Here is a 50,490-nt window from a genome sequence, read left to right as displayed (position 1 = left end):
ACTGGTGATACTGACCTGCTGGATATATTTAAAACCAAAACTTGGTGACCAAAGTTAAGGAAGTAAAAGAGCCAAGGAAAAAGCAGGCAATATTTTGCCCCTGTACCTCTAAGATCAGCCAGAATCCAGAGGAGGACAGCACCCTTCTCAGGGCCGTGAAACTCCAGTGAGTCATCTGACCTCCCCAACAGGGGGATTGAGATGACCCTAGAGAACAGGAAACCAACCAGGACACATTCTGCAAGGGGGGGCCATTGGAAAGAGAAATATCCCTGATGCTTCAAAAGGAAGCCACACGTGGTCAGCAAGACCTTGGCTCTTTGAGTATATGCTAAGGACTGGGATAAATGGGTCAAAAAAAGCTAATCCACAGTGAAAGGTGGGGGGTAGGGAAGAAGAGAAGTTCAGTAGATTAGACAGAAGGAAATGAAGGGAAGGGAGAGAAGATATGAATAAGAAAGACAGAATAAATATAACATGGGCTGAAGTTGTGGCTCAGAGATACAGCACTTGCCTAGTATGTGTGAAGTTCTGGGTTTGATTCTCAGCACACATAAAAATAAACAAATAAAATAAATATATTGTGTCCATCTACAACTAAAATGTATTTTTTAAGACTAGAGATTTTTTAAATACATTACAGCAGAATGCATTACAATTCTTATTACACATATAGAGCACAATTTTTCATATCTTTGTATATAAAATATGTTAAAAATATTTTATTAGTTGTTGATGGAGCTTTTATTTATTTATTTATGTGTGGTGCTGAGATTCAAACCCAGTGCCTCACACATGCTAGGCAAGTGTTCTACCACTAAGCCACAACCCCAGCCCCTAAAATGTATTTTTAAAAAAGAACAAATATAACATAATTTTCCTATGTACATAAATGAAAATACCTAAGTGAATCCCATCATCATGTACACCCTCATGAATGGAGTCCTACTTAGAATAAGATATATTTCATGCTTGTATAACTATATCATAAGGGATTCTACTGTCATATATATATCTAAAAATAACCAATAAAATAAGAATCCCCATAGTCTTAATAGTTTCAGCATTGCTCAAAAGCTGAAGTACAAAAAGTTGCCTCAGAGACACAGGGCAAATTCTTAGCTGAAAAGTTTTTGTAAAAGTAAAAATAAAAAAAAATCAAGTTACATATTTCCAAGATACAAAAACACAGGATACACACTCCCATTACAAAAGGAAGGAATAGGGGGATAGAAAGGAAGCTTGGACCAAAGCAAGACCAAAATCCAAAGGACAAACATTAAATCCTGTAGCACCATGTCTGGAATCTGGGGCTTGTGGTGGTGTGATGTGAGTTCCAAAGGGTTTGGACAGCCCTGCCACTCTGGCCTTATTGGCTTCAGCCCACATGGCCACTCTCTTGGGCTGGTTTTGCTTGTTGCCTACAGTTTTCCTCAGCAAATGTTCCACATTCCTGGCATCTGTAGCTTCCTGGGGTCTCCATGGCAGCTTTAGCTTCACTCTCTCACAACTTAGTGCATTGCCCTTTCAGAAGCTGCCCATAGGGATTCAAACCTTGCCATGTTTTTTTTTTTTTTTCTTTCTGGCATCCCAGGACTTCCTTTGAAATTGCAGTGAAAGTTTCTGTGATCCCATCATTCTTTAATTTTTCATGCCTGTAAAACTAGCAGCACACAGACAATGCAAATATATGCTGCCAGTGGAAGGAGCTGGGGACTCTGCATGCCAGGATATCTGAGCACAATGAAAAGAATCTTGGGGAAACAATTTCCTAGGCAGTCTTGTGAGAGCAGGGCACTCCGGGATTTTTTTTTTTTTTATCAAAGCAAAGTTTTGCAATCAGATTTATAATTTTATACCCTTAAGCCTTCCATGGTGTACTGTCGCCAACTCCTGAGATGCCCTCAAGGTATATTTCATATTGTTGTAGGGCAAACTAAATGATTTCTTTTTTATGACTAATTTCTTTAGACACCATACTTTCTATGGCTGCTTGTATAATTGTATTTTTTTTAAGAGAGAGTGAGAGAGAGAGGGGGACAGAGAGAGAGAGAGAATTTTAACATTTATTTATTTTTTGTTAGTTCTCAGCGGACACAACATCTTCGTTTGTATGTGGTGCTGAGGATTGAACCCGGGCCGCACACACGCTAGGCGAGCGCGCTACCGCTTGAGCCACATCCCCAGCCCCGTATAATTGTATTTTTAAACATACAACTTTCCTGGCCAAATTGCAAGTTTACCAAATCATTTCCCTCTTCTTTCTGCTATAGATTACCACAGCAAATCTGGCTAAAAGGAGGCAGGGATACCCATTAATGCTATGCTGCCAAATTATTTAATCAATCATTGAAAGGAAAGTGAGGAACTGGGAGACAAGTGAGGGAGAAATGGAAGACAGTGACCAGGTATAGATACACCTGAGAGTTTCTCAGAGCTGAAAAATAAAGGCATATCTCTCCATAGATGGAGAGAGGCAAAACAGACTTGAGGTTTGGGCTTTCATGGGGCAGGCTCAGGGATTAGAGCCTGGTGGGTCTAATGTGTGTGGTTAAGGGTGGGTTGGTATGAGGGAGTGGTGAGCCTTTCTCAAAAACACCGTTCGGCAGGAAAGAGAAATTTTTCTTAAAATGGTGGCTGTCAATTAAGATGTTCATCCAGATGCTAAGCAAGGATCTTACATCCCCCCCCCATTTTTGTTGGTTATTGGGCCCCTTGAGGGACAGAGGTGTAGATCAATCTTCTGTAGATTTTTCCTGCTGGGAAGGGGCAGCGTCTGGACCATTGTTAGGGGTGTGGGTTATCATTGAGTCAATGGTAATGGTCAGGGGGTGCCAGGCGATGCTGAGTCCAGATGGCCCAATTTTGGTGAGGGGTTGGAAGACCTGTAACAGAAGCTAGTTCACAGTTTGGTTAGAGATCCTTTGCATCCGGTCTCAAATAAATCTGATGACACAGGGGGCAAGCATCTGCCAAAGGCCTATGATGAGGAGCGAGGTCGGGAAAGGAAGTGCCACTGGAGAAGGGGGTTACTTAGCTGCCATCCTTCAGTTCCAATGGCAGTGGGAAGCTCTGAGGCCTGAAGGAGATGGGAGGTAAAGGGGGCATTAATAATTGAGGTTCCCTTGGTAGTAAGGAATCCACACTCCATCCAGATAGCCGAGTGGGACAGAAGTATGTGGAAAGCGTATTTAGAGTCAGTGTAGACATGGAGGGAGCCTCCCTTTGCCAAAGTGAAGGCTCTGGTGAGTGCGTTCAGCCTGTTCATTGCATGTATTACTGGAGAGGGGAGCAGCTTCCACAGCCAAGGTTAGAGAGACTGTAGCATACTCTGCCTGACGACTCCCTCCTGAAGGGAGGAGGAACCGTCTGTGAACCATGTGCATATTGCCTGGAGCAGGGGCCTTCCTGTGTGGGGGAAGGATGTGGAAGAAGCTCCTCCAGAGTTTCAGAACCTGAATGGGTGAGAGGAGGAGAGGCGGACGAGTCCTGAGGAGCAGGGAGGAGAGTAGCAGGGTTTAAAGATGAGCACGTGTGGAGAGTAAGACTGGATCTTCCACCAGGGAAACCTGCAGAGATCAAAGGTGACAGGGGGGGAAGGAATGTGACCCGTGTAGGTGAGGAGACCCTTTAGGTGACGGGGAGCCAGGATGGTGAACGGGGCCCCAAGGGTGAGTTCCTTTGACTTGTCAATGAGTAGAGAGGCTGGGGCCAACATTCACAGGCAAGGGGCCCAAACAGTAGGGTCAAGACCCTTCAATAGCTAAGCCACATGGGGCAAAGGTTGGCCCCAGCATGTGTCCGAGGACCCCTGGAGCAGATCCCTGTTTTTCAGCAGCCTAAAGGTGAAATGGGCGTGTGAGCTCAGGGAGATGGAGAGAGGGCCCTGGAGGAGGGCCTGCTGGAGCCCGCTGAGGGGCTTCGTAACAGAGTGCAATAGGGGTTCAGAGAGTGGGTCCCCGGCCGCATCACGTACAGGCTTAGCCAATATGGAGTCGTTAGGAGTCCAAGCTCTGAGGAATCCTGCCATACCCAGAAAGGAGAGAATTGCTTCCTTAGCAGAGGGCGTTGGTATATTAGTGATAAGGCTCTTTCTATCAACCATAATGGCTGTGTGTGTAGGGATCAGGAGGAGGCCTCGGTCTGTCACCATGGCCAAGGAGAGCTGTATGTTGGATGGAGAAACCCTATAGTCACAGGCAGAAAGGAAGTGGAGAAGTTTACAGGTGTCCTGATGGCGGACCTCAAGGCAGGGACTGCAAAGAAGGAGGTCATCAACATACTGTGGCACCATAGACTGAGTGAGATACAGGGACACCAGGTCCTTAGCCAAGGCTTGTCTGAAGACAGGAGGGCTGTGAGACAGAACCCTTGGGGGAGAACTGTCCACGTCGGCCGATGGAGTTATAAGACTCAGGGTCTATCCATGTAAAGGCGAAACAGTCTTGAGAGTCAGAATGGAGGGGAATAGAGAAGAAGGCATCTTTCAGGTCTAGTACTGAGCAGTAAGAGGTCCTGGAAGGAGTGGTGGACAGAAGGGTACAAGCACTGGTTACCACGGGATGGATAGGGACGACCGCCGAGTTGATGGAACGGAGAGCTCTTGGACCAAGTGGTAGGAACCATTAGGCTTTTTTACTGCCAAGATGGGGTGTTATAAGGGGAATGAGGAGGTCTAAGGAATCCTTTTCACCAGAGGTCTTGAATGATAGGCCTAAGAGTTTTTTGTCAGAAGAGCAGATATTGTGATTGGGCCAGAAAATGGAGAGGTTTTTGAGACGGATGTGAATGGGCTCGTGGTGTGAGGTGATAGCAGGACTTGAAATGTCCCAGACAGTAGGTAGGGTCCACCTTGGGCGGGAGTAGTAGTGGGAAGGCACTGGCAGACAGAATAGGGTAGGGTCCTAAGGTCAGGGTGAGGATCAGGGGAGCAGCTGGCGAGTCTGGATGGAAGCAAATATGAGGGTAGAAGGAAAGCATAGCCCCAACTTTGTGAGGATGTCCCTTCCCATAAGGGGAACAGGGCACTGTGGAGTGACCAAAAAGGAGTGAGTAAAAATTAGAGAGGCAAAGGCGTAAACAAGGCTAGGTGTCTGTAGGGTTGGTAAGGTGTACACTCTACCTCAAAAATAGAGGTCACAGAAGGAGTAGTAGCCCTCAGAACCCCTTGAGGACTGAACATGTCGCCTGGTGTCTAGGAGGAAGGAGGCAGGCCCACCTGAAACACAGAGTGACCCTGGGTTCCCATGGAGGGATGGTAGTGGTCAGTGATGGGGACCTGGGCCTCGTCGGTCCTCTGCGGCCAGTCCTGAGAGTTGGAAAGGGGAACCAGAAGGGCCAGATGGCTGGGGGCCGCTGTGGGCTCAGGGACAGTCAATAGCCCAGTGTCCCTTCTGATGGCATTTAGGACAAGGGTCTGGAGGCTTGTGAGGCTTGGGACATGTACGAGTCCAGTGACCCATCTGACTACACATAAAACAGGGTCTGGGTGGTCCAGAGGGACCCTTCTGTGGGCCAGTGGAACCAGGGACAGATGCTAAGGCCAGACAGACGGCTTGAGCAAGCATCTGATATTTCTGCTTCTGGGCCTTCTCGTCTCTCTTGTTTTACACCTTAAAGGTCACTTGCAGAACCTCAGCTTTGGGACTTAGTGGCCCCCTCTCGAGGCACCTTAGTTTGGCCTTAATATTGGGGAAACTCTGGGAGGAAAAGGAGATCATTAGTAGTGGTCTCCCATCTGGAGTCTCAGGGTCCAGGTGAGTAGATTGTAATAAAGCCTTGGTCAGGCGGTCTAAACATGCTGAAGGTTTTCATTCTTGGAAGATTTCCCGGAGGTTTTCATAATTGATAGGCTTATGGGCTGCCTTTCTAAGTCCTGCCATGAGGCAAGTAATGAATTGGTTTCTACTAGTTACTCCTCCAGGCGAATTATAATCCCAGCTGGGGTCCCAGTCAGGGACTGCCTCAGTGCCAATCGAGCGGCAGGGGAGGTCTGATGTACCTCATCAGCACAATTTCTAGCTGGCTCCCAAACTCACCTGCACTCCTCAGGCAGGAGGGTGTTAGACAAGATGGGATGGACATCGTGGGAGGTCCAATTATATGACTGAGTCATGTACCGAAACTCTTTGATACATGTGGTGGGACTTGAAGTACAGGACCCAAGCTGCTTTACCATCTGTGGAAAACCTGACCAAGAGAAAGGCTCACCAACCAGGATCACACCATCTACCCCAGCCACCTCGCGTAAAGGACACAGAGATGTGGGTTGGGCAGTGGCAGCCTGTGAGCGTGTGGCAGGAGGAGAAAAGGGTGGAGGGACCACGGGGGCAGTTGCTATGGAGGTTCCATTAGAAAGAGAATTGTGATACAGCAGAAGCGCATCCACTGGGTCGAAGGAGATCCTACCCAGGCTCTTCTGTCCCTTTGGAAGCAAGCGTAGGGGAGGTGAGAGCTGAGAGGACTTGTGCAGGATAGCCACAGTTGCAGAGAGAGGGCTCAGAACATAGAGAGGAGAAGGCCTGAAGGTATCTTTCCATTTCCCCACTCACTCACAATAGTTGAAAAGATCCCTGGTAACATTGGGATCTAGAGTGCCATCAAGTGGCCATCTAGAGTCAAAGAACATTGACGCCAGATCTGATTACACAAGTAGATCAGTTTGGGGGGGTTTAGGTCTGGGGTGAAACAGAGAGAGAGAGAGAGAGAGAGACCCCAGTTTAGCCAGGAGGCAGCCTAGGGGACTAAGGGAGGGAATGGATGAGGAGCCACCCATGGTGAGACATAGGAGGTGAGTTTAGAGGTGAGGTGTCCCCCAGTCTCCAGTATCACCTAGTCGAGAGGATAGTATGCTCAGGGGGTCGTCACCACCACTGGATAAACATTAGGGCAGGAGCCCATAGAGGCACTTGGGTGCCTGGCGGGACTACATAGTAGGGGCAGAAGCCTGTAGAGATTAAGCCAAGGCCAAGAGGTCGTCTCACGGGGAGCAACTCCCAATCACCCTTGGTGGTTTTTTCTCAAAACCCAGGACCCAAATAACAGACAAATTATAGACCCAGTTGACAGTAGGGATCAGCTGTAGCTGTGAAAGCTGTGACTGGGGATGCCCCTGACCATATGGTAACCCTGGGCATGATGGACAATTGTTGGTCACTTCCTGGGACCTATAGGTCATTTAGATTGATCGGAGACAGGGATCCAATGTGGGTGCAGAGAGGGCATTGGCAGAATGGAGGGCCTGGTCCCATGATGGAATCCAGATCTGGGGCTAGAGATGCTCAGTGACCCTTGAAGAGGGGAGCAGGCACACTGGGGAACCTGATCCTGGGTCTTGGCACCAATAAAAGGAAAATGAGGAGGCAGGAGACGGGTGAGTGAGAAATAAAAGAGACCAGGCAGAGATACATATGAGAGTTTATTTGTTAGAGCTGACACATAAAGGCCATATCTTCATAGACAGAGAGAAGTGACAGAGGCTTGGGTGCTGGAACTTTTATGGGGCAGGCTCAGGTATTAGAGCCAGGTGGTCCTAATGTGGTTGGTTAAGATTGGGGTTGGTATAAGGGAGTGAGTGGTGAGCCTTTCTCAGAAATGCCCGTAGGTGGGAAAGAGAAATTTCTCTTAAAATGTTGGCTGTCACTTAAGATGGCCATCCAGATGCTAAGCAAGGACCTTACAATCATCTTCAAACTTAGCCTCACACAAGGTCTCCAGTCATGGATAAATTGTAAACAAGTTCTTTCCCAGAATGTAATATGAATAACCTCTACTCAAATTCCCAATAGAGTATTTCCATCTGGAATCTCATGAGCACAGTCTTTACTTTTTGCAATCCTATTAGTATTCTGGTTTTCTGAGCTCACACCAGATTCATACATTAAGACTCCCAACATTCTAGGGCTCCTCTAGCCTGCATCTCAAAACCTTTTTAAACTTCTCCCACAAACCATTTCCAAAGGCTTCTGAAGCTATGGTCAGAATCATTACAGCAATGATGCCACCTCTCTGTACCAATTTTCTTTTTGATTTTTAGCACTGTGACAAAATACCTAAGAATATTAACTTAAAGGAGGAAAAAATCTACTTTGGTTCAGAGTTTCAGAGGTTTTAGTCCATGGTTACTTGGTACCACTGCTTTGGGTCTTTGGCAAGGCAGAATATTATAGTGGGTAGGATATGGTGGAACACATATATAGTTTACCTCATGGTAACTAGAAGTGAGGATAGGAGCCAAGGACAAAGAAAACTTCTCAAGGGCACACCTTTGGGACCTATTTTGTCCAATTAGGCCTCCTTTCTAATGTTTCCACCATTTCCTAACAGCTCAAATAGCTGGGGTCCAAGCCTTCAGCACATGGCCTTCAGGGAAAATTTAACATGTAAAACATAATAGAGGGGATGTAGAAAAAAGGGAACACTTGCACAACATTTGTGGAAATGTAAATTATTGCAACCATCATGAAAAATACTATGAAGATTCCTAAAAAAGTAAAAATAGAATGACAAGATTAACAAATCACATTTGTGTGTGTGTATGTGTGTGTGTGTGTGTGTGTGTGTGTGTGTATATGTAATAGTAAGGGCACAATGTTCATTTACATAGTTACATGCTGTTAATTAGAACAAGGATGTCAACAATATTAGCACAGCACTTGTGTGCATGGCACATAGGATTTATACTACTGTTGTGACTGGAGAGAAATGTTTCAAAGCTGTCTCCCAATCAGTGGCATCATAACCATCAGAGGAATTTTAAGCAAAACCAAAGTGCAGATTCCTATGCCCACTCCCTCAAGTTCTGATACAGAAGGTTTGAAATAGGTTCTATAAATCTCTATTTCTCAAAAGTTCCCTGAGTTATATATATGTACAACCAGGCCCTGAGCCACCAGTGCAAAGGACAGTCATACGCCGATTGGATCTATGTGGCTGAGAATAATCAAACAACCAAGGTAAAGCACACAAATTCTTTTGAAGCCCTGAAATTACAGATTTAGTAATAGATGTTGAAGTCTGTGGTCAAAAGCATTTATGCAGTGTGGTTATGGCTTGAGAACACCATGAGCTTTTCCCAGGTTGTGGGTGGCCTTGTGGTCCAGAAATTCCATCTGCTTGTCACTTGATCTCACCATGTTGTTCATCTTTGCCCTGCCACAGTCACCACAGGCATAGAGTGCGCACTGGCCCAAGAGTCTGGTAAGGAGTCAAAGAATTTCCTAACCAACCATTCACCTGGGAGAGATTCTTGCCTATAACAGAACTCCAAGCCTAAGTACTGAGTAGCAATCAAATTTTAATTCTCCAACCCTGGCTTCTACTTTTCCCTTCTAATTATAAAAATTTACTTGACCTATCAGCTCCTTTAGAAGACAACAAGTTGAAGTATTTGTACCCTCCAGCTTTTGCCAGCTCTGCAGACTTCAGCACATAATCTCAGTCAACATGAACAAATTCCTCTGGCCCAGCTTTGTTTCTGGTGGTACCCTGGCAACTGAATTCAACATCATGACCTTGAAAGGCAGAAGCATAGTCTTCCAATTTTTTAAAGTCCACCAGTTCTTGATTCACATTTTTATAAGCTTCTTTCTCAAAGGGGAGCTTTCTCCAGCCAATCAGAGTGACTCTGGAAAACAGGTTCTGTTCCAGGATTTCTTTTAAGATCGTTTTGCTGGTTTCCCTGCTGGTGCCTAGTATAAAGACGGATTTATTCTGCATCTTTAAGTCTTCTGGAAGCTTTGGCAGTGCCTCTATCTCTGCCTTGTCAGCTTGGTCTTCTGGGTGACTTTCTAAGGTAAATCTTTAGTAAAGAATAATAGTTAAATTTTTTTTCATTTAATAAAAGCAGCTATTTTTCTGAGTCAACTTTTTTTTTAAAGAGAGAGAGAGAGAAAGAGAGAATTTTTTAATATTTATTTTTTAGTTTTTCGTGGACACAACATCTTTATTTTATTTTTATGTGGTGCTGAGGATGGAACCCAGTGCCCCACGCATGCCAGGCGAGTGCACTACCGCTTGAGACACATCCCCAGCCCAAGTCATCATTATTAATTATGACACAAGTGCACATATTAATTTTTCTTCTCATGTTCATCCAGACTCACTATTCAAATAACCTAACATTATATCTATTAGATATTTATGTTTACAAAAAATAATAAACTTGAGTTTAATCAAATTGACTTATTCCAACAATCTTCATTTCCATAATAATTATGTTTCATAATATGCTTACAACATTTTTCCAATTTTTATGGTTGACTAAACTGTAGGCTATACTAGGTTAAGTAATGAATATTAATTAAATATATCAGTTATTTATAAGTGAATTTAAATTTCTAAGTGAAAAACACCAAGCAGAAATTTAGGTTATATACTTTTTTCTTCTTCTTTTTGTATAATACAGGGAAAGTCTCTTACAGATTTGAGTCTTGTTATAGTTTGGGTCTAGAACATCCCCCCAAATGCTCATGCTTTAAAGGGCCTGTTCCCAATGCAGCAATGTTCAGAGGAGGGGCCCTTGAGACTTGGTTGGATCATGAGGGCTGTGACCTCATGAGTAAATCAATGTACTCATGAGTTGACAGTTTCATTGTATTATTGGGAGGTGGTTGGAGTGGTAGTAGGTGAGGACTAGTTGGGAGAAGTTAGTCACAGGGGACATTTCCTGTAAGGATGTATCTTGTCCCTAGCCTCTTTGTCCCTCTTTTTTTCTTTCAGGCTATCATGTGGTAAACAGCTTTGCTCTGCCACCATGATGTTTCTATGTTGGTGTTAGTGGACTTTGGACTGAAATTTATGAAAATGTGAGCAAAAATAAATCTTTCATCCTTTAAGTTGTTTATGTTATGTATTTAGGTGACAGTGATGAAAATTGACTAACACAGGTATTATGGTTTGGAAGTGAGGTGTCTCCCAAAAGCTCAGGTGTGAGACAGTGCACGAAGGTTCAGAGGAGAAATGGTTGGGTTGTGAGAACCTTAACCCAACCAGTGAATACATCCCCTGATCGGGATTAACTGAATGGTAAGTGAAGTGGTAGGGTGAGGCTGGAGGAGGCGGAAATTGAGGCATAGCTATGGGGTATATATTTGTATTTGGCTATTGGAGTCAGTCTGTGGTGCTATTTCTCTGTCCCTCTCCCTATCCCACCCCCTCTAGGTTTTTTGGTGGCCATTTTCTGAGCCTTCTTCCTTCAGCACACTCTTCCACTGTGATATTTTATTTCACTTTGAGTCCCCAGCAATTGAGCCAGCTTCTATAGATTGACGTCTCTGAAACTATGAGCCCCCAATAAACTTTTCCTCCTCTAATTGTTCTTATCAGGAGTTTTGATCATAGTAGCAAAGAAGCTGACTAAAACAAAAAGTTTGTTAATAAAGTTGTTCTTTTTTGGGTGCACTTAGAAATCATATTGTCAATAAATCTTTGTCTATAAACAATTGTGAGGTGTATTCCATAATCCTTGCTAGTCTGCCATAAAATATAACTAATACTTTGAAATTATTTATTCCCCAATTTTCTCTGTAAAACAAAAGTTACTAATGATTAAAAATCTTAACCAGTGTATGTAAATGAAACTGCTATGAGCAATAAGGGCAAAAAGAAAGAACTTTGTTAAGGAATTGAGTAATGATTGTTCAAAATGAGATGAGGGGCATTGGGAGCTGTGACAGTGGCTGTGGCGGGGCCAACAGCAGCGCATGCTTGCGGGTCAAATGGAAGCAGAGGTGGTGAGACCATGGCTGGAGGTAAAGCTGGAAAGGACAGTGGGAAGCCAAGGCCAAGGCAGTCTGTCATTCACGAAGAGCTGAACTACAGTTTCCTGTAGGCCGCATCCACAGACGCTTGAAGACTCGCACCACAAACCACAGACGGGTGGTGCCACTACTGCGGTGTATGTGTTATGATTGTGGAGTACCCTCACTGTCGAGGTGCTGCAGCTGGCAGGTAATGCTTCCAAGGATCTCAAAGTAAAATGTATTGCTCCACGTCACTTGCAGCCTGCAATCCATGGTGATGAAGGATCGGGTTGTCTTACCAAGACTACAGGGCTGTGATTCTCTTACTGTAGCTGGGGGCAGTTGTGAACCCTCATATCCACAAATCTCTGACTGGAAAGAAGGGACAGCAAAAAACTGCTTAGAAGGTTGCTTGAACCAACCCTCTTCCTCCCCAGCATTGTACTGTACCTGGGACAGAAGATAACAATGAGGATATGTGAAAATTTTAAAAACAGTTATAAGGAAAGGCATAGACAGTTAACTTTGAATGTGCTAACAGAAACATTTGTTAGCATATTCTTAGACTCCAAGTTTGATAAAGTACATTTTCATGTGGTGATAGTTGTATATTGATTGGCTAGGTTTCTCCAATATGTTTTACACAAAAAATGGAATTGATTTTTTACAAAATTGATCATCTCAAACTGTTCTATTGATGATGTATTGGAAATACTTTGCTCAGCTTTAGAAATTGTTTTAAATAAAAGTAATTATTCAAAATGATCTTTCTTTAATATTTATTTTTTAGTACTAATTGGATACAATACCTTGATTTTATTTATTTATTTATTTTTATGTGGTGCTGAGGATTGAACCCAGGCCCTTGCATGTGCTACTCGAGTGCTCTACTGCTGAGCCACAACCCCAGCCCTAAAAATAATCTTAAAATAGAAATTGGGAATATAACTTTATCATGATTGATATGCTATGTTATATTGAATATTAGATGCTATGAATTTGTAGTACTACTCCATTATTTTATTGTATACCACTAAGGAAGGAAAACTCCTTGAATTAATGGCATCAATTACAGGATACATCTCAATTTCACAGATGATTGAATATGGAAAAATGTGCATTTAAGACTAAAATGGGGTAGTAGATTTACTGCAATCCTTTACTGAGCACTTATCATATGCCAGGCCTTGTTTTCTAATCAAGAAATTTTGGGGATGGGGATGTGGCTCAGTGGTAGAACACTTGCCTAGCATATGTGAGGCCCTGGGTTTGAGGCTGAGCTCCACATAAATAAATAAAACAAAGATATTGTGCCCATCTACAACTAAAAATATGTATTTTTTAAAAAAGAAATCTTATTATCCTTGCTTTATAAACATTGAGCCTGAGGTTCACAGAAATTAAATGATCTTCTAAAAAACATTGGGAACTAACAGAAAAGAGCACAGCTAGGGTACACACTTACATCTTACTGACTACAGAGCCCACACCCTTATCTAAAATTAATGTTAGATTTATTAAACCTTTCTGATTTTGGCTTAAAATTCCAACTTGTGGTGGTCTTTTGTTAATATAGTAACATAGTAATTTGTACAATCTTTTAAAAACTTTTTCACTGTCAGTGTCTATGTAACTGTTAGAATATTTAAGTTAATGTACTAATTAATGGTCCATCAGAAAATTCTATTTTTCTGCCTGAAAATCTTCTTTAAAGAAGGAAATTTTGACAGGCTGTAGTTGTGGCTCAATAGTAGAGTGCTTGACTCACATGTGTGAGGCACTAGGTTCAATTCTCAACACCATATATAAATAAATGATTAAAGTAAAGGTCCATCATCAACTAAAAATTCTTTCAAAAAGAAGGAAATTTTCTGATGTTTTATAGTATAACACTATCAAAACTCAATTTAAAACATATTTTATGATGGAAATTCTCACAAATACACAAAAATAAACAGAGTAGTATGATTAAAAAATGAGATGATGAAAATGAAGTGAAAAAACCTGACTGGACACAGAAAGTCATACAAATTTTATAAAAAATAAATTTTGTTATTAATGTTCAAAGCTGGGTAAAATCTTAAAAGTTTGTATTCATTTTATTTTTTTTAAAGAAAAACAGTTTAGTATCAAATGAAAACTAGAATTTGGGGGTTTTCTCTATTAAAATAATCATGGGTTATTGGTATGCCCTTAATAGTAGGTTGTAAAAGTTTTTTTTAATTGAGTAATCTACTTTGGAAAGCAGATTTTTATTGGGATAATTTTCTGTTTATGGTGACTTTATTATTGTTTCAGTCAGTTCAGGCTTGTATAAAAAATACCATGCACTGGGTATCCTAAACAAAAATTTATTTGTAACAGTTCTAAAATATGGTAGATTTAAGATCAAGGAATGGCCCACCTACGTACTGTTTTCTGAGGGCTGTCTTCATGATCTGAAGATGGCAACTTTCTTGTATCCTCACATTGCTGGGAGAGCAACTACTAGTGTCTCTCTTTTTATAACAATACTAACTCCATCATGCTGGCCACATTCTTATGATTTCATCTAAATTTAATTGCTTCCCCTAAACCCTACCTCTTAATACTAGCCCACTGAGGGTCAGAGTTTCAAAATATGATTTTTATGGGAACATAAACATGCAGTACAGAACAATCATGTCCTTAATTACTTAAGGGAAGCAAGTTTCTTGCTATTAAAGACCTAAGTGGGGGCTGGGGGTGTACCTCAGTGGTAAAATGCTTGCCTCTTACATGTGAGACACTGCATTTAATCCTCAGCACCACATAAAAATAAATTAAGATACTGTGTGTTCATCTACAACTAAAAAAATTTTTTAAAAAGAACTGTTTTTTTTCTATGATCATGTTATCTCCTATATTCTTTTAGAATATCTTTTTATTGTCACCTCAGTTGAATAGGTGGTCAAGGGGTGTTTTTCAATGTGCATGATACTATATAACCAAGTATTCAAACCTCTGACAACTTTTGACATTTTTCCTCTAAAATTAAATTTTAAATGATGTCTTCTTTGATAAAAAATCATCTTTGAGACTTTTCAGAGAGTCCCTGGAAAATCACAAAGAGTTTGTTCTTTTCTCTTGGAAAAAGGGATGATAGAATAATTAGGGTTTGCATTATATGAGTTGTGTGGAAGTGCTAGATTTTAAATAATGCTTAGCTTTCTTTAGATGAGTTTTTATTAAGGAAGTGTTATTAATATTAATATTTCACAAGGTCAATATGTTTCCTCTGTAACATTACAAAGGTTCTTTCATGGCCAAAGTATTTACAATCATATATACTTTCCACCATGCAAATACATACCATGGGAGGCAAGAGTACATATTACTTGCCTTGTTATTTGCATATACTAGACCTAGATGGTCATAGGTATGATTTTACCTGATACACCAGAAACTATGAACAATAACCTAATATTTCCTCTTCCTAACTAGATAAGACAACATCTTCATCAAAAGGGATCATATGAACTCCAAGATGAACATTCCCAAGACAATGATCTCCATGAGTCCTGGATAGCACCTAATGACTCCTATTCTATTTGTGATAACTGTACCTAATGGTATATGTCTGCTAATCAGATGGGATCCTGTTATCTTTCCTTACTAGCCCCTATTGAATATTTTTAAAAAAATTTTTTGTAGTTGTAGATGGACACAATATCTTTATTTATTTATTTTATGTGGGGCTGAGGATCCAACACAGTGCCTCACACATGCTAGGCAAGCACTTTGCCACTGAGCTACAGCCCCAGTCCTCCCTATTGAATCCTTAGACTGCCTACTTTTCTCACCCTTGCTACTCTATTATCTTTGATTTAATTTCTTCAAGCAGTAGAATATTCAAAAGAAATATGTCACAGTTATAAAGTTTGGTGTACATCCCATTCCTAGAAGTCCGTGATCTCCCTTTCTCACCCGATTTTCAAGATATCATTGAACAAAAGTCTAAGAGATTGGGAATAAATTTTAAAGACTTGACTACTGTGGTAAATCATGCGTGGAGCTCCTGCTACAGGCCACTCAGGAACTTCACCACGACCATATTTTACAGACTTTGCTTTTGGAAATATCTGTGACTCTGAACCTTCTTACTGAACCCACTTCAGTAAGAAGTCCAGGACATAGTCATGTAAAATCATCTGGCATTGGACACAATTCTTGCTTCTCCAAGGAGCTGCTGTGATTTGGATGTAGTTTGTCCCTGCCAAAATTCATGTGGAAATTTGGTTGCAAAGGTGGCAGTGTTGGGAAGTGGATATTTTAAGAGGGATTAGTATCTTTCTCATGAAACTGGATTTGTATTCATGGGAATAAATTAATTTGTGTGAGAGTAGGTTGTTATAAACTGGATTAACTCTTTGTCCCCCTCTTCTGCTCTTGGTTGCTTCCCCTTCCAATTTTCCACAATATATGAAGCAGCATGTGGTCCTCACCAGAAGCTGAGCAGGTGCTAGCACCATGCTTTGGGACTTCCAGGACCATGAGCCAAAATAAGCCTCTTTATAAATTTATAAATTACAGAAATCTCTAGTGCTCTGTTATAGCAATAACAAAAAGGACTATGACAGAGATATGTGCAGTCATCAAAACTGACTACTGTCTATGGGTTATCCAAAACCTCTTATGTCTATATTGTCACCAAAATATTCAGACTGCAGATGGGGAAACTTGTCAGTTGCCAGTGTCATTCTCACTCCACCATGTGAAGATGCTTCAGATCCAACAACTAGAAATCTTGACTGGCTTGCCCTAGAACTTAACATCTTCCTCTACCCCAAGAAAACCATGGTGCATTTCTTACTAGAGGCTGGTGTGCTAAAAGTCTAGTTCTCAGGGGTTTATGTTTTATGCACCCTGTGTAGTGAGCATACATATCATTGTACTGAGTTCCAACCATCTACTCACTTCTGTTATCATATCACTATTCACTGAGTCTCCTATTTCTGTCAGATGCTTCTGCTACTTTTCCATACATGCCACCACATAAGCTGTGATATATGCTTCCCTAAATCATCCTAGGATAGGAGAAAATTGTAACCATAAATATGTTCAGTGCTGCCAGTTTGTATCATTATCATATAATATATTTAGGAAACACTAAATTTATATATACAGATGTGTGTGTGTGTGTGTGTGTGTGTGTGTGTGTAACAATTTGGACAATAAAAATGAATATAAACTTTGTTCATACCTTAGGAGGAAAGAGATATTTGTTATTCAGCACTTAATTGCACCTCAACCAGGGAGCCAACATCAGTTCCCAAGTCTGGCTGTGCAATGTTCCATTATTTCAGCACTCTACATAAAAACTCAAGAAGATTGTTAATAAATTAGATGGGATAGGGTGAAGGAAGGGGAATTTCTAACAATCAGATGATAATCCAACATGAATCTCAGAAAAATATTCAGTGAACCAGGTGTATACATGTTCCCATTGACAAATCTGGTGCATAATTGTGTCTACTTACAATTTTCCTACCCAGGGAGCAAAAGCAAGCTAGCATTATCAATTTCCCTAGTTCTTTAGAAATATACATTAAGGAAATTATAAATCCATTGGATAACTTTCCCTCTGCTGCCAAAATATCACATACACAGGATACTCTTTGTGTGTGTGCGTGTGTGTGTGTGTGTGTGTGTGTGTGTTTTGTTTGTTTTGGTACCGGGGATTGAACTCAGGAGCACTCAATCACTAAGCCACATCCCCAGCCTTATTTTGTATTTTATTTAGAGACAGGGTCTCACTGAATTGCTTAGCGCCTCGCTTTTTGCTGGGGCTGACTTTGAACTCATGATTCTCCTGCCTCAGCCTCTCAAGCTCCTGAGATTACAGGCATGTGCCACTACATCCAGCTCCTGCTATGTTATATTGTTCTAGTGTTTAAAGAGATGCCATTAGGATGAAGTTTTATCTCAGTATCTCAGTGATACAGCATGTGCTTAGTATGTGTGACACCTTGGGTTCAACCCCCAAAACCGAGAAGAAAAGGGAGTGTGATCATTTAAAATGTCTCAAGAGCAAGAAGTTCCTTTGTGGATCTGGAGAAGGCTTTTTTTGACTTCTGGTTAGAAGGTAGGTCCTGAAAAACCACTGATTGCACTGTAACAAACTGCAAAAATATCAGATGATAAAAATGTCATTTTTATACATTTTTTAGTTGTAAGTGGACACAATACCTTTATTTTATTTTTATGTGGTGTTGAGGATTGAACCCGGTACCTCATGCATGCTAGGTGAGTACTCTACTACTGAGTGACAACCCCAGCCCCAATGTCATATATTTTTGAAGGACATCTGAGAGTTGTATATTTAATGAATTCTAAAGTAACTACATTCCATAGAGATAGAAAGAAAGAGACAAGCACATACCAATGGTCATTTTCCTCCCTGGCAACATGGGCTTGGAAAACAGAAGATTGGCCCAGCCATTGGTGGAAAAATTGCTGGGATAAGGACTGTTAATGATTGTGTGGCTGAGTAGACAGATTAGAATCTGTAGGAATTCCAAATGCATAGTTAATTCTCCCCATCTATGTATCCTCCTAATGGGTTTATTTTATGAGTGCAAAAGGACAGAGAATATGGCTGAGACTGAGGGAGGTGAGAGGAGGAAAGGGAGGGAGGTGAGACAGAAATTGATTCACTGTGGTGTTTAGACCCCAAAGTCCTGCTTGACTTTAGCATCTAAAGGCAGAAACTTATAATATACATAGGACAGATTCCAACTTCAAGGCACTTGGAGCCTGATGCTAAATGATCTAAATTCAAGTCATGCTGCAGCTCAAATCCTGATTGTATTGAATTTATATATCTCAGGTAAATGAGTGCTTGACCATGGAAAGGATGTACCCTCATGGTGTGTGTGTGTGTGTGTGTGTGTGTGTGTGTGTGTGTGTATCATATATATATATATATATTTTTTTTTTCTCAGTGTAGTTCTTTTAAACACAATGCCTGGCATACAGTACAAATCCAAAAACATGTGACGTAATGGAACAATGTTACCCATGATGATAGTAATAAGAATTCATTGCACCTGAAATTATATTTTCCAAAGCAGTCCCTAAAGCAGTCTAGATTCCTGAGATGGGGAAATAGACTCCATCTTGTAATGGAAATAGTTTTGAAGTCATAATATAAAGGGTATTGATACGGGGAAAGTGGAGAATCAGGGACATTAAAAAATCAATCTAACACAGGAATTCATGTGCAAGTTCTTCACCTCCACTGTGCCTGGAACATCAGATATATTTTGCCTCTGCCACAGCTACTCCACTGTTCATGTTTGTGGTCATGAAAGGTCGGTACTCAGGGTTGTAGTGGGGCCCAGTCTTGGGGAACTTTCAAGGCTGCTACCAGATGGACAGCCAGTCCCAGACATGACAGAGATTGGCTGAATTTTCCCAAAGGCCATTCTTGACCGACATCTGCAGAAAAAGACCCACAATGTCTCACCTCAGCCAATCCTTTGGTTTTTTGGGGGAAAGCAGTTCTAGTGTTTCTTGTCACATCACTTTTTTCTTCAGAGCTTAGACTTAGAACCACTGGTTTCCTGCTCACTTTGATTCTGCAGTTGTTGTGATTGCCCCAGGGAAAAGCTGCCTTCAAAAGTGGCTGCAACAACCAACTTTCAATATCCTCACCATTGTTGGCCTCATCACCCCTTTCTTTTTCTGGGCCCTTATGGTCATTTACTATGCCCACTGGAAGGTAAAGTTCCATGACAACCATGCAGGAAGGGTGTTCTTACTGCATATTTATAGAGGAGGGGCAGAGATCTTCAGTGATTTGTGTAAAACCACTATTTAGCTACAAAGCGAACACAGCTTTCAGGGCTGGGGGTGCAGTTCAGTGATAGAGTGCTTAGACCCTAGGTTTGATCCCTAGCACAGTCAAAAAGAAAAAGAAAAAAGTAAAGTGAAGCCATGACATGAAACTCATCATTTCTTCAGTGCAATGGCTTCCTAGGTGATGAAGGCTGGCTTTGTAGCATAAGGAGCTGCGATGAGGCTCTTGAGTCAGGGAGAATTAGCCTCTTCCTGTTGTAGAGGGCCTTAGAATAATGTGGTGGACTTGTAAATACAGAGTGACACTGGGGACCCAGTATGGAGTCCCAAAACTTAGCTGTCCACTACCTCTAAGCTTCCAGCCCCAGCCCCCCACCATGAGCTTTCTGTTTTCCAGCTACCCCTCCCCCCTTCTCCCTGCACTTCCACTAGGCCATCTTGTTGGTGGAGGGCCAATGGATGTGCCTGTTGATCCTGAGGCTCCAGGCCTTGCCACGTCAAGCTCTTACCACTGCAGATCCTGTCACCACTGGCAATACTGACATCTCAGTCTGTCCAGCCATTTGCCCTACACAGGGGCACTGAGATCTTTCTCTCTCATCTACCTGGAGCTTCTGGGAGAAGTGAGAATCTCACTAGGGTCTGGGAGACCACCTCATCCCTCTCCTCCTGCCAGTGGACTGCGCAGCCCCAGGAGGTCGACTGAGGTGTTCTTGGACCTCCTGCTGCAGGACTTTGAGGCGACTGCCAGAAACAGCTCTGCAACCTGAAGGCGGCATTTCCCTGGGGGCATCCACAACATCAGCAGAATTGAAGTGAGCAGGCAGCCAGAGGCTTTGCTCGGAAGGGACCCCACAGTGACTGCGAATACCCTGGGAAGAGGCTAGATTGCCCTGGTAGGGAGACGCGGAAGGGGACATAATAGGACGAATGCAGAGACCGGAGGTGGTGCAGCCTCCCGGCTGCAGGAGTCTGATAAGGGAAAGCTCCTGGCTGAAGCTTTGGGGCCAGCTCTGGCTGCAGAGATGGAGGTGACAGTGGGAGAGGAAGAGGCTCCGGCTGTGTGTGGGGAGGGGTCTCTTGGCTCGGGATAAGGGAGTCGCGAGAGGGTGTTGCCAGGTAGCAGGGATCAAGGATCCAAGATCGGAAACTCTAGATCCCGCGCTGGGAAAGAGGAGCGGAGACCTCCTAGCTGCAGGGTTGCAGATGGTAATGGGAGGGGCTTCTGCTGTTAAGGTCGGATCAGCGGATGTCAGCCAAGGTGAAAGGGGTTCTCACTACAGACATGAGACATATAGTCAGGGACTCAGTCGCTGCATTGCAGGACCAGAATGGGGAATTCTGGCTGCGACACGGGGAAGGAAAGATGCTTTAGGCTATTGCTGGGGAGGGTGGTGGCAGGTCTCCAGTTGTCCCTGGGGTAGGGCTGTCTGGCACCCACATCCCTTTCTCCCCTTTGTCCTCACAGGCTGCAGCAGAGACTGCCACTCTCAGCTCACACCCTGTCGGATCATGCTCCCTCCCACCAGGTCCCCTGCTATGGCGCTGGCGATGCTGCAGGACTGGTGTCAGTGGATGGGCGTGAATGCACAATGCTCACTGCTCATCCTGGGCATCCCTGATGACTGCGAGGAAGATGAATTCCAGGAGGCCGTGCAGGCTGCCCTCTGGCCCCTGGGCAGGTACCGAGTGCTGGGCAAGGTCTTGAGGAAGGAGCTTGGGTCCAGGGTAGCCTTGATTGAATTCCGTGACACTTTAAACAGAAGTTTGATCCCCCGACAAATGCCAGGCAAGGGAGGACCCTGGACTGTGGTCTTCTTGCCCCCAGATTCTGATGCTGAATTACAAGAGAGACCCAATTTCACTGCACAGTCTCAGGGGCAAGAAGTGGCAGCAGCTGCAGGTGAGGTAGGAACTTCAGGTGACAGAGTTGCTGCAAGTGAGGGAGGAGCTGTAGTTGAGGCAGAAGTACGTGAAATAGGAGTTGCAGATGAGGCAAGAGCATCAGATGAGGAGGGAGCTGCTGGTGACATGGGAGTTGCAGGTGTTCTAGGAGCTTTGGGTCTGGTAGGAGATGCAGGTGAGGCAGGAGCTGCAGGTGACGGAGGAGTTGCAGGTGAGGTAGGAGATGCAGGTGAGGCAGCAGCTGCACCTGGGGCAGCAGCTGAGGCAGAAGCAGCAGGTGAAGTAAGAGCTGCGCATGAGGCAAGGGTGTCAGATGAAGAGGGAGCTGCAGGGGACATGGGAGTTGCAGGAATTATAGGAGCTGTGGGTATGGCAGGAGCTGCAGGTGAGGGAGGGGCTGCAGGTGATGGAGGAGCTGCAGGTGAGGCAGGAGCTGCAGGTGAGGGAGGAGCCGCAGGTGAGAGAAGAGCTGCAGGTGAAGCAGAGGAAGCAGGTGAAATAGGAGCTGCAGATGAAGCAAGAGAGTCCGATGAGGAGGGAGCTGCAGGTGATATGGGAGTTGCAGGTGTGATAGGAGCTGTAGGTATAGCAGGAGCTGCAGGTGAGGCAGGAGCTGCAGGCGAGGCAGGAGCTGCAGGTGAGGAACGAGTCTTGGATGTGGCAGGAGGGACAGATGACGCGGGAGCCCGGACCCAGCAGTGGAGCCAGGCCCTGCAGCCTGTCCTGGAAAACATGGCCTATGAGGAGCTGAGAAGCTTTTCTGGGATTGAAGAGCCAGCCTGTGGGGAAGACTCCTTCGAGAGCTGGCTGGATCATGCCAACGACATGCTGTACCTGTGGCGCCACATATCCGAGAGGGAGAGGAGGAGGAGGCTGGTGGAGAGCTTGGGTGGGCCCGCCCTGGATCTCATGTGCGGGCTCCTGGAAGAACACCCAGACACTCCTGCACAGGACTGCCTGGCCGCGCTGGTGCAGGTGTTTGGGAACAAGGACACCCGGATGACTGCACGCCTGAAGTTCCTGACTTGCTCTCAGCGGCCTCAGGAGACTCTCTTTGCCTACGTGATGCGCCTGGAAGGCCTGCTGCAGGTAGCCTTGGAGAAGGGGGCCATCCATCCGGCTATTGCTGACCAGCTGCGAGCCCGGCAGGTGCTGATGAGGGCCCGACCAAACCAGATGCTCCAGAACAACCTGAGGAGGATGCGTCTGGAGAGGAGGCCACCCGGCTTCCTGGGGCTTCTCCGGCTCATTAGGGAGACTGAGGCATGGGAGGCTGCCCTACCTAGGAATGAGCAGGTGGAAGGTGAAGAGGGAGCTGAAGTACAAAGTGGAGACCCAGCTGCCTCCCAAGATATGCAGGCCCATGGAGAGGCTGCTGAGTCTGGCCCTGCCACCCATGACCCCTCCCACCCCTACCCAGGTAATGAAGATGCCAGTGCAGTTGCTCCTGAGCCTGAGCACCCTGCAGAAGATAATTCGGATTCTGATGATGCCATAGCATCCCCTGCCATTCAGAGAAGAGAAAATGCTCAGGTCCCTGCATTCCTAGACCAGGCAGAACCCAATGAGGCACCAGGGGCCCCCACCCCAGGCCGGATGGGCAGGGTTTCTGATGCCAGTCCAGGAGGGCCTGGCTGGATGCCAGAGAGTCTGGCCCAGGAGGAAGAGCGGGAGGCCTAGGAGCCCTTGCTGGAGGCATCAGGAAACGAGGATGGGGCTGGACAGATTGGCAACCCTGAGTTTTCCCAGGCAAATAGGTTCAGAAGACCTCTCCTCTCAGGCAGCAGAACCTTGGAGGGAGGGGCAGGACTCGGGCCAGGGCCTACCCTCACCCCACATCAGGAGCAGGGCCCAGGGAAGGGCTCACCCAGCCCAAACCAAGCCCCTGGATCCCCCCAGCTCCCCAAAGGGGCCCTGGCCACCACCACCACCAGACTTTTCCAGTGACCCCAAAGACCATATTTGCCACCAGAAGGAGCAAGGAGGGGTGCCCCTCCTCATGGAAGCCCCAAACCCAAACCCTGCCAGTCTAGGGCTGCAGGCCTAGAAGTGGGGAGAGGGGCTGAGGTCACCTGCCACCTGCACTGGACTGGGAGACGTCGGGGAAGAGAGTCCATCTCAAGGGTGCCAGCTGCCTGGCTCTCCCAACAGGCAAAATCCCAACCCGATTCACCGTCCCCGGGGCAGGGTGCTCCTGTCCCTGTCCCTGGAGGCCCACCTTATCTGTAAGCCCCCTAGTGACCCACCTCAAGCAAACGCCCACCCCCACGCTAGCCATCGTTCCTGTGCAAAGCCCCCGTGAGGTGTGTGTCAACCCCGGGCAGAGGACCGTGCCCTCGCGGCCGGCCACCCCCAGGCCCGGGCACGTGCCGTGAGCTTCCGGGCGAGCCAAGGCTCTGCTCGCTCCTGTCCAGTGTCGTGAGCTCAACCTCTGCTTTCTCGGTGTAGATCTAGGCCAGCTGCCTGCCGCTTGGCTTGTTCTCGTGGAGATGTGTGTGTGTTCTTATCTGAGCAGCTCCCCCCAGGAGGCCCTGAGCCCAGTCCCCAGGAGTCGGAGACGGGAGCCGGCGGGAAGGATGGACGGCTAGGGCGTGGTGGACGCACACCCCCTCGGTGATCAAGACCGTGGCCTCACCTCGGGCAGGAAGCACTGGACCTTAGATGGAGGGGGAGGGCCAGGGACTGTGCTTTGACGTTCCACCCCCGTTGTTCCTTGTGACTCAGTTTCCTTGGCTTGGGGGGGGGCGTGTTCCCTGTTATGCTTTCCACTGTCCTGTGACCGTTCTGTGCCAGCCATAGGGCAAGGGCCACCCCACAGCAAGTCAGCCCCTCAGGGGGCTCCCGGAATGGAAGTGAGTGTTCATTGCCAGAGGCCATTGTCCTGGCAAGAGGCAGAGCTGAGGTCCTCAGAAAGGGAGACTGTGGTGGGAGGGCCCCAGCGTGGAGATAGAGGAGGCTCCTCGTCTGCAGCCCCAGGAGGGGGAGGCCCGGGACCTGTGGCCTCGAGTGGTCGTGAAGAGTCCCTTTAGGTGTTGTCGTCACCCCTTCTCTTCAGTGGTTTCTGTAAATGTTTCTCTTCAATAAATCTCATGGATGTTCCAGAGGACTCTCATGCTAAGGGAAACTGGGGTCAGGGAGTCTCCCTTTTCATTATGGTGGTAGTGTAAAGACACTGGACTGGTGCTCTAACCGGAGAGTGGTTTGGGAATATGGTTCTGATATGATCTGCTAGGGCTGTGGGGTACCCTAACTATCAAAATGTGGTGGCCAAGGGTGAGTGGCTTATAAGTCCACTCAAAGATACCTAGATGATCTGGCTAGATTGTCAGTATTCAGCATGTTGGTGAGTGAGTGTAGTGGTTGCCGGGATCACCGTGCCTTATCCCATGGCTTTATAACAGTTTTAATAGTTTTTTAAGAAGTATTTTTAGTTGTTGGTGGAACTTTATCATTTATTTTCTTATATATGGTGCTGAGAATTGGATCCAGTGCCTCACACATGCTTGGTAATTTACCACACATCCACAACCCGAGCCCCCTCATGCCTTTATAAAATAAGTCAGTAAGACAGTGAATCTAGGATAGGGGACACATGGCGGGACTGCAGGTATATATAACAGATTGAATATATATATGTATGTGTGTGTGACTTGGTTAAGAAGCATTCTTCCGGCAGTGCCCGGGGCCTAGTGGTTCAGAAGGAGGGGCATCCCCAGGCCTTCCGACTCCTGTTTGGCTGCCATGATTGAGGCTGGGTGGTACTAGGTACTGGGTTCTAAAGGGCACAGACCAGGTGCGTTGCTAAACATCCTACAGGGCACACCACAGCGCCCAAGCCCGCAACGCACAGAGCAGAATTATCCGGCCCAAACGTTAATACCGCTGAGCTTGACGACCCTGCTCGGGTGCGTCATGGCGTCTTTGGGAACAGAACTTTCGGAGGAGTACAGAGGCCCGCTCAGGCTACCGACTCCCAGACCAGAGCCGCGGACGCTGAAGCGGGGCCCGTGGAGCGTGAAGCCGCAATAAGAGTGTGCCCGCGCATGCGCGCGCCGGGGCACTTGGGCGCTCGCGGTCGGGCAGCGTGGGACCATGGCGAGTGCGCCTGCGCACGCCGCCATTTCCTGCAGCCGCCGGCCGGGAGCCGAGGTGGCCGCCGGGAAGCGCGCCCCTCGGCCGGGCGAAATGGCCGCCAGGGCGAGGCGGGCCTCGGCGGGACTGGTCCCGAGGCCGCGCCCTTGCTGGCCGCGAGGTGGCGCTCGAGGATCGCGGATGGGCCTGGTCGTCCGGCTGGGGCTGTGTCCGCCCTTCCCCCACCCCAAGGCACCGCGGGTAGAGGTGGCCTCAGCCGGCTGGTCTTGGGGTGGCCGCGTGTGCACGGCTGGGGGGCGCAGGGGACCGTCGCCTCCGGACACTGGACTGTGGGCTGCGGAGGGCAGGGGGCGGCAGGGCGGGGCGTCCGTCCAGCCACCAGAGCCCTGGGGCTGGGGCACCAGCTTGGGTGCGCTGTGACACTCAGTGGTTAGCGTTGCCTGCGGGAGATTCAAACCAAGCAAGCCCCTGCCCCTCTGAGAGCTCTCACCCTAGTCTTTCTATTAACCTAGTAAGTTCCACAAAGCAATTTTGTCACTGCTTGAGAGGTTTGTTCTAATCCCCTAAACACCTCAATTACGTAAACAATGAAATATTTCTTGCCTTATTGGTGTGTGTATGTGTGTTGTTATCAGTGTCACCATCCAAATCAGCTTTTGCATTGGGGTCTATTTGTCCTTGCAGGTGACTCCAACATTTAGGAAAACCATGGAGGAGCCTGTGAACCTGCACCATCCCACACACATATATCCAGGAGAATAAGTTGAACCTTATAACAGGAGGCATAGCAGAGATTAGAACCACTCCTAAAGATATGGAAGATATAGGTATGGTGGTCATCATCTTCATTCAATTTACTACTCTCTGAGTTGCAGTAATCGGATGGATTTGGAAGAATGTACACTACCCACACTTCACTAGGTACTAATCCCAGGTGGAGATGCTGTTAGACAATTTTTCTAGCACATTAATAAGGTCTTATGTACATTGCATATGGCCATTGTATTGATGAAAATGTTCCTTTCCATTTCAACCAATCAAGCAAAGAAGACAGACATTTCAAAATCATGTGGACAAAAATATTTATTTGCACTTTGTCCCAGGTACATGTTAACTCTGCTGTCTTCTGTCATAGTTCAAAAAGATATTGATTATATAGATAACCCATAGATCATCACCCAGATCCATTACACTGTTGCTGTGGTTGCCAGGATAGATAAGAGGCAGCCAGCTCACTGGAGATCCTCATAAGGTATACTGGCTCCAGAAGGTGTGAGAAAAAACTTAAGAATATCCAGGGACCTGCCACTTCAGTGAGGTTCTTAAGGGATCAGTAGTCAGAGGCATGCCACCATCTGCATAAAAAAAAAAGTATATGACTTTCTAGATATAGCTTATGGTATGCTTCTGGGTCCTGGTAGAAATAACCATGACCATGGAATACCAAGTGACTGTGTGTATAGAACTTCTCATTATGAGCTAAGTCCTCTCAGCCCTATCAAATCACAGTCAGGAACCATTAGCAATCTATTACAGGAATGAGCTGGTGCATCTGAAATACAAACTGGGTGGGGACAAAGATATGAGTAAGCTGTGTAGGCACTAGCTCAGACCCCCATGTTACCCATCACAGTTACTTCAGTGCCCCTTCCTCAGGTCACAGCTTTGGCCATGTGATCTTATATAGCTACTTGAAGGAAGAGGAAAAGGCCTGAGTTTGGCTTATGGTTGAATTGTCTTGGTATCTGAGTATGATTTAAAATGGATAGCAGCTTCATTTCATTCATACCTACCCTAGGATGCCCCCAAAAGACAGAAAAGGAAGATCTTTCCAGTGGAGCTTTGAGTGGTATGCCTTGTTACTACTTCACGTGAAAAGAGAAGTGGTATAAGATAGGCATACACACAGATTCCTGCACATTGTCCAATGGCCCAGTGAAAGGCCTAGAAAGAAAAGGATAGGATAATTGGAGATAAGGAGGTGTGAGGTAGAGGCAATATGGATGAACATATGAGAGTATATTAATGACCAGCAGAAAGCATAAAAAATTGAAGATGAAATGAACAGTGAAGCAGAAAATAATGACTCAACAAAGTTGACATAACTACTTTTCATTCATCATCCAGTGGAAATGGACACATGAACAGGGTAGCTATAATATGAGAAATGGAGACTGATGGTGGGCTCAACAACATGGAATCCTCCTCAGAGAGGCCTTTGATGCTGCCACTGGCTCTGAATGTCCAATGTGCAACACAGATCAATGCTGAGACCCCCAATATGACATCATTTCTCCAGCTTGAGTCTCTTTTCTCTTTCAGGAGGGCCATTCTTCTTTCTTACAAGAATGGAAATATATTCTGAGTATGAGTTTTCCTTTCCTTCTGGCAGAGCTTCAGTTAGCTTCACTATTCAGGGGCTGCTACAGTGTATAGTCTGTAAACACGAAATCTCACAAAAGTTAGTATCCTATTAGTGGACACACTTTGCAGTGAAGGAGGTATGTAAGTGGGTCCATGAGCATTACATTATCTGGTGTCACACACCACATCATCCAGAAGCTGCTAGTTTACTAGAGTATGTGAGTGCACTGCTGAAGGTGCAGTGGAAGCATAACCTTAGAGGCAATATTCTGAAGGATGGGGTGTCATCATCCAGAATGCAACATATGCACTGAATCAGAGACCTCCAGGTGCACTGGGTTCCCAGTGGGAAGAATATGTCTGGAAACCAAAGGATTGAGGTCACAGTGGCCTCACTTTCCATTATTCCCAGTTACTTACTCGGGGGGCAACTTTATGCTTACCAATTCATCAGCTTTGGGCTTTGCAGAGGTTCTGGTCTCTAAAGAGAATTCCCTTTCACCAGGAGATACAGCTGGGGTTCCATTATACCTATAGCCGACTGCTGAATAGGCATTTCTGAAGTTCCTTGTGTATAGAGATCAGTAAGCAGAAAGTATCACTATTTTGGTAGGAGTAATACACTCTTATCAAGGAAAAGAAAGAACTACTGTTGCAGTACAAATGGGAAAGAATATGTGGGAGGCCCAGATGATCTCCTTGGGTGACTCTTGATATTCTCTTGCCTGACTGTGGCTATGCATGTGTTATGTAGTAATTAGTAAGGAGTTGTGAATACAAACCAGTAACAGAGCAGGGTCACATCACAAGGTTTCTTTAAATTGCTTGTAATGAATAATTGAGTAATTTACAGGAAACCAACAGGTATGCTAACCCTGAGAATAAACATGTAGAAACAAAGGGAGCCAATTAAGAAATACCTCAAAAAGGAAACATCAATGGGGATAACTTTTTAGGATCTACTGGGATAACTATAAAGTGAGGATTTATGGCCATAGGTTTCTCAATGTTTATCAGAAGGGAAATTTCTTTACTAGGGGACTGTAGAACTACACATAGAGATTCAGACCTTGGGACTCTTCCTATAACAGAGGAATTGAAAGAGAACATGAAGGGGAAGCTTTTTATTTCCACTGTGAGTGGATTGTGAGCTAGACAAAAGGAGGGTAATGGTGGGTAGAGGTGATGGGATCCTTGACATTTTAGGGAGCACTCTAGAGAGACTGCTCAATCACAGGTCAATGGTTCTGGGAACCATATGAACAATCACTCATTTAATGGCATTCTAGTTGTTGAAATGCATCAGTTAGCATAGTGATACACAGGAAATCCAGGATGATGGGATGATTATGCATGGAAGGATGTTGGCTACACAGGGGCAGAGACTGGCTGAAGATCAAGATGCTCTAAATGGCTTTGGAGGCTATCTGTGTCTATGTGCATAACCCAGCAAAATGGAGCAAGGTAGGCATAAATTACAGACACTTCTTAATGTGGTTAAGTCCCAATAAACTTACAATGAATAGAAAATATCCAAAGTAACACTTAACCTATAGAATCCTAGCTTAGCAACATAATACACTATAAAGTATTTCCTCCCTCTGTACATATTGTAGGGCTGACTGGTAGCTGTACCTTGCTGCTGCTGCTGTGCAGCTTTAGGAGGGAGGTATGTACTACACATTGCTAGCCCAAGAAAAGAGCCAAATTCAAAGTTCAAACTATGGGTTCTACTAAATGCCTATAACTATTCCACCATGGTAAATTTGAAAAATCACAAGTTGAACCATCCTTAACGTGGGAACAAATTGTATTCAATGTTATTTATAGATTGTTTAATACCCTCTTTATCCACTTTATGAATTTGAAAGCAGCTAATTACTTATTATTATTATTATTAGTAGTAATAGTAATAATGATGATAATGATGATGCTCAAGATTCCCTTCCTACTTATGGATTTAGCAAAGTAACTTTCCCCAAACCTTTACATGACCATAACAGTAGCCAAACACTTACAAACATTTTTATTAGTGCATTATACTTATACATGATATTGTGGTTCATTTTGACATAATTCTACAAGCTTTAGATATAATTGGCTATGATTCAGTTCCAAGTACTTCCCATTTTCCTCCCACCTCTCTTGCCTTATTCCCTTTCCCTTATTCTACTGATCTTCTATTTATTTGCAGCTTTTAATTAGTGCTTTCTAGAGATACATAAAGGTAAAATTCATTGTAGAATATTTATATATACACAGAGAGAGTTTCATCAGATTCATTTCACCATTCTTGTTTCTTGTCCCTCCTCTCCCCGACTCAATCTACTTCCTATACTCCAATAATTTCTCTTCTATTTTTTATTTTACTTTTTAAAAAATTATTAATTTGTTCTAATCAGTTATACATGACAGCAGAGTACTCTTTGATTCATTGTACACAAATACAGCACAATTTTTCACTTCTCTGGTTGTACACAAAGTAGGTTCACATCATTCATGCAATCATACATGTACCTAGGGTAATGATGTCCATCTCATTCCACCATATTTCATATCCCATGCCCTCTCCCCTTCCCTCCCTCCCCTTTGCCCAATCAAAAGTTTCTCCACTCATCATGCACCCCTTTCATTATAGATTAGCATCCACTTACCAGAGAAAATTCAGCCTTCGGTTTTTTAGGATTGGCTAACTTCACTTAGCATGATATTCTCCAACTTCAACCATTTACTTGAAATGCCATAATTTTATTCTGTTTTATTTCTGAGTAATATCACATTGTGTATATACACCACAGTTTCTTTTTCCATTCATCTATTGAAGGACATCTAGGTTGGTTCCACAGTTTAGCTATTGTGACTTGTGCTGCTATAAACATTGATGGGACTATGTCACTGTAGTATGCTGATTTTAAGTCCTTTGGGTATAGACCAAGGAGCAGGATAACTAGGTCAAATGGTGGTTCCATTCCCAGTTTTCCAAGGAATCTCCATACTGCTTTCCATGTTGGTTACACCAATTTGCAGTCCCACCAGCAATGTATGAGTGTGCCTTTTTCCCCACATCCTCACCAACACTTACTGTTGTTTGTATTCTTGATAACTGCCATGCTGACTGAAGTGAGATAAAATCTTAGAGTAGTTTTGATTTGCATTTCTCTAATTACTAGAGATGTTGAACTTTTTTTTCATATATTTATTGATCAATTGTATATCATCTTCTGAGAAGTGTCTGTTCAGTTCGTTAGCCCATTTATTGATTGGGTTGTTTGTTTTTCTGGTGTTAAGGTTTTTTGTTGTTGTTGTTGTTTGTTTGTTTGTTTTTAGTTCTTTATATATCCTGGAGATTAGTGCTCTATCTGACATGTGTGTGGCAAAAATTCACTCCCAAAATGTAGGCTCTCTCTTGACCTCATGGATTGTTTCTTTTGCTGAGAAGACGCTTTTTAGTTTGAATCCATCCCACTTATTAATTCTTGATTTTATTTCTTATGCTTTAGGAGTCTTGTTAAGGAAGTCAGGGCCTAATCTGATGTGATGAAGATTTTGGCCTACTTTTTCCTCTATTAGGTGCAGGGTCTCTGGTCTAATTCCTAGGTCCTTGATCCACTTTGAGTTGAGTTTTTTTAAAAAAATATTTTTTAGTTATAGATGGATGCAATATCTTTATTTTGTTTATTTTTATGTGGTTTTGAAGATCGAACCCAGTGCCTCACATGTGCAAGGCAAGTGCTCTGCCACTGAGCTGCAACCCCAGGCCTTCAGTTGAGTTTTGTCCATGGTGTGAGATAGGGGTTTAGTTTCATTTTGCTGCGTATGGATTTCCAGTTCTCCTAGCACCATTTGTTGAAGAGGTTATCTTTTCTCCAATGTATGTTTTTGGCTCCTTTGTCTAGTCTGAGATAACTGTATTTACATGGGTTTTTCTCTGTACCATTAGTCTACATATCTATTTTGGTGCCAATACCATGCCATTTTTGTTACTATATTTTGTAGTATATTTTGAGTTCTGGTACTATGATGCCTCCTGCATCACTTTTCTTGCTAGGGATTGCTTTGGCTATTCTTGGTCTCTTATTTTTCCAAATGAATTTCATGATTGCTTTTTCCATTTCTCTAAGGAATGACATTGGGACTTTAATTGGAATCGCATTGAATCTTCTATTTTTATGGGATTCTCCGAACCCCACCCCCTTTCTCCTTATTTTGCTCTAGATTCCACTTATGAGAGAAAACATTTGAATATTGACTTTCTGCATCTGACTTAATTCATTTAGCAGGATGTGCTCCATTTTCATGTATTTACAAGCAAATGTCATAATTTTATTCTTCTTTAAGGCCAAGTAAATCTCCAATGAGTATATATACACCACATTTTCTTTATCCATTCATGACTTGACAGGCACCTGGGCTGATTCCAAAACTCAGCTATTATGAATTGTGCTGCTATAAACATTGATGTGGGTGTATCACTATAGTATGCTGAGTTTAGTTCTTTTGGATAAATACCAGGGAGAGGGATGGTTTTTTGGGCACCCTCCACACTGCTTTCCAAAGCAGCTGTATTAATTTTCAGTCCCACTGACAATATATGAGTGAGCCTTTCCCGCCACATTCTCATCAGTATTTATTATTATTTGTATTCTTGTATTCTTGATAATTGCCATTCTGATTGTAGTGAATGAAGTCTCAATGTAGATTTGATTTGCATTTCCCTGATTGCTAGAGATGTTGACCATTTTTTTCACATTTACTGGCCATTTGTATTTTCTTTAAGAAGTGTCAGTTCAGTTCTTTTGCCCATTTATTAATTCAGTTTTTTGTGTTAAGTTTTATGAGTTCTTTATATATTCTGAATATTAATACCCTGAGTAGTGGCTGATAAAGATCTTCTCCTATTCTGTAGGCTCTTTCTTCATGTTCTTGTTATCTTTTCTGTGCAGAAGTTTTTAATTTGATGGTCTCCAACTATTGATTCTTGGTTTTATTTATTGAACTTTAGGAGTATTGTTGAGGAAGTCAATATATGTGCCAATATGTTGGAGTGTTTAGCTTACATTTTCCTCTAGCAGTTGCAGAGTATCTGGCCTAATTTCTAGGACTTTGGTCCACTTGAGTTAACTTATTTGTATGGTGACAAAGCAAGATTTAGTTTCTTTCACACACACACACACACACACACATATATTTATATATATATTTACACACACACACTCATGTATGTATGTATATATATATATATATATATATATATATATATATATATATACACACACACAAAGTTTTTCCAGCACCAAATGGTTATACACCACAAAATGTGGTGTTTAAAAGGTTATCTTTTCTCCAGCGTATGGTTTTGGAAGTATCAGATACTTTGTCAAGTAGCAGATGACTCTATCTTTGTGGATTTGTCTCTATGTTTTCAAGTCTATTCCTTTGGTCTTCATGTCTGTTTTGATGCCAATAACATACTGTTTTTGTTACTATAGCTCTGTAGTATAATTTGAAATCTGGTATTGTGTTGCCTCCAGTATTACTCTTCTTGTTCAGCATTGCTTTGGCTATTCTGTGTGGGTGTATTTTTCTTCCAAATGAATTTTAGGACTGTTTTTTTAAATAACACTTTTAGTTTGTTTTTAAAATATTTTAAAATGCAGTACTGAGAATCAAACCCAGTGCCTCACACATGCTAGGCAAGGGCTTTACCACTGAACCACAACTCCAGCCCTAGAACTGATTTTTACCTAGTTCTGTGAAGAATAACATTGATATTTTTTATGGGGACTGCATTGAAGCTCTATAATGCTTTTGGTAGTATGGCCATTTTGACAGTATCAAGTCTGCCTATCCAAGAACATGGGAGGTTCTTCCCAACTTCTGAGGTATTTTTCAATGTCTTTCTCTAGTGTCATGGTAGAGGTCTTTGCCTCCTTAGTTAGATTTATTCCCAAGTATTTATTTTATTTTATTGTGAATAGGGAATTTTTTCTGTTTTCTTCTTCAGCAAAATCACTGTTGGAGTATAGAAAAGATATTGATTTGTGTGAATGTTGATCTTTTATCATACTACTTTGCTGAACTTATTTGACAGCTCTAGACTTTTTATTTTAGAGTTTTTGGGTATTCTAGCTATAGAATCATGTCATCAGAGATTTGTGACTTCTCCTTTTCCTATTTGTATTCCTTTACCTTCCTTCCCTTGCCTGATTGCACTGGTTAGAGTTTCACGACTATATTGAGTAGGGTGGTGAAAGTCTACATCCATGTCTTGTTACCAATTTTAGAGAGAATGCCTTTAGTTTTTCTCCACCTCAATGAGATGTTGACTTTGAGTTTTTCAATATGGTCTTTATAATGATGATATAAATTCTTCAATCCCTAATTTCTCAAATGTTTTTTAAACATGAATGAGTACTGGATTTTATTAAAGCCCTTTCTGCATCTATTTAAAGGATATGATTCTTGTCCTTAATTCTGTTTGATGAATTACATTTATTGATTTGCATATGTTTAACCAATCTTGCATCCCTGGAATGAAAACCAATTGATCATGGTGTATTATCTTCTTGATGTTTTCATGAATGTGGTTTGTTAATATTTTATTAAGGATTTTTGCATCCATGTTCATCAGTGATATAAACTTTCCTTTTAGAACTGCCTTCATACTGTCCCAGAGATTTTGGTATGTTGTATCTCTATTCTCATTTGTTTCTAGGAAACTTTTTCTCCCCTGAATTATTCTATGTTCCATTTCTCATTCAAAAGTGCATTATTTAATCTGCAGTTATCAAAATGTTTTCTGTTTTTTATCTTGCTGTTGATTTCTGATTTCATTCCATTATGATAGAATAAGATGTAAGGAATTATCTCTATCTTTTTGTATTTGATAAACATTCGCTTTGTGGCCTAAAATATTATCTATTTTAGATAATGTTCAATGTGCTGCTAGAAGAAAGTGAATTTAGTTGTCAATGGATGAAATATTCTATAGATGTCAGTTAGGTCGATTTGACTAATAGTATTTTTTGTTGTTGTTCTGAATAGTCTAATGGTGAGAAAGGTATATTATAATCACCCAATATTATTTTATTGTGATCTATTTAATTCTTAATATTGAGAATCATTTGATTTATGTACAAAGATGCAACATTGTTTGGGGCATAAATATTTACAATCATTTTATCTTGTTGTTGTATGATTCCCTCAACCAGTATGAAGTGAACTTCTTTGTCTCTTCTGATTAATTTTGGTTTGAAGTCTACTTTATCTGATATAAGAGTAGTTACCATCTTTAATTTTTGTTTCCATTGGCATGTTATTTTTTTTTCACATCCTTTCACCTACAGTCTGTGGATGTCATTGCCTATACCATGAGTCTCTTGTAAAAAACATATGGTTGGATTTGGTTTTTAAATCCAATCTTCAAATCTATGTCTTTAGATTGAAGAGTTTAGACAATTTACATTCAATGCTACTATTTCGAGAGGTGATTTTAATTTCATGTAATTTTGATTTACTTCTAATTCTTATTTCAGACTTGATTTTCCTTTCATTGACTATTTTACTGCAGCTCATCCCTATGCTGTTTTTCATGAAATATTTGTTGAAATATTTTATAGTGTAGGTTTCATGGTTATGAATTGTTTCTTATTATTGTGGAATGTTTTTAATTATATGCTTAGTTCTGAAGGATAGTTTTGATGGATATAGTAATTTTGGTTGGCCGAGTTGGGATGGCACCTGGCATTTTGCCAGAAGGAGTGGTTGAGAGGTGCTAGGGAGCCATTAAGATGGTGATAATTAAGTTAAGCTGTGTATAATTGCTGTGACTGGATGATGCTGGATTGAAACAGGCTGTGTATTCAGTTGTATATAGACCCCTGCTGTCTGGCAATAGGGCGGCTCCTGCTGCCTCTGGTGCCCGCTACTTTTGAGTTCTCTCAGAGTTCCCGGAGTTCCCGTGGAGTTCCCGTTGAGTTCTCGTGGAGTTTCCTAGTTGAGTTCTCGGGGAGCCCGGTAGAGGGCGGGGAGAGTTCCCGGGGAGTGCACGTGGAGTGCTGGTGGAGTTCAGGCAATAAAGTAGTTCCTGTTTGAACCCACAAATGCCTCGTGGTGGCTCGGTTATTTTGTGCCCAGCCAGACTGCGGCATTTGGTGGCCGGTGCAGGGACGACTGAAGCTTGGGGTAAGTGAAATTGCTCGCCCCCGAGGGCAGGGCGAGAGAATGGGTGACCATTTCAAAAAACAATGTGTTCTTGTTTTGATTTGTTACATTTCTGTTTCAAGCTGCCTGCCCCTAGATATAAATAGGATGCTAGAAAAGTTGTTCGGCCCTGAGGAAGAGATAAAGATAGATCACGAATATACATTTCAAAAAAATAGGAAAATTGATACAATGCATTTTTGTTCCGGTTTTGTTTTGTGTTATCTTGTTGGGTTGCGTTATCTTTATAGTAGAAATACGGGATCAGAAATTAGTAAAAAACAAACCGAAAGAGTGTTAAGTAAATTGCTAGAGGAAGGAGGCACCCCAGTAAAACCAAGAACAGTTAGAGCATACGTTGATACAATAAAAAAATGTAGCCCATGGCTTTTTAAGGAGGTGTTGTTGAATATATCACAATGGAACCATCATGGTGAAGATTTAAGGGAGAGGGAAAAGAAAAACGCAGGAACTCTGCCAGTTGGCACATTGCCATTGTGGATGATGATACGATTTTGTTTGCCTAGTCCAAAGCCTTCAGTTCAGACTATAGTAGAAGACATGTTAGATCAAGTAAAAGAGAAGGTCTCTTGAGCTAGTCAGACAGAGGAAGAAATATTAAAGGAGGAAGGGCTATCAGGGGAGAAGTTACAACAGGAGGCTGCTACTAACACCTTTCTATCACCAGAGGGTGTAAATGTCCAACCAACAGCTCCACCTATGGAGACAACATATGCTGGGTGGCCCCCAACCTCCGTAGTTAATAGATGGGATCCTGAGACAGGACCTCAAAGATTAGCATGCCCTGTATTTGAGATGACAGGAGGGCATCGAATTCACCATGCTCTAGATTTCAAAACAGTGAAGAAGCTAAAAGAGGCTGTAACAACCTATGGTCCTCAAGCACCCTTCACTGTAAATATGGTCGAATCCATTACCAACTTGGACATGATGCCAGCAGATTGGGCTAGTATGTGCAAAGCTGTGCTAAATGGAGCACAATACCTACTATGGAAGGTTGCCAATCAGGAATTTTGCACGGAGACGGCTAGGCGAAATGCAGCAGCCTGTTATCCTCAGAGAAATCTAGATATGTTGCTAGGAGAGGGACCTTATGAGGGTCAGCTGCAACAAGTTAGATATGATCCTGCCATATACTCACCAATCCCTTCAGCTGTGGTTAGAGCATGGAAAACTTTACAAGGACATGGAGATTTACAAGGTCAATTATCTAAGGTGATACAAGGAGCTAATGAACCTTATGCTGAATTTGTAGATAGGCTTATTCAAACAGCTACCAGAGTTTTTGGGGATACAGAACAAGCAATGCCATTAATTAAACAGCTAGCCTATGAACAAGCAAATAGATGGTGCAAGGAGGCTATTAGACCATGGAAACATGAAGATTTAAACACATATATTAAATTATGTAGAGACATTTATGAACAAGGGCAAGTCTTGGCAGCTGCAGTACAACAGGCTTTAGGTGCCAGGCCAAAAACATGCTACAATTGTGGACAAACAGGACATTTTAGAAGGAGTTGCTCCATAGGAGGAGGGTTTAACAAAACTGGATATGATCAAAGGATTAGAATATAGGGTATTTGCCCACGATGCCATAGAGGGAGACATTGGGCTAATGAATGCCATTCTCAAACCACCATAGAGGGTACTCCATTATCAAAAAACGGACAAGGACCAGGTGTTTACTCATGATATCGTGGAGAAAAGGATCGGGCTCCACTGCCAAAAAACGGACAGGGGGACCCCATGCTCCAGGGCCCACGACCACAAATATACGGGGCACTGGAGGAACCCAGCAACACCATCAGGGTGGTGCCCAGGACACATTATCCATTAGATCCCTCACTAGACAAACCAGAGGGAGCACAGGATTGGCCATCTGCGCCTCTGCCAGAGAAGTACTAACTCCAGAGATGGGAGTTCAAATCATTCCCACAGGGGTAAAAGGGCCTCTTCCCCAAGGAACAGTAGGCTTATTATTGGGATGCAGTTTTTCTACTCTAAAAGGACTTATGATAAGTCCTGGGGTAATTGATCTCGATTTTGAAGGTGAAATAAAAATTATAGCCAGTTCTCCAAGGGGTATATCAGAATTTCACCAGGAGATAGAATAGCACAGTTATTAAAAATACCCAGCCTACATGATAAATTTTCCAGTCATACTGTAGTAAGAGGTTCCAGGGGATTAGGCTCCACAGGTGTAGATTGGGCTATGCTTTCATTAAATTTAGATTCTCGCCCCATGCTAAAACAAAATATTCAAGGACATGAATTTAATAGGCTACTGGATACAGGTGCAGACCTTAGCATCATCTCTCGTCAAGAATGGCCAAAACATTGGCCATTACAACAAGCCACTCAAATGCTTCGAGGCCTAGGAGTGGTGACTAATCCCCATAGAAGTGCAATGGTATTAGATTGGAAGGATCCTGAAGGATGTGAAGGAACTATACAGCCATATGTATTGGATCACCTTCCTATAAATTTATGGGGATGAGATGTCCTAGATCAACTAGGTTTGACATTAACAAATAACATCAATCCTAATGCGCCCACTACTAGGGCTAGACAAGGTTGTAGGAAAGAAAAAAGATTAGGAGAACAAGAACAAGGTATAGCAGCACCAATTCAAATAGATCAAGGAACAGATAGACATGGGTTGGATTTTCAGAAAGGGCCACTGAGACAATCAAAATTACTTGGAAATCAGAAAGACCAGTATGGGTTCCTCAGTGGCCCTTGACTAAAGAAAAGATACAAGCAGCCCATGATCTGGTCAAACAACAATTAGCAGAAGGACATATACAACCTTCCGTATCTCCCCATAATACTCCCATTTTTGTCGTCAAAAAGAAATCTGGTAAATGGAGATTATTGCAAGATTTAAGAGCCATTAATAAGGAGATGGTTATTATGGGACCTGCTCAATCAGGGATTCCTCAATTGTCTGCTTTACCAAAAACCTGGCATGTTTTAGCTATAGATATTAAAGATTGTTTTTTTTTTCGATTCCAATTCATCCAGAGGATAGTCCACGTTTTGCATTTACTATCCCTGCACTAAATCATGAAGGTCCTGATCAGAGATATGAATGGAAAGTACTCCCTCAAGGGATGGCTAACAGTCCAACTATGTGTCAAATCTATGTTAATGAAGCAATCCAGCCACTTAGAAATCAAAATCCTGAACTACAAATATTTCACTATATGGATGATGTATTATTAGCACATAAAGATGAAAACACATTGCTGGAATGTTATGCCACACTTACAAACTTATTAAAAAATTATAATCTAGAGATAGCAATAGATAAAGTACAATTAAATTTTCCAATTAATTATTTAGGAGTTCTATTATCCTCAACCATGGTCTGTCCACCAAAAATTCAAATACGAGTAGATCAACTCAAATCGCTTAACAACTTTCAAAAGTTATTAGGAGACATAAATTGGATAAGGCCTTATCTAGGCATACCAACAGGAGAGTTGGAACCTTTATTTGATATCCTAAAAGGTCCATCAGATCCAAATTCACCCTGAATGTTAATGCCTGAAGCAAGAAAGGCATTAAAAATCATTGAAATATATATGGAAAATATGCATTTTGATAGAATTGATATAAGTTTGCCTTTATTATTTATTGTACTACCAACAAAAAATATTCCTACAGGAGTATTTTGGCAAGAAGGTCCATTATTATGGATACATTTATCTTATTCTCCTAACACTATTCTTACTAGGTATCCTGAGGCTGTAGGACAATTAATACTCAAAGGAATAAAAGCAGCAAAGGGAATGTTTGGAATTTCTCCCAATAAAATTATTACTCCATATACTATGGATCAAATTGATGAGTTAGCTAATGAGTTAAATACTTGGGCAATAATCATGTGCATATCTAATGTTTCATTTGATAACCACTTACCATCTAATCCTTTGTTGTCTTTTTTCGCATCCTGTAGTTTTTCCAAAAATGACAAGAAAAACACCTATCATGAATGCTCCAAATATATTCACTGATGGGTCAAATAATGGTACAGCAGCAGTAGTTACCCCTGATCAAACTTTTACATTTTTAGTACCCAAACAATCAGCTCAAAAGGTAGAGCTTAATGCAGTATTATGAGCTTCTGTGATGTTTAAACATTCTGTATTTAATTTATTTTCTGATAGTCAGTATATAGTTAATGCTATAGTATCCCTTGAAGATGCTGGTAGGATTTCCCTTTCCTCTACTGTTTTCTCTTTGCTTTCCACTATACAAAGTCTAATCTGGGATAGAAAAGATCCATTCTTTATAGGACATATCAGGGCACATACAGGATTGCCTAGAGCCCTTAGTTTGGGCAATGATTTAGCAGATAAAACTACACATGACATACATATTTTTTCTACGCTAGAAGAAGCTACAAATTTTCATAAATCCTTCCAGGTCAATGCAAATGCTTTAAAAAAGCGTTTTAAAATAACTAAGGAACAAGCTAGACAAATAATAAAACAATGTCAAAATTGTGTGACCTTTTTACCACAAGTTAGTCTTGGAGTCAATCCTAGAGGACTGATTCCTAATCATATTTGGCAGTTGGACGTCACACACTTGCCAGAATTTGGAAAATTAAAATATTTGCATATTACAGTTTATACTTCTTCCAGATTTTTGATGGGCTCCCTTCATGCTGGAGAAAAAACTAAAGATGTTATAGCTCATTTCTTACAAAATTTTGCCACTGTGGGCGTTCCAAAACTGTTAAAAACAGATAATGGCCCTGGCTATACTTCTACCTCTTTTAAACAACTTTGCTCATCATTTGGCATTACTCATATAACAGGAATTCCATACAATCCACAGGGACAAGGCATAGTTTAAAGAGCTCATCAAACTATTATAATATACTTATTAAAGCAAAAAGAGGGAATTGGGAAGGGGTATATATCCCCCAAAGATAAACTTAAAATCACCCTTTTTACTCTAAACCTTTTAAATTTGGATTCATCAGGGCTTAGTGATGCGGAAAGGCACATGTGTCCAAAAAATGTACATAAGCCCAAGGTACTTTGGAAGGACATTCTAACAGGACAATGGAAAGGTCCTGACCCAGTGATTGTCTGGAGTCGGGGGTCTGTTTGTGTGTTTCCACAGGGAGAACAGCAGCCGATTTGGATTCCAGAGATTCTAACTAAAGCAATTTTTACAGACCAAAAAGAAGATGACTTGGCTCAAATCCATAACAGCTGATATCCAGAACTTCAGTTTAGCTATCCTTACATCTGTGACAGTGGTTCTCCCACACCTGGAGGCTAATGAATAATGAACACCATTAATGCCTATTTCAAATGTAAAAAACCTTGGGCCTTGCTTGTGGGACTACCTTCAGACCCATATGCAAGTTATAGGAAGAAGGATGGGATATCAAAAGAAGAGTCAAACCCAGGTGGTAACCAGGATGCTTTTTTTCAATATCTATTTTATTATTGCCCTTTCCCACATCATGAAGTTCTATTTTATTTTTTGAGCTCATACAGACCTAGGTTAATGTTTTTTCTGATTAGTTCTATTTTTTGACTGTGGAATTTTTAAACATTGCAATGGAGATTTCACCTTGAAAAGCTACAAGGCCTTTACTTTTATGTTATGTGTTGTATGTATTGTATTATGTGTGCACACTTGTGTTATGTGTTGTATGTCTGTATGTGCATATGTCTATGTATCATATATGAGGAGTGCTCATGAAAAAATGGATCCAAATATTTTTTTTATTCATGTGATTTAAACAGTTTAATTTAAATTGGGTATTGTTTTAAAAAGTGTACAAAAAGGAGGTTAACAGATCTGTTTGTTTACTTTCACCTTTCCTTTTCATTATATTTAATAATTCTGTTCAGCATAATGTAAATTGTTCAGAAAATTGTTTTCTTAGTGCCTGTTGGAATCATAATTTTTTTTAGCCATCATTGCCAGAATTCCTATCTTCATCCCAGTGCCGGTGAAGACAAAGATAAAACCAAACTGCAGCTTCTGCGATAGCTATCACAACAAACTGTATAAATGGATGCATCAATGAATAATGTAACTCAACAAGTGATACTCAATCAAGAAGTTGATTTGCTTTGGGAGGAAATGGACATATTGATGGATTCCTCTGGTTTGAACTGCTTGCAGAACTTTCCTGGACTATGTATCACTTGTATGCATTGTGAACTATCTGTTGGTGCAGTGACTTGTGGTAGTGCCGGGGTATTTTTGCTGATGGTGTCATCGGTGGTACAATTTTTCCAAAAGGAGCCGTCAATTGGCTTGATGTCATGGCATTTTGTATCCTCCTCCTTTCAGCTTGTGATGGTTGTTCAGCTCAAATTTGGGGGTCAACAGAGGTGAGACAAAGAACCTCACCCTCCCACTGGTGCAAAGACCTATCCACAAGTGTGGCTAAATGCTGGGCCAGTAGTCAATGACGGGTAAGATCCAATTGCAATGGTACCAACCTTAGACAGGAGGCTGACGCCTTGAGGTCAGCTCATCCGATGATGGGTAAGGACCATATGTAGTATTGGACAACCTAAGACAGGCACGGTCCCTAAGCCACATGCTTGTTGTTTAATTAAACAGAAGGGGGGAGATGTTGAGGCCACAGTCGAGTCGGGATGGTGCCTGGCATTTTGCCAGAAGGAGTGGTTGAGAGGTGAGGCCAGTGAGCCATTAAGATGATGATAATTAAGTTAAGCTGTGTATAATTGCTGTGACTGGATGATGCTGGATTGAAACAGGCTGTGTATTCAGTTGTATATAGACCCCTGCTGTCCGGCAATAGGGCGGCTCCTGCTGCCTCAGGCGCCCGCTACTTTTGAGTTCTTGCGGAGTTCCCCTGGAGTTCTCCCAGATTTCCCGTTGAGTTCTTGCAGAGCCCGGTAGAGGGCAGGAAGAGTTCCCGGGGAGTGCGCATGGAGTGCTGGTGGAGTTCAGGCAATAAAGTAGTTCCTGTTTGAACCTACAAATGCCTCGTGGTGGCTCGGTTATTTTGTGCCCAGCCAGAATGCAGCATTTTCAATTCAGTTATTGGTATATATTATTCCAAGCCATCCTGGATTTTAGGGGCTGCGTTGAGAAACAATTGAAATCTGAATTGGTTTACCTCTAAGTGTGACCTGCCATTTTTTTTCTGGTGACTTTTAAAATGATATCTTTGGCATTTAAAAAAGTTTTTTATTTGTTCTTTTTAGATATACATGACAGTATTATTCTATTTAGGATCCCATTCTTGTGGTTGTGCATGATGTGGCATTCCACTGGTTGTGTATTCATATATGAACATAGGGAAGGTATGTCTAATTCATTCTTCTGTCTTTCCTATTTCCATTCCCCCTTCCTTATCTTCATTCTCCCTTGTCTAATCCAGTGAACTTCTGTTCTTCTCCCCCTCCCCTTGTTGTGTGTTAGCATCCACATATCAGAGAAAACATTTGGCCTTTGGTTTTGGGGACTAGCTTATTTCACTTGTTATTTTTTTTTCACATCCTTTCACCTACAGTCTGTGGATGTCATTGCCTATATCATGAGTCTCCAGTTCCATCCATTTACCAGCAAATGCCATAATTCCATTCTTTTTATGGCTGAGTAATATTCCATTGTGTGTGTGTGTGTGTGTGTGTGTGTATATATATATATATATATATATATATATATATATATATATACCATTTTTCTTTATCCATTCATCTGTTGAAAGGCATCTAGGGTGGTTCGTAGTTTAGCTATTGTGAGTTGAGCTGCTATAAATATTGATGTGGCTGCATCACTGTAATATGCTGATTTTAAATCCTTTGGGTATATACCAAGGAGTGGGATAACTAGGTAAAATGGTGGTTCCATCCCAAGTTTTATGAGGAATCTCCATACTGCTTTCCATAGTGGTTGTACCAACTTGCAGTTCCTCCAGAAATGTATGAGTGTACCTTTCTCCTCAAATCCTTGCCAACATTTATTGTTACTTATATTCTTAACAATTGCCATTCTGACTAGAGTGAAATGGAATCTCAGTATAGTTTTTCTGTGAATTTTTTTAGTTGTTGATGAACTTTTATTTTATTCATTTATATTTATATGGTGATGAGAATCAAACCCAGTGTTTCACACATGTGAGGCAAGCACTCTACCATTGAGCCACAATCCCAGACCCCTAAGTGTAGTTTTAATTGGCATTTCTCCAATTGCTAGAGATGTTGAGCATTTTTTCATATTGTTGTTGACCATTTTATTTCTTCTTCCATGAAGTGCCTGTTCAGTTCCTTTGCCCATTTATTGATTGGGTTATTTGGGGTTTGGGGTGTTAATTTTTTTTGAAGTGTACCTAGGTTGGTTCTATAGCTTAACTATTGTGAATTGAGCTGCTGTAATCATTGATGTGATTGAATCTCTGTAGTATCCTGATTTAAAAACATTTGGGTATGTACTGAGGAATGGGATAGCTGGGTCAAATGGTGGTTCCATTCCAAGTTTTCATAGGAATCTCCATATGACTTTCCAGAGTGGTTGAAACAATTGGCATTTCCAAAAGCAATGTATGAGTATACCTTTTCTCCACATCCTCACCAGAATTTATTAATACTTGTATTCTTTTTAAATTTTTTTAGTTGTTGATGGACCTTTATTTTATCCATTTATTTATATGTGGTGCTGAGAATCAAATCCAGTGCTTCACATATGCTAGGCAAGTGCTATACCACAAAGCCACAACCCCAGCCCCAATACTTGTGTTCTTGATAATTGCCAGTCTGACTAGAGTGAGATGGAATCTGAGTGTAATTAAAAAAAAATTAAGATGGACACAATACTTTATGTATTTATTTTTTTATGTGGTGCTGAGAATTGAACCCAATGCCTCATTTGTGCAAGGCAAGCACTCTTCCACTGAGCTATAACCCCAGCCCCTTCAGTGTGCTTTTAATTTGCATTTCTCTAATTGATAGAGATTTGAACATTTTTTCATATATCTGTTGGCTATTCATATTTCTTCTCCAAGGTGCCTGTTCAGTTCCTTTGCCCACTTGTTGATTGGGTTATTTGATTTTTTAGGTGCTAATTTTTTTGAGTTCTTTGTATATCCTGGAGACTAATACTGTATCTGAGGGGCAGGTGGCAAAGATTTTCTCCCATTCTGTACGCTCTTGGTTCACATTCTTGATTGTTTCCTTTTCTGTGAAGAAGCTTTTTAGTTTGATTCCATCCTATTTATTGATTTTTGATTTTACTTCTTATGCTTCAGGAGTCTGGTTGAGGAAGTCATTCCTAACCTGACATGATGGAGAGTTGGACCTACTTTTTCTTCTAGTAGGCACAGGGTCTCTGGTCTAATGCCTAAGTCCTTCATCCACCTTGAGTTGAATTTTGTGTAGGGTGAGAAATAATGATTAATTTTCATTCTACTGCATATGGATTTCCAGTTTTCCCAGCACAATTTGTTGAAGAGCCTATCTTTTCTCCAATGTATGTTTTTGGCACCTTTGTCTAGTATGAGATAACTGTATTTATGAGGGTTTGTCTCTGTGTCTTATATTCTCTTCCACTGGTCTTCATGTCTGTTTTGGTGCTAATACCATACAGTTTTTGTTACTATAACTCTGTCATATAGGGTAAGGTCTGGTATTGTGATGCTTCCTACTTCACTTTTTCCACTAAGGATTGTTTTAACTATTCTGGACCTCTTTATGTACCTAGATTTGTTAAGTAAATTTCATGACTGCTTTTCCTATTTCTATGAAGAATGTCATTAGAATTTTAATAGGAATTGCATTAAGTCTGTATAGCACTTTTGGTAATGTGGCCATTTTGACAATATTAATTCTGCCTATCTCTATCTTCTAAGGGCTTCTTCAATTTCTTTCTTTGGTGTTCTTACTAGTTTTTATTTTAGAGGTCTTTCACCTCTTTTGTTAGATTGATTTCCGTGTGTGTGTGTGTGTGTGTGTGTGTGTGTCTATTGTGAATGGGATAGTTATCCTAATTTCTTTTCATCTGATTCATTATTGATTTATAGGAGCTTCATGATTTATGTGCATTAATTTTATATCCTACTACTTTGCTGAATTCATTTATGAGTTCTTAGAAGCTTTCTGGTGGAGTTTTTTGGGTCTTCTACATATAGAATCATGTTGTCAGAAAATAGGCATAGTATTGCCGCAGTCTGGCTGGGCAAAGTAACCAGGGGGTGACAAGCAACTTGTGAAGGTTGATACAGCGAGAGCCACTTTATTTAAGGACAGCAGGGGTATATATACATAACTGAATACACAGCTTGTTTCAATTAACATCATTTAGATACATCAATCAGTCATCAATGAATCCTCATTATCTTAATAATTACACACAGCTTAACTCAATCAAAACCATCTAGACACAGCAGTCATTCATTAAGGAATCCTCTCATCCTAATGGCTTGCTGGCGTTACTTCAGAAACCACTCCCTCTGGCAAAGTGCCAGGTGCCATCTTGACTTGTCTGTGGCCCTCAACATACTATGAGCTCTCCTTTTATTTACTATTCATATTTATTTAATTTTTTTCTTTTTTCCATTTTCTCTGATTAGGTTTTTTAAGGACTATGTTGAATAGGAATGGTGACAGAGGGTATCCCTGTTTTGTTTCAGTTTTTAGAGGGAATGCTTTCAATTTTTCTCCATTTAGAATGATGTAGACTTTGGGGTTAGCATAGATAGCTTTTACAATGTTGAGATATGTTCCTATTATCCCTGTTTTTTTTTAGTTTTGTGAGCATGAATGGATGCTAAATTTTATCAAATGTGTTCTCTACATCTATTGAGATAATCACGGGATTCTTTTCTTTAAGTCTATTGATATGATAAATTATATTCATTGACTTCTGTATGTCAAACCAACCTTGCATCCCTGGGATGAATATGTTTGTGTATGCTATCTTCCAGTGTTTTATTAAGAAATTTTATATCTATGTTCATCAGGAATATTGGTCTTTCTTTCCTTGGTGTGTCTTTGTCTGGTTTTGGCATCAGGGTGATACTAGCTTCATAGAATGAGTTTGGAAGGGTTCCTTACTTATCTATTTTGTGGAATAATTTGAGGAGTGCTGGTGTAAGTTCTTCTTTCAAGGTCTGATAGAACTTGACTGAGAATCCTTGTGGTCCTGGGCTTTTCTTTCTTTGTAGGCTTTTGATGGTGTCTGCCGAAGTCTGGCTGGGCACAATTCAGGAACCACTTGTCAAAAGAAACGAACTTTATTTTTAGAACACACACCACACCACACAGCTCTTCAGGAAAACCTTCAGAGCCCAACTGCCACCACTGGCTTCCCACAAGCCTCTCCACCTCCCCCACTCCTCCTGCTCTTGAGGCCGATTGGCTGGGTCACGTGGGCAGAGCCAAAAAAGTCCCCCAATGAGCAGCTCCATGGTCTGAAAGGGCAGGGAAACAGCCCAATGAGCATCACCGCAGAGGAGCCAATCAGTTGGCAGACAGAAGTTTCTGGGGCTGCTGTGAGCCAATCATCAGCTGGCAGCTGGAAGTTTGCTGGGGCCCCTTCGGCTGTGGCTCTCAACAGGTATCTTCAATTTCATTGCTTGAATTTGATATGTTTATATTTTATATGTACTCCTGATTCAATTTGGGTAGATCATATATCTCTAGAAATTTGTCCATGTGGTTATGATTTTCTATTTTATTAGAGTATACATTTTAAAAATAGTTTCTGATATTCGCCTGTATTTCAGTAGTGTCTGTGGTAATATTTCCTTTTTCATCATGAGTTTTAGTAATTTGAGTTTTCTCTCTTTTTCATTAGCTTAGCTAAGGGTTTATCAATTTTATTTATTTTTTCAAAGAACCACCTTTTAGTTGAATTTTTGAATTTTTTTGTTTCAATTTCATTGATTTTGGCTCTTATTTTACTGATTTCTTGTATTCTATTGATTTTGGTGTTTCTTTGTTCTTCTTTGCTAGAGCTTTGAGATGTAATGATAGGTTATTTTTGGTGACTTTCTATTCTTTTAATGAATGAGTTCAATGCAACAAACTTTCATATTAGCACTGCCTTCATAGTGTTCCAGAGGTTTGATATGTAGTGTCACTATTCTTATTTACCTCTAAGTATTTTTAAAATTTCATCCCCGATTTCTTCAGTTATCCATTGGTCATTCAATAGGATATTATTTAGTTTCCAGGGTTTTTAAATCCAACCTGCCAGTCTATGTCTTTTGATTGGTGAGTTTAGGCCATTATTGTTCAAGGTTATTTTTGAGGATATAATTTGTGTTAATGTATAATTCCCTTAAACAACATGAAATGGCCTTCTCTGTCCCTTCTCATTAACTTTATGTGACATGAGGATAGAAACCCCTGCTTATTTATCAGATCTGTGCATCTTGAATGATATGGTTTTCCCCCATCCTTTTACCTTCAGTCTGTGGATGTCTTTGCCTATGAGGTAAGTCTCTTGGAGACAGCATATTGTTGAGTCTTGGTTTTTAATCCAATCTGCCTGTCTATGTCTTTTGATTGATGAGTCTAGGCTATTTACATTTAATGTTATTATTAAGATATTGCTTTATTCCATATAATTTTGAATTATTTCTGCTTTTTAATTGAATTATTTCTCCTTTGATTGACTATTTTTCTAGTGTAGTTCCTCTCTTTTCTGGTTTTCACTTTTATTTTTCATTTCTTCTTCATGAAATAGCTTATGGAGTTTGTTTTGTAATGCAGGCTTTCTAGATGTTAATTCTTTTAACCTTTCTTTAACATTGAAGATTTTCATTTCATCTTCAATTCTGAAGCATAATTTTGCTGGGTATAGTATTCTTGTTTGGTACCACTTTTCTTTCAGACCTTGGTATATATTATTCCAAGACCTCCTAGCTTTGGGGGTCTGAGTTGAGCAATCAGCTGAGATCCAGATTGGTTTTACTCTAGATGTGACCTGTCATTTTTTTCTCTAACAACCTTTAAAATTCTATCCTTATCCTGTATGTTAGGCATTTTCCCAATAATGTACCTTGGTGTTGGTCTGTTGTAATTTTGTATACTTGGGGTCCTAGATGCCTCCTGTACTTGATTTTCAATTTCATAATTAAGGTTTTAGGAATTTTCAGATATTATTTCATTGAAAAGATTTTTCATTGCTTTGGTTTCTATCTCTGAGCCTTCATCTATCCTGATAAATCTTATGTCTGGTCATTCTATATTATCCCATATTTCTTCAAAGTTCTTTTCATGGTCTTTTAGCATTTTTTCTCCCTGGTCAACTTTGTTTTTAAGATTATATATTTTGTCTTCATTGTTGTGATATTCTGTCTTCCAAGTAGTCTAGTCTGCTGGTGATGCTTTCCAATGAATTTTTAATTTGTTTATTGATTTATGCATTTTGAGGATTTCTGACTGATTCTTCTTCAGGATCTCTATCTCCTTATTGAAGTGATCTTTCACTTCTTGCATTTTCTGTCTGATTTAATTTCTTATGTTACTGTTTACCTCATAGATTAGTTTAATCATGAACTTTTTGAATTCCATCTCTGACATTTCTTCCACTGTGGTATCAATGGAGTCTGTTGTTGAGGTATTATGTGTTGTTTGTGACAGTTTGTTCCTTTGATTTTTCATATTGTTTGTGTCTCCACCCATCTATCTGGATGGATATGAAGCTACAGAGTTTCGACTTAATGAGTTGATAGTGTTCCTGTATGTTACTAGTACCTCACAGATTGGGGAGAGCCCAATAATAATAACAATCTATGCAAATAATATTTAGCAGTATACTAGGTACTTAATTACTATTTTGATATCTACAGTGTTAATTGGTCCAATATTCAGAAATAGTAGGACTAGCAATTTCCATCAGTAAAAACAATAAATAATCATGAATTGTGTCCAGCAAAAAATCAAACAATACATATTGTTTATGGCTTTCACCGTATTAGTTATTTCTGTGAAATTAATGGTAGGGGCAGAAAAATATGGAACACTTCACAAATTTGTGTGTTATCCTTATGGAGTAGCAATGATAATCTTCTCTGTATTTTCCAAAGTTTAATATATGTGTTGCCAAAGGGAGCACTGTTAGGCATTTTAGTTATGTCTTTGAGAGAATCTTTTTTTGATCTTGACTATTTGGTGTTCTATAGGCCTATTGTATTTGGATTTCCATCTATTTCTTAGGATTTGGAGATTTTTCTGATATTATTTCATTGAAAAACCTTTAGTTTGTATTTTGGAATCTTTGTCCATGTGGTAATGATTCATAGATTTGGTCTCTAAATGTTATCCCAGATTTCTTGAATATTCTGGTCATGGTCTTTTAACATCCTTTCTTTATTATTGACCTTATT

General features: G+C 41.6%; 1 protein-coding gene, 1 non-coding gene and 1 pseudogene across 2 annotated transcripts; 1 reads left to right on the top strand and 2 right to left on the bottom strand.

Moving 5' to 3' along the window:
* Positions 1 to 9,044: 9,044 nt before the first annotated feature.
* Positions 9,045 to 12,014, bottom strand: LOC113193135 (protein HTATIP2 pseudogene; annotated as a pseudogene).
* Positions 12,015 to 21,071: 9,057 nt separating this feature from the next.
* LOC144250832 (paraneoplastic antigen Ma6E-like) lies at positions 21,072 to 23,144 on the top strand. Its single transcript, XM_077794006.1, has 4 exons — positions 21,072 to 21,462; positions 21,640 to 21,693; positions 21,778 to 22,011; positions 22,048 to 23,144. Exons 1-4 carry the CDS (start codon positions 21,072 to 21,074, stop codon positions 23,142 to 23,144), a joined length of 1,776 nt encoding a protein of 591 aa, XP_077650132.1.
* Positions 23,145 to 50,112: 26,968 nt separating this feature from the next.
* Positions 50,113 to 50,219, bottom strand: LOC113193158 (U6 spliceosomal RNA). Its single transcript, XR_003302109.1, has one exon. It is a non-coding gene; the product is annotated as a U6 spliceosomal RNA (small nuclear RNA).
* Positions 50,220 to 50,490: the final 271 nt, after the last annotated feature.

Source organism: Urocitellus parryii, chromosome X (genome assembly GCF_045843805.1).
Source record: "Urocitellus parryii isolate mUroPar1 chromosome X, mUroPar1.hap1, whole genome shotgun sequence".
NCBI lineage: Eukaryota > Metazoa > Chordata > Mammalia > Rodentia > Sciuridae > Urocitellus > Urocitellus parryii.
The sequence above is the reverse complement of the archived record's forward strand: the minus strand, read 5'-3'. Positions and strand labels throughout refer to the sequence as shown.

What these genes read in the sequence shown, in the direction of transcription:
- LOC144250832 (XM_077794006.1), top strand. Translation starts at nt 21,072, where the DNA reads ATGCTCCCTCCCACCAGGTCCCCTGCTATGGCGCTGGCGATGCTGCAG. An exon ending in AGGTGAGGTAGGAGATGCAG is followed by an intron (nt 21,694 to 21,777) that starts GTGAGGCAGCAG and finishes CAAGGGTGTCAG; the next exon opens with ATGAAGAGGGAGCTGCAGGG. An exon ending in CGATGAGGAGGGAGCTGCAG is followed by an intron (nt 22,012 to 22,047) that starts GTGATATGGGAG and finishes TAGGAGCTGTAG; the next exon opens with GTATAGCAGGAGCTGCAGGT.